Genomic DNA, 72089 nt, shown 5'->3' with positions numbered 1-72089 from the left:
TTACAGTAGGAAAAGCCGGATTATTAATTTCAGTGCATGTTAGCAGGTGGAAAAAATTAAAATTAGGGTAAAGTTAGATTTATGTAAACAGTGAGATTTGGGCAAATATTTCAAAAAGGCAAAAGTACTAGAAAAATGTAGTTGGAAAGAAGAAAATATAAGGCAAAAGACACAGCTAGAATTGTGATATCCTATATGGTAGCCATTAAGCACATGTAGCAATTGAATACATGAATTGTGGCTAGAGAGCTGAATATATAAATTTTAATATGGTATTAGTGTTTTCTAATTAATTGCAACTTAATTGTGCAAATAGATACTCAGTGCATTTTTGAAATAATGTGCAAAAACAAAACCTATAAATTTCATAGACTACTTCTCAATAAAGTATTTTCAATGAAATTTTAGCATGTGACCTGAGATGTGCTATGAAGCAAAGTATAACCAGACTGAAGGATTGAGTATAACAAATAATGTATAACTTCTCAATGCCAATTTTGTATTAATTACAAATGGAAATGATAATATTTTGGATGCAATGGCTCAGCTAAATATGATTAAAATATATGTTGCATGATTTTATGTGGATTTAACAAAGGGAGCAAGATACGCAAAAGACTTCATTAGAATCAAATAAGATTCCCTTTTCTTCAAGGCCTCTCCAAAACTAGCTGTTGTTGTTCATATTTTTTGATTGACATATATTTTTGTACCTATATTTGATGTAATGTGTGATGTTTTAATTCATGTATGTGTTGGATAAGATCGACTCAGGGTGATTACTATATCCATTGCCTTAAACATTTATCCTTTCTTTATGGTTATTACATTGAAAATTCTTTTTTCTGACTATTTTGAAAATGTAAAGCATTATTCCTAATTACATTCACCTTAAAGTGCTATAAACTATGATAAATCATTTCTGCTAAGTATATTACTTAGTCATATCAGCAGAAATAAGATATTATTTCACTGTGGCTTTAATTTGCATTTCTCTGATAATTAGTGATATTGACCATTTTTAAAATATATATTTCTTGGGCATTTGTATATTTTTCCTTACAAAATGTCTATTTCAATCCTCTGCTTGTTTTTCATTGGTTTATTTGTTTTCTTGATGTTGAATTTTGGTCAGTATATATTCGGATACTAGCACCTGACCAGATGTATTGTTTAAAGACATGATCTCTCATTGCATAGGTTATCTCTTCAGTGTCATGATTGTTTTCTTTGTTGTGAAGAAGCTCTCTGGTCTATTTTTGTGCATTTGTCTATTTTTAACTTTGTTGTTTGTGCTTTTAGATTCATATACAAAACAATATTGCCCACATCGATGCCATTACACTTTCTCTTGTATTTTCTTACCTTAATTCCTTAATCCATTTTGAATTAATTTTTTGTGCGTTGTGTGAGAAGGGTGCAAAATTGCATTCTTCCACATGTTGATATAAACATGCCCAAGAATCATTTCTTAAATATATTTTCCTGTCCTCATTGTGAATTTCTACCATCTTTGTCAAACTCATTCCGCTTTTCTGTACTCTGATCCATAGAGCTGTGCATTTGTTTTTTTTCATGCTCTTCTGATTACTAGAGTAGCAAACATATTTTTAAGCCAGTTAGTGCAGTGCCTGCAGCTTTGCTTTTATCCACAAGGTTTCTTGTCTATTCAGGTTTTTTGTCAACTCATATTAATTTCAAGATTGCTTTTTCTGTTTCTGTAAAAATGATGTTGATATTTTGACAGGGATTGAAAAAAACCTATAGATTATTTTTTGAGTACAAACTTTTTTTTTTTTTTTCAGTACCGGGGATCAAACTTGGGACCTTGCACTTGCAAGGCAGGTGGTGGAACAACTGAGCTAAATCCCCGACCCTTGTATAAACTTTTAAAAATAATAACCTTCCAATCTATGAGCACAAGATATACTATAATAGATTTCTTTCATCTTCAATTTCTTTTATCGGTATTTTATAGCTTTCTCTCCTAGACGATGTTCCATGTGTGTTTGAGGAGAACATGCATTATGCTGCTGTTGGGTGGAATCTTTTTTATTTGCATGTTAGGTGCATTTTATCTATTGTATAGTTTTGTTCAATGATTCTTCACGAATTTTCTTTTGGGGTAATCTGTCCCTCACTAAAGGTGAGATATACATGTCCCCTACTACTATTGTATTGTACATAACCCGTCTCTTCAGTTAGATACATTTACACTTGCTTTGTATATTTAGACACTCTGTTTTGTTTGCCCATTTACAAATGCTAGATCCCCTTGGTGAATTTATATTTTTATTATTATGCAATAAATTTTTGTCTCACTTTGCAGTTTCAAACTTACATTCTACTTTTTCTGACTTAAGAATATATAGCTGTACTTTCACCTGATTTCCCTTTACCATTTTTCCAAGTCTTTTCTTTCAGCCTCCAAGTGCTAGTCCATATCAAGTGAGTTTGTCACAGGCAGCACCATAGTTGGGTCATTTATCTATTTATTTATTTGGTTTTTTGTTTATTTTTCAGACAGTCTCCCTGTGTAGTTCAGGCTGGCCGTGAACTCACTATGTAGCCTAGGCCGGCCTTGAACTCATGGTGATCCTCCGGCCTCAGCTTCCCAAGTGCTGGGATTACAGTCACATCCTGCTGTTTTTATTTTCTTTAATCCACTCTTTTTTTTCTCTGTCATTGATTGGAAAATTTAATCCATTTACATTCAAAGAAATTATTATTATATAACGACTCACTATTGCCTTCATGCTTATTATTTTTTGGTTGCTTTTTAGATCATACCATTTTTCCCTTTTTTTACTTGCTTGCTGTCTTTTTTGACTAAGTATTTTTTTGTAATGGGATGCTTCAATTTTTTACTGTTTATCTTTTTGTATAAATGATAGTTATTGTTTGAAGTTTTGGTTATCATGTGGCTTAAGAAGACATCCTATCGTTAAATTTGAGGGTGTCACTGCTTCTTTTTATTTATTTATTTATTTTGAGATGGAGTCACCGTGTTGCTCATGACAGTCTCAAACCTGGAACTGAAGTCATCCTCCCAATTCAGCCTTCTGAGCACCTGGGATTATGAGTACATGTCACCATGTTTGGCTCATCTTATTCTTAGAACCATCTATTTTAAGCTGATAATAACATTGGTTTTCTAAAATAAATAAATAATAAATACCTCTACAGTCATTTCTACCTTCTTCTACATTTAATTATTTTTTTGCAGTCTCAGGGATCAAATCCAGACCTTCACACCAGCTAGCCATGCATATTACCATTTGGCTACATCCCCACACCCATCTAAAGCTTAAAATGTCACAATTTACAAGTTATTGTCTCTATTTGTGATACTTTTTTTAACTTCATAGTAATGATATACATGGCTTATAAGTTACCATTACAGGGCCAGAATGCTCTGAGTCTGGCTCTGGACTTAATTTTACCAGAGTTTTGTACTTTCATATGTCTTCTCATTACCTATTAGGGTCTTTCTCTTTCAGATTCAATGACTCCCTTGAGCAACTCTCATAAGATGTGTCTGTTGGTAATGAAATGTCTGAACTTTGGTAAACTCCTTCTCTCTCCTTTATTTCTGAAGGTCAGATTTACTGAGTAGAGCATTCTTGGTTGAATAGTTTCCCCATCTCTCATCAGCACTTTGAATATATTACCTCAGTTGCTCCTGATCTGAAAAGATTCTGCTAATTCTACTGTCTATTCAATCTCTAATGTTTATTTATTGTTTTTCCTATTTCATCAAATTGTTTTCTGTGTTTTCCTGAAGTTTGCTGAGGTGCTTTAATGTAATTATTTAATTCTTTACCAGTTTGTATTTTGTTTTCATTTACTTAGGTCAGTTACTGGGAGATTAGTATATTTTTATTGAGTATTATTTATTTGTGTTGCCATTCCTTAGTTATTTGTGTTCCTTACTGATCTCTATGTTAATACTGCACATTTGAATCCTTAGGGACTTATTTTTGTATTTTTAGCATGTCTTTGGCTGGGGAATCTTTTTACTACTGGAATTCCATCCCGAAATTCTGGGGAGAACTTCTGTCTTAGTACCAGAGGGGGGTTACAGCTGGAGGCCACAGGAAGGTCTTGATCCCTGAGTCAGTTGATAGGTGAGCCCAGAAACTGTTCACAGAGTTAGGTCTGAGGACTGGATGCCCTGAGGATGGACTTGTTGATTGCATACATGGCAATATGCCAGGAGTCTGAGTCCCTGTGTGCTGGCACAAAGCTCATGTCTCTGGGGACTAGCCTGAGGTTTATTTCTCTAGGAGCTGACTAGGCAGTGGATTGGACCTTGAGCCTGAATCCACAAGAGGCTGACCAGGTAGTGTTGTGGATCTAGTACCTGAGTCCACTGGGATTGGTCTGGAGGCTGAGTCTATGAAGGAAGGTCTGGGTCTTCAGTCTCTGCATTCTGGCCTGGAGTTTTGCCTTCAGCAAAGTTGATATCCTAGTTTTGAAAAATTTAAAATAATGAGCTATCTATCATGATCTGTGATGCAGTATATGTACTAGATCAAATATACATAAAGACAGTGCATCTCCACCAGAAAAAAATGAAAGAAAAGAAAGACAGACACAGACAGAAAGAAAGAAAGAAAGAAAGAAAGAAAGAAAGAAAGAAAGAAAGAAAGAAAGAAAGAAAGAAAAGAAAAGAAAGAAAGAAAAGAAAGGAAGGGGTAGAAGCTGGGGTGTTTCAACTTACCATAAATTTCAATGATGCACTGAAGAAATTTTGTTAAATTAATATCAACCAATGCTTTTGAGCTCTTCTTAAATCAAATCCTATGCTTTTAAAAATATTTCCAGATTTTCATCTCAGTCAAGATTATTAGCCTCAAATTTTAAAAACACATATTAAAGTTTTTTCAAGTATATTCATCATGTTTATTTTTCACAATCATTGGTTCATACTGCTTTAGTTTGGGTCTTAAGTGTCCTCAAAGTATCATATGTTAAAGTCTTATGTCCCAGTCTGAAGCCACTTGGAAACATTGGAAACTATAAGAGGAGGGGTTGTGTGAGAGGTCTTCTGGTTGTAGGAATTACTTCATATTTTTGAAAGGGATAGTGGGACCTCAGCCACTTTTCTTCCTATTTTTCTCTTTCCTGCTGTGACTTGAGCATGGGATTATGCTTGAACACTGGACTCTGCCATGATGTGATTGCTGCCTCACTACAAGTTCAAAGTAATAAAGCCTATTGACCATAGATTGAAACCCCAAAACAATGAGTCAAAATAGACCTTTTTCTTTATAAATAATTGTCTCAGCCATTTACTTGCAGAACAAAAGCCAATACACATATTTGACTGCCAATATATGCGTTCAGTTTTAAGATCTAACTTTGTTAAATACTTTTATATAACAAAGTAACAAAATTCCAGAGAAGATTTAGACTATTTTAGTGCTCCTTTAACATTTTTACCCACAATTTGTTCAGATCATGCTAATCACAGTTTACTATGCAGCATTTGATTGGACAGAGCTTTAAGCTACTCTTGTATCATAATATTTTCTATGTGCAAATCTGAAATCATTAATTACAAATAAATAACATTATTGTTTTGATAGCATACATCTATAGTTAATTGGGTTCATGCTATAATTTTGTCTAATATGTACAATTAGAACTACTGCTTGATTTGTAACCAAGGGTGTCTTTGATAAACTGGAGTGTTTCTGTTCATCATTAGTATTAATATTTTCCTTTTATAAAGTAGGTAAACCCATTAAGCACTGTTTATATTTGTTCAAGCTTCTCCTTTTCAATCAATAATTATAGGAAAATTGAAACAAAGACTTTGAGTATATTTACATAATTGAGAACAAAACTGTGAAACCCCTATTTTAGAAAAATTAGAGGATGAAAAATACAAGGCATTAAAAATCTCAAATTGAAAGTGAATAAGATTAGTGTTCTCATGTGTATTCACCATTAAATGTTACATTTATTTTAAATAAACATGATCTGTCATCACAAGAAGAAAATGAGTAAAAAGATTAATCTTATAAACTAAAGAAATAAGAACGTAGTCTTACTTTTGACCAAGAGAGAGAAAAAAATAGAATCTTTAAATTTTTATGCAAATATGAAGTGAATAGTTGGGGATAAACAACATGCTGTGCACTTAGCAAACATTACTCTAGAATGATATTGGAAATTCATTTCTTCACTAACCCCAAATATTGTGATGAAATCTTTAATTTGTGTTTAATCAGCTTAACCAATATGATCAATGACTATTAATTTCACTCCAACAATTCCTAAAATATGTATTCAATACTCTCTGATATTATAATTTTAAGTGTTCACTTTTAATTCATTTCTTTAAAAAAATTTCTCTATTGTACACTGTAAAATAATTGCCCCACTTTCTCCCAGTCAGCCATTTCCTGGGTTACTTTCACCATCAAAATTATCCACTATAAAAATGTGTAATTTTTATGGCATATTAAAGAGAGCACATTTGACAAGATCAGAATCTGTTGGATGACATACATATGATTCTGAGATAACAGAACAGGATGTAAGATTATTTCAATTTAATGTATACATGCAAGTAACATAGAATGAAACCTCAAGCATGAGGGGAAAGCTGAAAGATCTTCTCTTGACTTGAATTCCCTCATTTTTATAATGGAGAGAGAAGAGATAATGACTAACTTTTAGGAACAAAGAAGAAATGCCAAAAACAGTTGGTGAGATACATGAATACAATATAGTTAAAGAACATCAGCTATGGGGGTAGCAAATTGATGAAAATTAATCAACAGTGAGTGTGATCAAATGATTGCATAGGAAGATTCTTAATGTTTAATGGTTAAAGAATCTTCTGATACTCATTTCTCTCTTACAGAAATTCTAATACACTGTCATAAACAAGTCAAAAAATTAGACTAAAATATAATAAATTCATCGGATAAATAGGAATCCTAAGGTGAGTCGGGGTCTTCTCACACATCTAGAAGTATTTTCTAGTTAAGAGTGTTGCTTTCACAGAGGCACCCTTATATTGAGGCTCTGGGATGAATTTGGTTGTAACAAGTGTATTAAGAGTTGTTCTTGGTGTCAGCATCCAGGCAAGGAAAGCCAAGGAAGCAGGAGAGAAAACAAGTCACACTGCAAAGTGAACCTAACAACAGGTTCTGCTAATACCATGTGAATTTCTAGAGCTTGAACTGCCCAGGTGGGGCAAAATATACATTCCAACACCAATTATTTATTCAATATGATCTACTTAAAAAATACAGTCACTCATCAAGCAGAACTCTAACTCTGAAGCAGTCTCTGAAGGATATACAGTTGATTTTATCTTCTAACAAACTTAAACAGTGAGGCAGTAAATTTGTCATTGAAGGGAAAAACAGGAAGCCAATTAGTGTCCACCCTAGTTCTTTTTTGTGGCAAACAGCATGGTACTGGCAACGAAACAGACATGAGGATCAGTGGAATAGATTAGAAGATGCAGAAACAACTCCAGACATACTCAGCCACCTCATCTTTGACAAAGGAGCCAACCATCCTCATTGGAGGAAAGATAACCTATTTAATAAATGGTGTTGGAAAAACTGGATTTCAACCTGCCAAAGATTAAAACTAGACCCATACTCATCACCGTGCACTGAACTAAGATGGAAGTGGATTAAAGATCTAAATATTAAGACAGAAACACTAAACTTGCTGGAAGATAAGTTAGGTAGAACTCTTGAAGACATTGGCATAGGAAAAGACTTTATGAACAAATCTTCAGTCACACGGGAACTAGCCCAAAAATCAACAATTGGGATCCCATCTTATTAAAAATCTTCTGCACTGCAAGAGAAACTACCAACAGAGCTAAGAGACACCCTACAATGTGGCAAGAAATTTTTAGCAGCTGTACCTCAGACAAAGGTCTACTATTAAGAATATATAAAGAACTGAAAAACATCAGACCCCTCCAAAATCAAAGACCCAATACAAAAATGGGCCTCTGAAATGAACAGACATTTCTCAGACAAAGAAATAAAAACAGCAAATAAATATATGAAAAAATGTTCAACATCACTGGTCATTCAAGAGATGCAGATGAAAACAACACTGAGATTTCACCTCATCGCAGAAGGAGTGACTGCTATCAAGAAATCTCCCAGTAACAAATGCTGACGGGGCTGTGGAGAGAAAGGAACCCTTCTCCATTGTTGGTGGGAATGTAGACTGGTGCAACCATTGTGGAAACCAGTATGGAGATACCTCAAAGAACTAGGACTACAGGTCCTATTTGACCCAGCTATTCCCCTACTGGGAATCTTCCCCAAAGAATTAAAAGAATCATACCACAGTGATATATGTGCACTTATGTTTATAGCGACACAATTTGTAATAGCTAAAGCTTGGAAATGGCCCAAACACCCATCAACTGGAGACTGGATAAAGAAAATGTGTTTTTTTAATAAAATAGAGTACTACTTGCCATAAAGAAAGAGAAACTAGAGACATTTATAGCTAAATGGTTGTATATTGAGGTCATACTCTTAAGTGAAATTAATAGGACACACATGTGTAAATACCGAATAGTTTCTCTAGGGTGAGAAACTGAAAGTGTAAATAAGGATGAAAATGATTAAAATGAATAATTGATAATTTGAAATAGGAAAAGGTCCAAGGGTTTGGGTGTGGCGGGAGGGGAAGGGGAAAAGGAAGAAGGGAAAGGAAAAATTATGAGAATGAAAAAAAATGGAATCAAAGTCTGTGTAAATAGGGAAGGGTGGAGAGGGTGAAGGGTTGCTAGGTAATGGGAGAAAATATAAGAACTAAGATATATCATGCTCAGGTACAAACACCCAATGATAAATGTAAATGTATTGCATACCTAAAATGTACCAACAAATATATATATAAAAATCATTATAAGATTTATTAGATAATCATATTATACAAGAGAAAAGACAGACAATGCCAGGTGAGCGTGACTGTTTGCTTGATAGGTCGGAGAGCCGCAGGTCAGCGAACAGCACTATGGTGTGGCTTTATGGAGCTGGGTGCTCTGCCTGGACACTGACTCTCCCTCTGTGGCATTGCCGCCTCATGCTCAGCTCCCAGAAGCCCTGACAAAGAGCTTTGCTCCAATAGTGCCTTCCATCATGATGTTTCTGGTTTGCAGTCAGCTGACCAGGGGCTACAAGCAGTAAACAACTTCTGTCAGTGAACTGTTGACAAGAACATGCTGAGATCCAAGTTTTTAGATGCCACCTTCGGATGAAGCCTGATGTGCTTTCCACAGAGGGTGCCCTCCCTCAGGCTTGCTGTGTTAACACTTCCTGCACAGTGTTCTACAGAGTAAATGTTATGTCTAAATACACTTTTCCACCAATAGTGAGCATAAACTCCCATGCTCATTGAAGCATTGTTCACAGTCGCCATTTTTTTTCACAGTTGCCATTTAATAGAGTACAACTAGGTATCCAGCAATGGGTCAATGAATTAAGAAAATGCATCTGTAGACAAAATGAAACACCTTTCAACCTTAAAAATGGAGGAATTTTTGACAATGTGGTTAACTTGGCTTTTTTTTGATGGTAAATTTTTTATTACATTTTGAATTTCACTCATTGTTATTGCGGTGTTTAGAATTTCTCTATCTTCATCTAATTTTGGCAATTTGTATGTATCTAGGAATCTGTCCATTTCTTCTGTATTTTCCATTTTATTGGAGTACAGGTTCTCGAAGTAGGTATTGATGATCCTTTGGATTTCCGCTGGATCTGTTGTGGCTTCAACATTTTCATTCTTGATTGCATGGATTTGAGCCTTTTCTTTCTTTTTTTTTGGCTAAAGGCTTATCAATTTTATTTATTCTTTCAAAACCCAACTCTTTGATTCATTGATTTTTTTGTATCATTCTTAGTCTCCACTCCATTGATTTCTCCTGAGATCTTTATAATTTCCTTTCTTGTACAAGCTTTGAGTTTGTTATGCTCTTCTTTGTCTAGGAGCTTGAGGTTCTGCATTAGGTTATTTCACTGAGTTCTCTCTGTTGTCCTAATATGGGCATTCACTGCTATGAATTTCCTGTGAAGAACTGCTTTCATTGTGTCCCACAGATTCCTGTATGTTTTACTGGCATTATCATTTACTTATAGAAACTGTCTAATTTATTCTTTAATTTCCTCTGTGACTCATTGGTTGTTCAGGAGGTCGTTATTCAATTTCCATGTGTTTCTGGGAGTTTTGCGGTTTCTTATGTTATTGATCTCCAATTTTGTTGCACTATGGTCTGATAATATACAGGGGATAACTTCAATCCTTTTACATTTACTTAGACATGTCCTATGAGGTAGCATGTGATCTATTTTGGAGAATGACCTGTGTGGAGCTGAAAAGAATGTGTATTCGGATTTTGTGGGGTGGAACACTCTGTAAACATCTATTAAGTCCATTTGTTCAACCACTTGGCTCATTTCTATAATTTCATTGTTAATTTTTTTTCTAGATGATCTGTCTATTTGTGATAGAGGAGTGTTGAGGTCTCCCTCTACAGTTGTATTAGTGCTTATTTAGTTTTTCATATCCATTAATATTTGTTTTGTATAGTTGTGGGAATTTGTATTTGATGCATATATATTTCCAATTGTCAACTCTTCCTCTTGGATTGTTCCCTTCACAAGGATGTAGTGACCATCTTTGTCTCTCTTAATTAGCTTTGGTTTTCTTTCTTATGCTAGGCATTCATGGCTTCCAGCATGTTTCCAGTCTCATCTATTTTCTTATCTGTGCTCTAGAGCCTCTAATCACGTCTTTCACTCTGCTCACCATCTCTGTATTTATCTGGGAGATTATTTCTTTTTGAATTTATCTAGAGCCTCATGCATCTGCTTTGTTACTTCCTGTGCTCTCAGTTCACGTTGTCCAAGTGGTTGCTTATCAGACTTTTCCACCTCATTTCCCCCAGAATTTCCTTTTTGTCTCCTGGAAGCCTGGGTTTGTGCTTTGCTTATGTGTCTTCTCATTTTTGTTTTTGGTACTGTCCTTGGTTTAATTCCTGGGTTGATATTTCAAAATTGCTTAATATAGGTATCTTTGTTGCTTGTGTTTAAAACTCTTGTGGAATAGTTGCTTTTCAGAGGTGTCTTCCAGATATAGCTTGTGTTTGGGTTTTTTGACTCTAATGACACTGAGGGTATTTTATTTTCCTTATACCAGGAAGAAAAACTAATTAGGTTAATCACAACATGTTAGCCCAAATGACACAATCAGCAATAGCATAGCACCAAGTGCAGCTTAGAAAATGACAATTTGTGGTAGTTATTAATCTATCACATTTAACTATGTGAGCCAAATTAAAACCGAGGACCTGACAGACATAAGCTTATAGTGAATAAACTCTTCAATATAACATCTTTCCCCTTCGGGGTGAGGAGTTAAAAGGAGTTGGGGAGGGAAGAACAGGTAGAAAGATCAGGAAAGATTAATGGTGAGCCCAGAAGACACATGAAGATCACACAAAGTCTAAGAAGTTGTTAAAGGCAAGAGGAAAAGGCAGAATGGAAGAACAAAGATGTGAATAGAATCACATAACCACAACAGGGAGGCTAGATGCCATATTTACTTTCCTTTAAACCTAATGGTAATCAACAGAAGGAAAAAGAGAAGAAAAGAAAAATAAAGGAGAAATCCAAATTCAGTGCAGAAAGGAACAAATGGGGAGATGAAGAGCAATGTGGGACAGCAAGAGAATGAGTGAGAGAGAGAGAAAGAAAGGATAAAGAAAAGAGAAAAGTAAAAATTTGAAGAGCATAAAAAAGTAAAAAATAAGAATTAAAAATAAGAGAATTTTTTTTCCTTTTTTGCAAATAGCAAAAAATAAATATTATGGGCCTCCTTCAGGGTATGTCTCTGGTATCACAGTAGGCAATGTAGCAATCCATGTGCATATACGAGTCAATGACCCTCAGCAAGCCAGCAGCAGACCAAGTACAATGGTCTGATGTACCTTTACTGTAGAGATTCACTTTACTTTTGCACTGAGCTTCAGTTTTCATTCAGGAGTCTGAGAAGCCCTCTTTCTTTTACTGACTTCTGCTCTATCTTGTGGCGCTCAGGACAAGCATCTTTATAATCCCCTGTGCCTCTGTAGTGTGGGACCAGGTGTCAGAAAAGCCAGAAGGCTAGAGGCGCGAGGGGCGTGGGGGGGGACTGGGCCTTGGAGGCACACACATGGCTAAGTGGACCTCACCATTGCATGAGCAGGGCCCAGGATGGCCACGGAGCTTCACACTGCTTGTCTCATAGGTTTATGCTGGCTGGTCGTCTAATGATTCTAATTGTATGCTGACTTTCATGAGTTCTTCTTCTGCACCTCTGGACATAAGGCCTGTCCTGAAATTCTCTGACAAAACCATCTTTCTGCACTGCATTCCCTGCTGTTACTGTCATATATTTGGTGATTCTACACGATTATGTTCTTTTTTTAAAAAATAACGTTATTATCAAACACACACACACATACAAAAATTAAAACCATTCAAAGAACAATGCAAGGGAAAATAAACTGCAATAATATTCAAATACAGTAGGACTCAACCAAAACAAAACTGAAAAGCACTTAAACATTTTTCCATGTAACTTAAAAAAGCATCTCAAGCACCAACAAGACAAGAGATGATGTGATTTGTTTCAGAAAGATCCCCAAAACCAACACTAAACAAATAGTGGTCTGGAAAAAAATTCCAGTTAGCTAGCAGACTCCACATAAGCTGAGCTTCTCCCTAATTTAAATTCTGATACAGTCATATGACACGCGATGAAAACACAATCCAAGAAATATGTTATTAGGCAATTTCATCTATGTGTATCCTTAATTACACAATCAGTTTCTCACACTAGAGAAACTATTTGGTATTTATACATATGTGTCCGATTTATTTCACTTAAGAGGATGACCTCAATATGCATCCATTTAGCAATAAATGCCTCTAGTTTCTCATTCTTTACGGCTGAGTAGTACTCTGTTTTATTTAAAAAAAACACATCTACTTTATTCAATTTCCAGTTAATGTGCACTTGTGCTGTTTCCAAGCTTCTGCTATATTACGAATTGTCCCACTATAAACATGTGGGCACATATATCACTGTGGTATGATTCTTTTAATTCTTTTGTGAAGATATCCAGCAGGGGGATAGCTGGGTAAAATGGGACCTCTAAGCCTAATTCTTTGAGGTATCTCCTTACTGGTTTCCACAGTAATTGCACCAGTCTGCACTCCCAGAAACAATGGAGAAGGGTTTCTTTCTCTCCACATCCCCACCAGCATTTGTTATTGGATGTTTTCTTAACAACAGTCATTCTTTCTAGGGTAAGGTGGAATCTCAGGATTTTTTTCATCTGCATTTCTCGAATAACCAGCGATGTTGAAATTTTTTCAAATATTTATTTGCTGCCTTTACTTCTTTGTCTGCAAAATGTCTGTTCATTTCCGATGCCCATTTTTGTATTGGGTCTTTGAATTTGGGGGTCTGATTTTTTTCAGTTCTTTATATATTCTAGGGAGTAGACCTTTGTCTGAGTTACAGCTGCTAAAAATTTTTTCCCACATTGTAGGTCACCTCTTGGCTCTTTTGGTGGTTTCTCTTGCAATGCAGAAGCTTTTTAATAAGATGAGATCCCAATTGTTGATTTTTTGTGCTACTTCCCATGTTACTGAGGTTTTGTTCATAAAGTCTTCTCCTATGCCAAAGTCTTCAAGATTTCTACCTAATTGATCTTCCAGCAAGTTTAGTGTTTCTTTTCAATATTTAGGTCTTTAATCCACTTCGATCTTAGTTTAGTGCATGGTGATAGGTATGGGTCTTGTTTTAATCCTTGGCAGGTTGAAATCCAGTTTTTCCAACACCGTTTATTAAATAGGCTATCTTTCCTCCAATGAGGATGGTTGGCTCCTTTGTCAAAGATGAGGTGGCTGAGCATATCTGTAGCCATTTCTGCATCTTATAATCTATTCCACTGATCCTCAGGTCTGTTTCTTTGCTAGTACCATGCTGTTTTTATCACAGTAGCTTTGTAGTATAGTTTCAAGTTGGGGATTGTGATACCCCCAGACATGTCTCTGTTGCCTAGAATTGCTTTTGCTGTACTAGGTTTCCTCTGCATCCAAAACAATTTTTGGATTGTTTTCTTTAGTTCTGTGAAGTATATTGTTGGAATTTCAATCGGCATTGCATTAAATCTATATAGTAGTTTTGGAAGTATGGCCATTGTCACTATATTGGTTCTTCCTACCCAGGAACAAGGGATATCTTTCCATTTTCTTATATCCTCTTCTATCTCCTTCTTCAGAGTGCTGTAGTTTTCAGTGTAGAGGTCTTTTCTTCCTTTGATTGACTCCTAGGTGTTTCGCTTTTTTGGATGCTACTGTAAAAGGCATTGTTTCCCTAATTTCTCTCTCAGTGAGTGTATTATTTGTATATAAAAAGGTTGTTGTTTTTTAAGTGTTGACCTTATATCCAGCTACTCTACTGAATCTGTCAATTAAGTCTACAAGTCTTTTGGCAGACTTTTTTTTTGGTCTTCTATGTAAAGTATCATATCATCAGCAAATAATGACAGTTTAACTTCTTCCTTTCCTATTTTTATTCTTTTTATTTCTTTCTCTTTTCTAATTCCTATGGCTAATGTTTGGAGAACAATATAAAACAGGAGTGGGGATAGTGGGGATCCTTTTCTTGTTCCTGATTTTAGCATGAAACCTTTCAGTTTTTGACAATTTAGTATGATGTTGGCTGTTGGTTTTTCATAGCTAGCCTTAATCAAGTTGAGACAAAGACTTTCTATTCCAATTTTCTGTAAGGATTTTATCATGAATGGGTGTTGGCTTTTGTCAAATGCCTTTTCTGCATCTATTGAGATGATCATATGGTTTCTGTCCTTGACTCGGCTAATATAGTGTATTACGTTTTTGAATTTACAAATATTGAAACATCCTTGCATCCCTGGGATAAATCTGACTTGGTGAGGGTGTATGATCTTCTTGATGACCCTCTGTATTCCATTTGATAGTATCTTGTTGAGGATTTTTGCATCAATATTCATTAGGGGGATTGGTCAGTAGTTCTCTTTTGGGGTTGTATCTTTCCCTGGTTTTGGAATCAAAGTAATACTTACTTTCAGGAGTGAATTTGGAAGACTTACTTCCTTTTCAATTTCCTTGATGAATTTAAAGAGTAATAGCAATAGTTCTTTAAATATCTTGTAGAATTCAGGAGTAAAGCCATCAGGACCTGGGCTTTTCTTTGTTCATAAATTTTTATTACATTTTCAATTTCATTCATTGTAATTGGGGTGTTTAGAATTTCTATAACTTCTTCATTTATCTTTGTTAATTTGTGTGTATCTAGGAATCTGTCCATTTCTTCTGTGTTTTCCATTTTATTAGAGTACAAGTTCTCAAAGTAGGTATTGAAGAGGAAGCTCCCCAACTCCATCCCAGGCTCCCAGGGCAGTGAAGCTCAGCCGGTCCCAGCACCCGGAAGGAAGCTCCATGCCTGCATTCCAGTCTCCTATGGCAGAGAAGCTCAGCCAGTCCCAGCACCCTGAAGGAACCTCCCCACCTCCATCCCAGACTCCTAGGGCAGAGAAGCTCAGCCAGTCCCAGCACCTGGAAGGAAGTTCCCCCACCACCATCCCAAGCTCCTAGGACAGAGAAGCTGAGCCGGTCCCAGCACCCAGAAGGAAGCTCCCCTGCTGCCATCCCAAGCTCCTAGGGTAGACAAAGTGAGCTGTGCAGAAGCACCCCTACCCCCATGGAAATGAGAAAGCACATAAACATGCCTCAAAAACAGACTTCCAGTTCTCCTACAGCAACCCCAAATGGAAACGAGATGGAAAAATCTGATACTCAACCACCTGGACTCTCTGAACTGGCAACAAAAGAGGATCTGGGAAAAATGAAATCAGAAATAATTACTCAGATAACAGCAAAGATTTTGCTCATGGTGCAAGACATGATTAATAAATCTAGAGAGGACACAGATAAAAAAAATAGAGGACCTGAGGAACATGATGGAATCTCAACATAGGAAACAAATGGAATTCATAAAACAGATAAAAACAGATTTCCAAGAGATTAAAAATTCCATCGAAAGTCTGCACAGCAGAATGAACCAATGTGATGATTGAATTTCACATATAGAAGATAAGATTGCAATTAGTGAGGAGGAAAGAAAAATTGCTTTAAAATTGTAAGGGAACATGAGAAATCAATCCAGCAGCTGGTAGACAATGCAAAGAAGAATAACATAAGACTGATTGGAGTCAATGAAAAAACAGGAGAGAGTACAGATGAAATAAAAAAAAATCTTCAGAGAAGTGATGGCAGGAAACTTCCCAAGGAGGAGAAAAGAACTTGACATACAGATAAGTGAGGCATATAGGACTCCAGCTTGCCTTAATGAAAAAAATCTACACATAGGCATATAATAGTTAGGATTCCAGAAATCCAACAGAAGAATAAAATTCTACAAGCAGTGAGGGAAAAGAAACAAATCACATACAAAGGAAAGCCCATCAGAATCACAGCAGACTTCGCAATGCAAACCCTCAAGGCAGAAGATCTTGGAGTGATATATTTCAAGCCCTAAAGGAAAACAGCCTCCAACCCAGATTGATGTACCCTGAAAAACTATCTTTCAAAATTGATGGAGAAAGAAGATATTTTCATGAAAAAGAGCACCTCAGGAACTTCATGAATACCAAACCGGCACTCCAAAAATTTTAGACAATACCCTAGGAAAAGTCAATGAGGATCACAACCCCAGGAAACCCAGCAGAATGAATCCACTGGGCATGACAACTTAAACGCAAAGAGGGGAGAATCCAACAAAAAGAAAAAGTCATGACAAGGCTTTTAAAACTTTTGACTTCATCTCCCTAATGAGTATATAATTCAATCTTATTATTGTACTGATTAGTATTTTTTTGATTCTAGAATTGCACACCATTCCTAGTGTTATACTGGCTATTTATCATCTTCTTATGTCTACTTTTTAATTGGGTTGTCTATTAATGAGCTCTAAGAATTCTTTATATATTCTGCTCATAGGTTATTTGCATTGTAAATATGGTCTGTTTAAGGACTACTTTTTATTTTAATGATGTCATTTAAAGTTCTAAAATTTGATGGAATCTCATTTATCAATTTTTTTTCTTTTTTACATCATGTTTTTTGTATCCTAGGTAGTTCTTGCCTACCCTGTATTCATCAATATTTTCCCTTATAATTTCTTCTAAAAGTTTTATACTTTTAGGCTTTCTTATTTAGGTTCATAGATCCCTTCAAGTTATTTTCATGTATGGAAAAAAATGGTTGAGTTTAATTTTTTATAAACAGATACCAGGTGTTCTAGTGCCGTTTGCTGAAGACACTGTCTCTTCCTCGGCTCTTGAATCAAGTTTATATTCTATAAAATGCTAATGTTAAATAATCTTTCAAAACTCAGTGGACCATATATGTGTGGTTCTATTTCTAGATTCTCTGTTTTATTCAAATGATCTATATGTCTTTCCTTACACCAACATTGCCTTGATTACTGTAGCTTTAGAAGTCTTAAAATTAGGTACTAAATGTCTTCCAACACTGTTTTTGTTTTTCTTTTTGGCTGTTCTGGGTCCTTTGTACCCCTACATAACTTTTAAATTTCAATGTCCAGTTCTTCATTTATAGCGAGTATACACAGACCTGAATTTTTATATATACCTTGTGTTTTCTAATCCTGCTAAATTCAAGTACAAGTTCTAGGGGCTCCTAGAGATTTCTTAGTATTTTCTCTGTAGACGATCATTTTATCTACATATAAAGATTTTGCTTCTGCTGTGCCAATCCTATCCTAGTTGTGTCATTTTATTGCCAGACTATTTTGGTTTAGACCTATGTTTCAAAGTCTAATGGACAGATGAAGAGTAGGCATATATGCCCTTGTTTCCCACTTTAGGGAGAAAGCATTGTATCATCTCCATTCATAGAAAGAGTTTTTGTTGGAAGTATGGAGTATATGTCTTTGATCTGTTGAGAAGTTTCTGTTCTCCTTCTAGTCTCCTGATAGCTTTTGCCATGAACAGCTGTAGAATTTAGTCCAATACTCTTTCTCCAACTAGTGACAGGATCATATGGCTTTCTCCTTTCCTCTGTTAAAATGATTACTTTTGGGGGTGGATCTTCCAATGCTGAACCAACACTGCCATCCCTATAACAAAACCACTTTCTACATACTGCCAGATCTGACTTTTGTAGTTTGTTTTGTTAAACAAATTTCTATCTATGTTCATACTTTTTTCTTCTATTACCTTTATCCAGTTTTAGGATTAGCACAATGTTGAGTTCCTAAAATGAGGGGAGAAGTGTTCCTTCTTTTTCTGCTTTAATTTTTTGATATAATTTATCAGTTAAAATGTTTATGAGCCTGCTGTTGTCATATAGGTAGGTTTTCAAGCTAGGAATATACTTTCTTTAATAGGTGCTATTCAAATTTTATATTTCCTCCAGAGTCAGTTTCATTAATTTGTCTTCTAAGTTACTTCTTAGAAGTTGACAAATTTATTTCAAAACAGATTTTTGTAATATGCTTTCTATATCCTTTTAAATTCTGTAAACTCTGTGGTAATGTCTCCTAGATCTTAATATTGTATTTTAAAAATATATTTTTATTATATATTTATGATATTGTGTAACAGGAAGAAAAAGTCTAAAAGAGCAGGGTAATTGGGAGAGGTAGGGGAAGGGAAAAAAGGGAATGAAAGAAATACAAGAAGAGGAAAAAAATGGAAACAAGGTCTTTGCAAATAGGGAAGGGTGGAGGGGGTGAAGGGAGGGCAAGGGAAGGGGGAAAAAAAACCCCAAGAGACTCATGTAATGGTACAAGATCCCAATGATGAATGTAACTGTATTTTATACCTAAAATGTACCAATAAAATTAATGGGGAAAAAAAGTAGGTATTGAAGATGCTTTGGACTTCTGCTGAATCTGTTGTGACTTCACCTTTTTCATTCTTGAGTGCATGGATTTGAGCCTTTTCTTTCTTTTTTTTTTTTTTTTTTGGCTAAAGGCTTATCAATTTTATTTATTCTTTCAAAACCCAACTCTTTGATTCATTGATTTTTTTGTATCATTCTCTTAGTCTCCACTCCATTGATTTCTCCTGAGATCTTTATAATTTCCTTTCTTGTACAAGCTTTGAGTTTGTTATGCTCTTCTTTGTCTAGGAGCTTGAGGTTCTGCATTAGGTTATTTCACTGAGTTCTCTCTGTTGTCCTAATATGGGCATTCACTGCTATGAATTTCCCGTGAAGAACTGCTTTCATTGTGTCCCACAGATTCCTGTATGTTTTACTGGCATTATCATTTACTTATAGAAACTGTCTAATTTATTCTTTAATTTCCTCTGTGACTCATTGGTTGTTCAGGAGGTCGTTATTCAATTTCCATGTGTTTCTGGGAGTTTTGCGGTTTCTTATGTCATTGATCTCCAATTTTATTGCACTATGGTCTGATAATATACAGGGGGCAACTTCAGTTCTTTACACTTACACATGTCCTATGAGGTAGCATGTGATCTATTTTGGAGAATGACCTGTGCGGAGCTGAAAAGAATGTGTATTCGGATTTTGTGGGGTGGAACACTCTGTAAACATCTATTAAATCCATTTGTTCAATAGCTTGGCTCATTTCTATAATTTCATTGTTAATATTTTTTCTAGATAATCTGTCTAATTGTGAGAATGTGGTATTGAGATACCCCACAACAATTGTATTAGAGCTTATTTTGTTTTTCATGTCCATTAATATTTGTTTTGTATAGTTGGGGGAATTCATATTTGGTGCATATATATTTAGGATTGTCATCTCTTCTTCTTGGACTGTTCCCTTCACAAGGATGTAATGACCATCTTTGTCTCTCTTAATTAGTTTTGGTTTGCAATCTACTTTGTCTGCAAATAAAATTGCTACCTGCTTTTTTCTGGGTTCCTGTGAGGTGGAGAACTGTTTTCCATCCTTTTACTTGCAGACTATGTATTTATTTTTGAGTTAGGTGTGTTTCTTATATACAGCATATCATTGAATTTTGCTTTTTAATCTATTCTGTCAGTCTATTTCTTTTGATTGGTACATTGAGGTGATTAACATTGATATTTAAATTGATAGATCTTGACTCATCCTTGTCACGATGTTTTACTATTGGTGGCTCTTTTATTTCTTGTTTTTTTCCCCCTTTCCCTTCAGTTTCTTACCTTGCCTGGTGGCTTCCCTCTGTTGGGCATCATGGAGTTGTGATATTCATTGTGTTATTCTAGGGTATTATTTAGAATATTTTGGAGTGCTGGTTTGGTATTCATGAAATTTCTCAGGTGTTCATTGTCCTGAAAGTATCTAATTTCCCCATTGATTTTGAAAGATAATTTTGCAGATACAACAGTCTAGGTTGGAAGTTATTTTCTTTTAGGGCTTGAAATACTTCACTCCAGGCTCTCCTTGATTTGAGGGTTTGTGTTAAGAAATCTGCTGTGATTCTGATGGGCTTTCCTTTTTAGGTGATTTATTTCTTTTCTCAAACTGCCTGTAGAATTTTGTTCTTCTGTTGGGTTTCTGGGATCTTGACTATTATATGTCTAGGTGTAGATTTCTTTTGGTCATGGCTAGTTGGAGTTCTATATGCCTCACTTTTCTGTATGTCCAATTCTCCACCTCTGTTTGGGAAGTTTTCTACTATTACTTCTGTGAACAGTTTTTTTATGTCAATTGTACTTTCTCCTGTTTTATCATGGACTCCTATCAGCCTTACGTTATTCTTTGCATCATCTAGCAGCTGCTGGATTGATTTCTCCTTGTCCTTTACTATTTTTAAGAAATCTCTGTTTTCATGGTCCTTAACTGCAATCCTGTCTTCTATATCTGATATTCTGTCTTCAGATTCTCTTATTCTGCTCTGCATGCTTTCAATGGAGTTTTTAATCTCCTGAATATCTGTTTGAATCTGTTTCATGGTTTCCATTTCTTTCTTATGCTAGGCATTCATGGCTTCCAGCATGTTTCTGATCTTATCTATTTTTTTATCTGTTTCTGTTCTAGAGCCTCTAATTATGTCTTTCACTCTGCTCACCATCTCTGTAGTTATCTGGGAGATTATTTGTGCTTTGAATTTTTCTACAGCCTCATTCATCTGTTTTGTTACTTCCTGTGGTATCAGTTCAGGGTGTCCAGTGGTTGATTATCAGACTTTTCCACCTCCTTTTCACCAGAAATTGCCTTTTGTGGGGTGGAGGTCTGAGTTTGTGACTTGCTTAAATGTCTTCTCATTTTTGTTTTTGGTACTGTCTGTTATAAATCAATGATTCTCAGTAAGCCAACCACAGACCTGCAAGACCCAGACAGACCTCTGGCTGCAAGTCCCAAACTGAGCTCCCTGTCCTCTGGCAGGGCTGAACTCAAGTTTCCACTACAGGTTCCAGCTGCCCCTCCCCCAAAAACAGTCCAGGTTGAAATGGGAGGTGATGATCCCTCCAACTTACCAAGTACTGTGGTCTGATGCGCCTATAATGCAGAAATTCTCTTCACTTTTCCAGTGGGCTTCAGATTTCATCAGGGAGCCTGAGAGAGGCCCCCTCTTTGTTGTTCACTTCTGCAACTCAGTACCATGGCATTTATGTCCCCCTGTGCCTCTGTAATGTGGAACTAGGTAGCTGCACAGCCAAGAGGCATGGGTTGGGGGTGGGGCTGTTGATACAGGCACCTGCTCTGCCAAGCTGGCTGCTGGTTGGCCTGCTAGGGGGACAGGTGGGAGTGTCCTCATGGTCTCCTGGATGCAGATGGACAGGGGAAGCCAGATGGAGCAGGGTTTAGCCACCCAGGTTTGACTGCAAGGCCAAACTGGCAGCCAATGTGCCTGCCTGGGGTGCGGGGCTGTGTCCTCACGGTCTCCTGGATGGAAGTCGATGTTCTTATATTCTTTGATTCTATTGATTCACTTTTCTATCTTTACACAAATAACATCATTTCATTTATTTATTTAGGAAAAGATATAGCTTCAAGGACGATTCTAGCGTTTGCTAAGATCATAATAAACTTTGATAATCTGATATTTCAATGCCTCTTTACTTTTTTTCTTGGATATTCTCAATCATTTAGTGTCAAATTTGTATATTGACACTATCATGTGCCACTATTAAATCCATTTTTAAGACTAGTAATTTATATGTAAATTTTTAACATTTTGTAGGTTGCATACAATGCTATCATGAGTAATGACAATTTTATTTTTCTACTCTAATATTAATATAGTGTATTTATATTTTGTTAATTTACTTTGGATCCACTGTTTCTTTCCTTACATGACCAGTTCAAGTGGATCCAAGACATTGTCAATTTTACCTTTTTGATGAGTGAATATTTTTATATTCCCAGAACTATTTTTTTTTTTTTGCTTAAATTCTTTTATTGGTACAGTTTAGGTAAACAATACATTTACATTTATCATTGGGTGCTTGTACCTGTGCATGATGTATCTTGGTTCTTATTTTTTCCCCATTACCTAGAAATATTCTTTATCCTTGTTCTGGGATGTATTAAGGTTACTAGTAGATAGTTTGACATTTTATATCTTACTTTTATGATATTATGTAAGGACACAAGCAAGGTTCTCTATGGGGTTAATACTTCATCCCTGAGCCAAGGCCTTCCTGAATGTTATACCAACTCTCCTCTGAGTGTTGAACCATCCAGCTGGTTGAACAGGCAGGATTCCTAGGTGGATGACATGCATTTTCCCCTGCACTCTTTTCAAGTACTATTTTTCTAGCCTCATCTCTGTTGTGATTATTACTCAGCATAATATTTGACGAGGATTCTTGGAAGAACAGCAGAATTTTCTCTCAGCATAGCTCTCTTACTCAGTTTGTCAAAATTTACTCACCTTGGGGTGGGGATTTAGCTCAGTGGTTCTGGTGCCTGCCTCGCCTTGCTGGAGCCCCTGCCTTCTCAGCTCTGCATTTCCCACTCCTGTCAGATGCCTCTGGGTTGTGCCTTAACTCCCCACCCTGAACTCCATACTGAGGCATGGCCACTCTTAAGGCAGAGGCCGATTAGAATGGAGCATGCATCAATTGTTCCAATTTCTCACCTAGGACTAATGTTTATTGCCTAAATTCAGTTTCATCAAAATCAATGTTTCAAATATTTCACCTCTCTCATTTTTTCTGGAAGGTAAACCCAATGACTCTTTATCTTGTCTAGAAACAGGAAGCCCCTGCATGATTTTATAATCACTGTTGTATTACATTGCAATTGGGAATCTGGGCCTTATTTTTCTAGGATGGGAAATTGAATTTTTATATTTCATGAGAGAGTAGCTGACTTTACTATTGTGGTTATTATTTGAATCTTCTGCAACATTCTTTAGTGATTCAATTTTAAAGAATAAGAAAAGAGAGGTAAGAGGAAAGGGCATAGCCCTTCAGGTCTGTAGGCTATTGCAGTGTGGATTTAATATCTACTGAAGATGTCCCGGGACCTTTGACTGCATACTTGGTCACAACACACGGTTTACCACTTAGGAGGAAGAACATCTACCCATCTACCGTCAGTGATTAGTGCGGATGCAGAGCGTAGTTACCTCAGCTGTGTTTGCACGTTTCTTTACCAGGCTGGGGGTTTCCTCACATGCATGCGTTAACTGCTGTGTTTTCTAGTCGGGGGCCCTGTAAAGAACCCCACTATATTCTTTCCTAACATCTTACTCCTGCGATACACCACACTGAGTGCTCTGCAGCTTTGTTCTCCTCACATTCTTAACTCAGTTCTCTTAGATTTGTCAGATCCTCCACTGCCTGGTGTTTGTACATCAATATGTTTTGTCTGTTTCTTTCTTTAGTGGTTTCTTTTGGAGAAAGAAGATAAATACAATCGCTATAATTTCATCATCATCTGAACTAGAATTCCCACCATTAGATTGGATTAAAATATTTTCATTACTATTTTGTTCAAGTGCTTTTCTAAATTCCATTAGATTTGCCTGTTGATCTATTGTGTAATTTTCCAATACTTAAAAAATGTATTTTTACTTTTGTCTGTTGACTTATATGTGAAATTCACTGTGACCAGGCAGACTCACTTTTAAGATTTTGAGCCCAGTGGAATGTACTGATATCTGATCCATGGACAGAATGTTATTTACTTTGGTAACTATTCCACATGCACTTTAAAAATCTATAACTTTTAGTTCCTGAGTATAAACTAATAAATGTCAGTTAAACTTTTTCTTATATTTTCTATACACTGAAAAACTGTCTGTTCTGTCAGTTGCTAAGTGAGCTGTACTGTAATGAAGTGTACTCATTTTAATGTAACTATTGACAGACACTTGAGCATTATTTGTATTCAACTTATTTTTCCCCTTTACTCATATTTTGCTTTCTTTGAAATTAAGAAAGTATTTTTCACTTTTCTTATTTCCTCGCTATCATTTACCTATTTCTTATCATTTTGGTATGATTTCTATTTCTTGTACTTTTTATCAATATATCCCTGTCTTGAATATCTGGTTTCTCACCTCCAGACACTGCAAGTACCTACAGCATTTAAACTCTTCTCTTACACAGTCTCTCTCTCACTTTGATTTTGAAAGATAATCCAGTCTTTTTTATTTCATTAAAGTACTCGGTGATTAATTTAACTTATTTGCAAAATTAAAATATATCTGACATCATGAAAAATTGCCAGCATGGAGAAGTGCCATACAATCAATGAAACAATCTGGGAAGGTGTTATTGAAGAGATATAATCTAGCCTGAACTTTATATAATGGATGGATTCATGAAAAAGATTAATAGAAGGTAAAAACATTAGCAAAAGACATACAGTGCTATCAGAAAATTTTTGAAAAAAGTAACTAGAGAATAGGGAATATTCTGAAAATTTAATGCATGTGGTTTGAAATCATATATGAAGACTTACAACCCACAGTGTATTTGTTAGGAACTCATCAAATAATTTTGAGGAAAAAGGATTCACTCTTTTATTTTCCAATCTATAATATCTTAGAAATTTGTCACTATGCTTAATAAATCCAGAATTGAAAGCTTTGATCCAGGAATAGAGGCCAGCCAGTAATATCAGGATGTGACAGACTGAGGCAGGAGGATTACCCTGAATTCTAGGCCAACAGCTATGTAGTGAGTTCAAGGCCAGCCTGAACTGTTTAGAGAGAACATGTCTTGAGAAAAAAAAGAAATTGAAAGTTTCACTACTAAAAAAAAAAAAAGTGATGTAAAAAGCAAGACCTGTCATCTGAGAGTCTGATGAATGTTTTTAGAAGAGGAAGTTAATCCAGTTGAGTTGGTATATTGTGATTTGGAAATTTTATCTTTATGTTATTTGTAAGACATTTATACCATGAGATAGACATAAAGCACAGGATATTTAATTTTGGGGGATAAAAAATTAAAATTGAATTTGAATATGTAGCATTATGTGAACTGCTGATGTATATGGTAGGTTCAAGGAAGACACTGGGAGGTATCCAAGCAACCAGTGGGGACAAAGTCACTGCTGAAGCTCTGAATGGCTGTATAGAATCATTATGGGCTGAAAAGTTAGCAGATCTTTTCAAAACATAGGAAGAAGAGGTAGAAAAGATGAATCAAACCTCTGAAAAAAGAAAGGCTGAAGTAAGGATAGTTTCAGAAAAATATATTCTTGTTAACTTCATTTACATTGATTCTATCTTACAAAGTATCTTAGCCCTTGTGGCAAAAATTTGAAAAATTCTATGAAAACCAATCATAAGTGCATCATTCTAAAAAAACATTTTAAAATCACTTAAAAAATAAGGAATGACTTAATTAAAACAATGTTTTTATAGCATAGCATTTTCCCTCTTTTGATAAGGTATACATCACCTAATAAAACAAACTTTTACATAACACCATAACATAGGAAAGTTTTGGTACTCTATAAATGATTTTTAACTGTGTATTTTATCTTTTCTTTATATAGATATGTCTGCTCTATGAAAGGGGAATTATAAAGTTGCATATACATAATTATTCAAGAAATCACCATTCCTTACATCATCATCATTCGTGACATCGTCAAAGTTCCCATTACTGTTTTATCACTTAAAACACTTTCATCATGATTTTCATTTGTGGTGGGAGCTTTTGGTGATAATGTCAAAAATTCAGATCATGATCTTTTCAAGATACAGTGATTTGAACTTGAAATTTTAATATATGTAGATATTATGTTGTAAGCTGTATACTTATTGTTGTTAACTTTTAGCAACTCTAGAAGAGATATGTTTTACATCTTTTTTTCCCCAAACTAGAAGTCAAACTTTTTTTTTTTTTTGCATTTATCACTTAGATCTACATGTTTCCTAGGTTAGATTAAAAGCTTTATATTACTTGCCAAAATACCTCATTCTTTAAGTTTCAAGGAATCTGGGTTTGAAAATATAATCCTGAGCCCACTGCAGACAGGCAGGTCTGTGCACAGCCTACCAAGGTCCCAAGTCACGCAGAACACCCCAAAGCAACCCACTGCAGACAGGCAGGTCTGCACATGCTATACTGAGGTCCTGAGTAGTGCAGAACATGCCGAATCAGACTGCTGCAGACAGGCAGGTCTGCACAAGCCCTACCGAGGTCCTGAGTCACACAGAACATGCCGAATCAGCCCACACCCGGGCAACAATACACTGGACCCCCCGCCACCCGCTCCTCTGTACAGCCACCTGGTTCCACACTGCAAAGACACAGAGGACACCAGACCACCAGACTATGGTACTGAGTTCTGCTGCTCCCAGCCCAGAGGAAAGGGCTTTTGGGCCACCTTCTGTCCCACTGCTCCTGGCCTAGAGGAAGGGGATTCAGGATCACCATCCCTCCTGCTGCTGCCAGCCCACAGGAAATGGCTTTTGGGCCAAAATCCCTACTGCTGCTCCTGGGCCCTGTCCCACATCTCCTACCTCAGAGGAGGTAATCCATGCAGGCACCAACAGACCCTCCACAGTCAAAATGAGAAAACACATAAATAAGTCTTAAAACCAGATGTCCAGATCACCTACAGCAGCCCCAAAGGAAAATGAGATGGAACACTCTGATACTCAACCACCTGGACCCACTCAACTGGCAACAAAAGGGAAACTGGAAAAAATGAAGTGAGAAATAATTTCTCAGATAACAGGAGAAATTGTGCCCCTAGAGCAAGACATGATTAATAAATCTAGAGAGCAGCTCAGGAACATGATGGAATCCCAACAAAGGAAACAAATGGAATCCATAAAACAGATGCAAATAAAGTTCCATGACATGAAAAACTACATTGAAAGTCTACATAGCAGAATGAGCCAATGTGAGGACAGAATTTCAAATATAGAAGATAAGATTGCAATTAGTGACCAGGAAAAGAAAAATTGCTTCAAAATTATAAGGGGACATCAGAAATCAATACAGCAGCTGCTACCTGATGGAAAGAAGAATAATATAAGGCTGATTGGAGTCAATGAGGAAAGAGGAGAGAGTGCAGATGACATAAAAAAATCTCTTCACAGAAATAATGGCAGAAAACTTCCCAAGCAGGGGAAAAGAGCTTGACATACAGATAAGTGAGGCATATAGGACTCCAAATAGCCTTGATCAAAAAAATCTACACATAGGCATATAATTGTTAAGATTCCAGAAACTCAACAGAAGAACAAAGTTCTACAAGCAGTTAGAGAAAAGAAACAAATCACATACAAAGGAAAGCCCATCAGAATCACAGCAGACTTCTCAACACAAACCATGAAGGCAAGAAGAGCTTGGAGTGACATATTCCAAGCCCTAAAAGAAAACAGCTTCCAATCCAGAATGATGTACCCTGAAAAACTATCTTTCAAAATGGATGGAGAAAATAAGATACTTTCATAACAAAGAACACCTTAGGAACTTCATGAATACCAAACCAGCAGTCCAAATAATTTTACACAATATCCTAGGAACAGATATTGAGGATCACAACCCCAGGAAGCAAAGCAGAAGGAACCCATCTGACATGACAAGAAATTAAATGCAAATGGGGAGAACCCAAGCAAAAGAAAAAGTCATGGCAATGACAAGTCAATACATTTCAGTTATAACCATCAATGTGAATGGTCTCAATTCACCAATCAAAAGAAATAGACTGGCAGAGTGGGTCAAGAAGCAAAATCCAACAATATGCTGCATACAAGAAACACACTTAATTCAAAAAGAAACTCATAGACAGAAAGTTAAAGGGTGGAAAACAATACTCCATGTGACAGGAAACTGAAAAAAAGCAAGAGTAGCTATCCTCTTTGCAAATCAAGTAGATTTCAAACTAACACTGATTAAGAGAGACAAAGAAGGACACTACAACCTTGTAAAGGGAAGAATCCAAGAAGAATTGATGACAATCATAAATATCTATGCACCAAACACTAGTGTGCCCAACTATACAAAACAAATACTAACGGACATGAAAAGTCATATATGCACTAATACAATTGTAGTGGGGGACCTCAACACCCCACTGTCACAAATAGTAGATCAACTATACAAAAAATAAGTAATGAAATACTAGAACTCAATCAAACTCTTGAACAAATGAACTTAACAGATGTTTACAGAGTCTTCCACCCCACAAAGTCAGAATATACATTCTTCTCAGCTACATATGTGTCATTCTCCAAAATAGACCACATACTCACTCAGAACATGTTTAAGTAAGTGGAAAGGAATTGATGTTATCCCGTATATATTATCAGACCATAATGTGATGAAATTGGAGATCTATAGCAAAAGAAACAAAAAAATTCATAAACATATGGAAATTGAACAACACACTTCTGAATAACCAATGGATCACAGAGGAAATTACAGAAGAAATCAGACAGTTCCTTCAATTAAATGACAATGACAATACAACATATCGGAATCTATGGGACACAATGAAAGCAGTCTTACCAGGGAAATTCATAGCAGTGAATATGCATATTAGGAAAGCAGAACGAGCCCAATTAAACAACCTTATGCTGAACCTCAAGCTTCTAGAAAAAGAAGAACAGGACAACCCCAGAATTCATACAAGGGAGGAAATTATAAAGATCAGAGGAGAAATCAATGCAATGGAGACTAAGAGAATGATACAAAAAATCAATGAAGCCAAGAGTTGGTTCTTCAAAAGAATCAACAAAATTGACAAACTCTTAGCCAACCTTGTCAGAAAAAGGAAAGAAAAGGGCCAAATCCATGCAATTAGGAATGAAAAGGGTGAAATTACAACAGACCCAGCAGAAATCCAGAGGTTCATCAATAGCTACTTCCAGAACCTATACGCCAATAAGATGGACAACACAGAAGAAATGGACAGATTCCTAGATACATATGAATTACCAAAGTTGAATGAAGAAGACCTAAAAATTCTGAACAACCCACTATCAACCAATGAAATTGAAAATGTAATGAAAAACTTGTCAACTAAGAAAAGCCCAGGCCCTGACAGCTTCACTGCTGAATTCTACAAGACATTTAGAGAGGAACTGCTGCCACTACTGTTTAAACTCGTCAATGAGATTGAAAGGGAAGCAATACTCCCAAATTCATTCCTGGAAGCAAGCATCACCTTGATCCCCAAAACAGAGAAAGACTCAACCGAAAAAGAGAACTATAGGCCAATCTCACTAATGAACATAGATGCAAAAATCCTTAATAAAATAATGGCAAACAGAATGCAGAAGATTATCAAGAAGATCATACAACCTGATCAAGTGGGATTCATCCCAGGGATGCAGGGATGGTTCAATATACACAAATCAATCAATGTAATACTCTCTATCAATAGAGCCAAGGACAAAAACCATATGATTATCTCCATAGATGTAGAAAAAGCATTTGACAAAATCCAACATGCATTTATGATAAAAACCCTACAAAAAATTGGAATAGATGGTCTCTACCTCAAACTGATAGAAGCCATCTATGAAAAACCAACAGCCAATATCATACTAAATGGTCAAAAACTGAAATCCTTCACACTAAATCAGGAACAAGACAACGATGTCCACTATCACCACTCTTGTTCAATATAGTTCTGGAAACATTAGCCATGGCAATTAGACAAGAGAAAGAAATAAAAGAAAGAAAAATAGGAAATGAAGAAGTCAAATTGTCATTATTTGCAGATGACATGATACTCTATACAGAAGACCCCAAGAACTCCGCCAAAAGTCTTCTAGACTTAATAACCAAATTCAGTCAAGTAGCTGGTTTCAAGGTCAACACACAAAAATCAATAGCTTTCCTCTACACCAATGACAGACTCACTGAGAGAGAAATAGGGCAAATAATTCCTTTCATAATAGCATCCAAAAAACTGAAATACCTAGGAATCAACCTAATGAAAGGAATCAAAGACCTCTTCTCTGGAAACTATGGCACTCTGAAAAGAGACATTGAAGATGATATTAGAAAATGGACAGACATCCCCTACTCCTGGGTAGAAGGATTAATTTGGTGAAAATAGCCATACTTCTAAAACTGCTAAATAGATTTAATGCAATTCCAATTGAGATCCCAGCAGCATACTTCATGGACCTTGAGAAAACAATCCAAAAATTCATTTGGAACAAGAGGAGACCCAGAATAGCAAAAGCAATTCTAGGTAACAGAGACATGGCAGGTTGTATCACTATCCCCAACCTCCAACTCTACTACAAAGCTACTGTGATAAAAGCAGCATGGTACTGGCAAAGAAACAGACCTGAGGACCAGTGGAACAGATTAGAAGATCCAGAAATAATGCCAGACACACTCAGCCATCTCATCTTCAATAAAGGAGCCAAACACCTCACTTGAGGAAAGATAACCTCTTTAATAAATGGTGCTGGAAAAATTGTGATTAAAACTAGACCTATATCTCTCACCATGCACTAAACTAAAATCAAAATGGATTAAAGATCTAAATATTCAAATAGAAACTCTGAACTAGTTGCAACAGAGGTTAGGTAGAACCCTTGAAGACATCGGTGTAGGAAAAGATTTTATGAACAAAACCTCAGTTGCCCATGAACTAGCACAAACAATCAACAAGTGGGATCTCTTCTTATTAAAAGACTTCTGCACAGCAAGAGAAACCACCAGCAGTGTGTGAAGAGACAACCCACAATGTGGGAAAAAATCTTCACCTGCTCTTCCTCAGACAAAGGTCTACTATCTCAAATCTATGAAGAACTTAAAAAGATCAGACCTCCCAAATTTAAAGACCCAATCCGAAAATGGGCATCTGAAATGAACAGATATTTCTCAGACAAAGAAGTAGAAATAGCAAATAAATACATGAAAAAATGTTCAACATCACTGGTCATTCGAGAGATGCAAATGAAAACCACTATGAGATTCCACTTCACCCCAGAAACAATGGCTGCTCTCATGAAATCAACCAATAATAAATGCTGGCAGGGCTGTGGGGAAAGAGAAACCCTTCTCCACTGCTGGTGGGAGTGTAGACTGGTGCAACCACTGTGGAAATCAGTATGGAGATACCTCAGAGAACTAGGACTGTATGTTCCATTTAACTCCACTATTGCACTGCTGGGGATCTTCCCCAAAGAATTAAAAGAGTCATACCACAGTGATGTATGTGTGCCCATGTTCACAGCAGCACAGTTTGTGGTAGCTAAAACTTGGAAACAGCCCAAATGCCCATCAACTGGAGACTGGATAAAGAAAATGTGATTTTTAAAAAAATAAAATGGAGTACTACTCAGCTATAAAAAATGAGAAATTAGAGACATTTATAGCAAAATGGATTCACATTGAGGCCATACTCTTAAGTGAAATAAATAGGACATGCATGTGTAAATACCAAATAGTTGCTCTGGTGTGAGAAACTGAAAGTGTAAATAAGGACTAAATGTATAATAGGTAATGTGAAATAGGAAGAAAAGTGACAAAGGGAAAGGAAGTGGGAGGGCTAGGGGAAAGGATAGAAGGGAGTGGGATTAATATGAGAAAATGGAAAAATAGGAACAAAATCTTTGTAAATAGGGAGGAATGGAGGGGTTGAAGGAAGGGCTGGGCAAGGGTGAAAAATAAGAACCAAGAGAGACTATGTAAAGGTGCAAATTTCCAATGATGAATGTCATTACATTTTATACCTAAAATGTACCAATGGTTAGAATGAATAATCAATAATGCAAAATAGGAATCAAAGGTCCAAAGGGGTAAGGGTAGTGGGAGGGACAGGGGAAAGGAAAGAAGGGAAAGGAAAAATGCTGGCAAATGGAAAAAATGGAAATAAGTCTTTGTAAATAAGGAAGGGTGGAGGGGGTGAAGGGAAGGCTAGGAATGGGGATAAAATAAGAACCAAGATACATTATGTAAAAGTACAATTCCCAATGAGAAATGTAATTGTGTTGTATACCTACAATGTGCCAATAAAAGAATTTAATTTTAGAAAAAAGAAAATATAATCCTATCTCCCTCAAGTATATAGAAATAAAAAATGTTTCTGAAAAATATCCCTGGACTATTTTAAAGCCCATCCATGCTAAACTTTAAGTGTCACATAATAATCAATTATTTATAATTTTAAAAGTTTATTTTCTTTTTTTAACTGCAAATAATAATTATGTGATATTTATATAAATATACATTATTACATGATAAATTGAGCCTAATTTTCATATCTACTACCTCAATTACTTATTTGTTTGTGATGAGAACATTTGAAATCCTTTTAGGTGTTTTGAAATACACAAACATCATTAATCATAATCACAGTGCTATCCAATAAAACACCAAAATCTATTTCCCAGTAAAATGTACCCATCATTTAAAATTTTAAAATATGTGACTTTTCAGTAAAATAAAACCTGGAAATTTGAAAACCTCAATTGTCTTGCTGTAGGAACTTATTGTGATTCTTTATTGACCTTTTTGTATACCTTGGGTGTGTGTAATACTTCCTAGAGGTTTTTGGGGGGCAGGGGTATATGACATGACAAAGAATTCTACATTATGTAGTTATTTCTCTACTACTTCATAATTTGTCCCAGCGTCACTCACGCAGTGCGTTTGTTTGAGTACTTACTCTCCAGAGAGTGGCTGGGCAGGTGTCATTTCAACCAGTCGGTTCTTGTATTGAGTAAATTTTATAAAATTGTTGTTTTTATATTTCTTGTTATATTATCATATAAAAATAACAAGAAGTGCAATTTCTTGTATTAAATAATTGGACTGGTAATCAGTAAATTGTGTTAGCTCTTTAAGTTCTGAGCAGCATTCATGAGGAATACCTTTTTATTTGTCTTCATTAAATTGACGGTTTTCATCTTATCCACAATGTCCGAGCCAGTCAGTAAGCTCTATAAAATAATTCTTTCTATTAGTGTACAATTATTTTTATTAATGTATATGCATATTATATTGAAATGTACATATTTTTATTGAATAATTATGCAATTAAGTGCAATATTACACCTAGATTAAACAGGACTGGACACAAACTGAATAAGCCCTTGGTGAGCAAACAATGGAGGCAGATGTAATAAAGAGAAGTTTACTAGCATTAATCAATATGGTTTACAAATGTGGTTGAGGATATTACTTAAAAGATCAATTTGTCAGAAGTCATTTAAGAGAGCTTGTACCTTATTTCTGATTTCAATACAGAAGAGGAGATTTGGTAGCTTCAAGCCCCGTCAGAGAAACTGAAAATACCATGTAGATAACATATAATGTATTAGGAAAAGAATGAGGTGAAAAAATGAATTACTGGTGTCATAGACAGTCCTAGTGGCAGCATCTGAATTAGTGACCCTTAGCATTCTGAGGTGAAGGAGAGCACTTCCCTGTGGAGTGGTGAGTATAAATTGTAGTGAACAGAGAAAATGAAGGGGAGATGGTAACAAGGGGGCATCTGCTGCCTTAGCAATGTGACACAGATAGTGTGGAGTAAGTCAGCATGCTTATTCAGAGGAGGCAGGTGGGTCATTGTTCAGCATTTCCATTTGCTATACCAATGAATACGGGAGGAAGGAGTGCATTGGTGAAAGAATTTAATTTTTGCATTTTTTGTCAATGCCCCAGCAATCATTCTCTAGGCACAACTGACAAAAAAAGCTCATTATTTCTTGCATACCAAAGAATTTTCCTAAATATTTTTACATCATTGTTGCCCTTTTGTTTAGTTAGGCTGATGGATGCATAGGTAATGTGCACTCTTAGAAGAGCAACTTAGCTTACCTTGAGATAAATGCTTCCTATAAATTCTCTGGGTTTCAATGAAAGCAACTGTCTTCCTGTCACTTTCATTCTCAGAGATTTGACTGTTTGTTTATTTCACTCTCTCAGCAGAGGTATAAGGTAACCTTTGAGATAATGGAACCTCTCCTACTTTCAAAGAATAGAAATAGTCATCTACTCATTCAGGGACTACAACCTCTCTCTTTTTAAAATGTATTTTTAGACCTTTGCCAAAGCAATTTTATTAATATTCCTGTGTGATATCCCTGAATAAAAAACCTTATTCACTATTTCAGAAGACAGACTTTGTTTCAGAAAAGATCAAAGTCAAAATTGTGTTCCTTCTTTGCATTTTACCATCTTTCAAAATAGGCATGTGCATAAATTTGCATATAAAGAGAAGTTTAAATTCCAAAGTACATTTATTCATGTGTACCTAATGAGGGAACAATTTGATATAATTCATGATGTGAATATATACTTTAAAACAAATATAAATATTTAAAATTCATAGTTCATCCAAGTTATTATTTATCATGAGGAAAGACTTAAGTAGCTATTAATTTTTAACAGTCACATCCATAAAAGCATAAAGTTTCAAGAAAGTTTCTGGCTTTATCTGAACTATGTCTCAACTGCAGTTAATTAGATAATAAATAGTATTAATTTAAATATTTATACCAGGCTTTATTGTTCCCACCTTTGCCCTTGCCTAAGGACCCACTGGACTAAAACAAAAGCAAGAAAATACTGAGAGTTCTTGAATTTACAGCAAATACACTAGAGCTGGCATCTGCCCCTGTTCCATAGAATCCTCAGGATGTATTTTTTTTTCATAGAAATCTTAGAATTGGCCCTTAGATATTTTGTGAAATGACTAACTATTGAAAAAAATATGTTAAAGTAAATATTTTAGTTTTTTATCCTTTTATTTATTTTTTGTTGTTGTTTAATTCACACAGATACTACTTTTCATAGCATTTTTTGCAACACTTATTTGTCTATCTGCAGAGCAGTGTGTCCACCCTACCCTGCAGAGCACTGATTATACAAGATTTCAGGATAGCAACCTTGATTTAAGAATTGTAAAACAACTACATGCAGTAAAATTATTTGAATTCAAGGGCTGACATTTGACAGAAAGAATGGAAGATCATGCTTCCTTGAGTGCTGACAAGATTAAGATTCCAGAACACTAAAAAGAGTTTTAGGGACAATGGAGGGATAGAAGGTGAAAGATAACAACTTTACATCAAAAAGAGCACCAAACCCTCTCCTGGAGGGTGTGGGTCCGCATTGCTTAGGTACCTTCAGTTTAGGCACCAGCTGCTGGGACAGATTTATATTCATCAGATCTAAAATTCCTGACACATTTATTTCAACCTAAAGAGTAGGGAAATTTTAATGAAAAAGGAAGAGGAGTTACATAGGATTGGATTTTTAAAGACATTCTTTACCAGAGAGGAAATAGATAACATTAAAAGATGACAGTGTTTAAAACTGTAACTGCTTTCAAGTTGCCAGGTCCTGTATTTAACATCAAGACCCCATCCATGTAGATTAAAGATGATTTCTCATTTACTTTCTTCATCACTGAGACACAATGCCTGACACACACATAAGTTAATGGAGAGGTTAATTTTGACTCATCCTTCAGTCCATACTTGGTTGCCTCCAAGGCAGGATGTCATGGCAGAAGGAATGGTGGAGAAATAGCTCTCAACTCATGGGAGCCAGGAAGCAGAGGATGAAGGGAAGAGCTGGGGAGGGAGATGCACTCTTCTAGGAAAAACCTTCAGTGACTGCCCCCTTCTACCCAACCCCACCTCCTAACAAAGTGTCAGTGATAAATCCCCATAATCCCCAACTACCCTCCAGATGTCCTGCCTGTGAGTGTGTGAGATTTTTGTGGAGACATCCAGATATAAATCATAAGGGATGACATGTTTAGAGAAGCTAGGTCTCATAAGACAATTTTTTAAACCTCTCAGCAGATTGTTCTCTGACAAAACTTGGGCTGATGCAGCTAAAATATTATTACTTCTTCATATGAAAAGGACAGATAATTCTACATGAGCACAGAAACATAACTTCCTGCTTATAGTAGTCAAATATATACCCTGTCTTCCCTAATCAGCAAGAAATTGAACTGGAAGCCAAGATCTTTCATCTTAGAGCCATAACGTGGACTCAAGTCTTGCATTATTATTCTGGCCCAAACCAATTCTCTAATCCTAGTTCTCTCTTCTCTATTTTAGGTTGTGTCCTTTTTCCTTTTTTATCTTCTCCTCACTCTCAGTATTTCTTGTCTATTCTAGGGAGAGAGCAATATGGATTTTTCTCTGATATACAAGAAATTTTCCATTCATGATATAAGTCCTGGCTACAAGTTCCCGGGCTGTTCTGATCACCAAGTCATTTTATTTAAAAGATACTTTATTTACTCAAAGACCCCCAAATGAGAATTCAACCAAGATTCAAAGTTGAAGTAAAACTTTGGTCTTATTTGACATCTTCGTATGACAATGAATTTATATCTGAAGCAGTACCTAGAGAGAGCCCTTATTTTTACTGATGTGATGTAAAGGAAATGGGACACTGGGAGAATAAATAATAAAGACAGGTAAAATTATGTTGTGAAAAAAACCAAGGAATTTACTACTACTTGAATAAAATAATAATGAATCTTTTGGGTGGATTCTTTTAATTGCATTGAATGAAATAGTAACAGCTGGACTTTGAATGATAAAGTGAGTTGATAAAGTAAAAAGCCTCATAAAACTAATATCTTTTTTTCATATGTAGTGGCAACTTGCTGATCATGATAAAAATGAACAAGGTTCAATCATTTCTTAAAATTTTGATAATTGTGCACAGATTGATGCAGAAATAAAGTAGTCTGGATTGACAGGAGAGGAAAGTCAGGGTGTACTCATTGTATGACACAGTTCAGCCAAGGGTTACTTATATGGCTATTTACTTTTCCCCCAAAAGGTGAACCAGTGTCAATGATATTTATTTGGCCATCCCAATTAAAGCATTATTAAAATGGTTAATGTTATAGAGAATTGGAAGTGGGAATTACAAGAACAGCTTCAAAGAAAGCTATAGTCCCATTTTAGTTTCTTATCAGCAGTGAAACATCTATTTAAATTATAAGATGTACAGTAGCTGAAGAAGTTCACGTGTGTGTGTTTGTTGCAATACCTGAAATTCACTTATTGATGTAGTGGTATAATAAATTAAAATCAAATGTCTGTTCTAGCATGCATTCCTACATATGAATTCTAATTGGACTCAGAAGTGATTATATCTCAAAATTAAATTTTAAAAATTTCTCTAGGAAAGACATTTTTACTTCTCCAAATATATGTCATAGTTTTTCCATGTGATCTCTGTATCTAATATATTCTTCAATCATTAAACTTCTGAAATTGTTTCATAATTTATACCTCTATTTCTGTACCTTAATACATAGTAAGTTCCTTAAAAAGTAAACTATTTTTTTCTCTTCATCCACCAATAATATTTCTATGCCAGGTGCTAATCAATGTGGCTAACCCACACCTTCATGGCAATAAATTCAATCTCACGGAATTTACTATTTGAGAATTGTAATGGAAAGTAGCTAACTGGTATTAAAATGAATCCTGATTAATTCTGAATTAATCAACTTGAAATTGTTGCATGGCAGAACTGTATACCAGACCTTATTCATCTTTTACATGTAAAACTTTACATTTGTTGAATAACAATCCCTAAATTTCCACATGCTACTTCATACATACCTTAGCAATCACTGTTGATCTTTCAGTTTCAAGATTTTGACTCTTTTATGTACCCCATAAAGTAAAATAATACAGTATTTATCTTTCTGTCATTTGGTTAATTTCACTTAGCATAATGTCATCTTGGTTAATCCATGTTATCACATAAAGGATTTCTTTGATTTAAAGGCAGACTAAAGATACAATTGTACTGATAAAGTATATGTTCTTCATTCATTCAACTGTCAGACATTTAGATCATTTTCACATCTTGAATATTTTAAAAAATGCTATAATGAACATGAGAGTGCAAGTATCTTTTAAAAATATTTCTTCCAATTATTTTGGATATGTGAAGTGATCACAACATATGGTGAATGTTTAAATAAAAAGTTATCACAGTAAACAATATACTGCCATTAATTCTTCTCAAAATATCAACTATTGATTATGCCCAAAGCAGGCTGTGAGTAGAGCAGGCTGCAAAGATTTACCCCACATTTGGCATGTTTTAATAAATGAGTCCAACCAAAGCTTACATGACTCATAGGGCATTGTAGATGGTTCATGGGCCAATATCATGCCCCCATCACCTTGCCACTAATGACCATAGCAGAGACAGAGAAATGGCTTGTGAAGCCATGGGGCTAAATATGAAATAATACATGGATGAGGTCAGAGTGATGTGCATCTAAATTCTGTTCCCATAATTAAAACCTTGTTATCTACAAGGACAAGGTTATTTGCTAACCACAACCTGTATTTTGTCTGTTCTGTTCCTAATTCAAGAATGCTTTGTTTTTTCCTCTACAATCTTGCCTTTATCAACAATGTATCCATAGCAAGTATGTGTATCTCCTTTACTTTGATCTAACTCTGATGTCACCAATAAATATTGAGGGGTCTGGGTATTCTGGGCCTTTGCTTACTCAGGCCTTGCTGCTCAAGCACTGGTCATCCTGTCTCCCTGTATCTCTGTGTCTTTAACTCTGTCTTTGTATCTTTCTTCTTGCCTTGCATTGCAGCATGGAGCAGGAGACTGTGATCTGCTGCAGGGGTTTCCAATACCCCCTCATTTTTAATATAATCAATCTATTGTTTTTGGCAATGTGTCTTTTAGTGTAAAAATACATGCTTTTTAAATTCATGCTTTCACTGTTTTTTTTTGTCTCCCCTGCATGCCTAGCAGTGGGATTGCTGGGTCACATGACAGTTGTTATTTATTTGAGAAACTTCCATACTGTTTTTCACAGTGGATACCCATTCCCCATACCCACCAGAAGTGTACATGGGTTTTAATTTCTACACATCCTTGCAAACACGGTTCTTTCTCTTTGCAAAATAAAAAATAAAATAAAATAAAATCATTCCTACTGAGAGATATAAGTGACATCAAATTAGCTTTTATTTGTATTCCCTGGCGATTAGTGATGATGAGCATCTTTTCATTTACTTGTGGACCATTTGTGTGTCTTCTTTGTGAAAATGACTGTTCATGCCCTTTGCCCATTGTTCAATAAAGTTATTTGTTACTTTGCTATTAATTTGAAAGACTATCTTCCTTCATTATTATTAACATTTTTTATCAAAAGCCCATTTTATAAATATTACCTCTCATTCTGTAGGTTGTCTCTTCACTATGTTGATAATTTCCTTTGCTATGAGTGACCTTTCTAATTTGATGCAGCTTGATTTGTCTATTTGTTGCTTTTATATTTGTGTTTGTTTTTTATTTGTATTTTTGGTGTCATATTAAAAAAATGTACTACCCACCCCAATATCAAAAAGCTTCTTCTTCTGTTTTTTCAAGGAATTTTAAAATACTGAGTCTTATGTTTAAATCTTTAATGTATTTTGAGTTAATTTTTGTGTATGGTGCACATAGGGTCCAATTTCATAAGAATATGCAGTTTACTCAGTAACAGTGGTTGAAGAGCTTATGCTCTTCCTGTGAAAATTTTTGACATCTTTATCCAAGTACAACTGAACATAAGGGTGTGAGTTTGTATTTCTGCCCTCTTTTTAGTTTCATTTGTCAATAGATTTATGTCACTGTGAGACTGCAAGAATTTGCTTATTTTAATTTTAAATTATATTTTGAAATCATGATGTGTGATCCATTCAGCTTTGCTCTTCTTTCTTAAAATTGCTTTAGCTATTTGAGTTATTTTGTAGGTCCACATATATTTTAGAATTTTTTTACATTTGTATTAAAATTGCCATTTGTTATTTTGATAGGGATGAGAAATCCAGATCACTTTGGGCGGTATGGACATTTTAGCTACTGAATTCTTCTAGTCAATGAACATCAGACATATTCTTATTTTTTATAAAAACACAGAATTTTAAATGGCAGTTTTAAAAATAAATTATTTTCACTGATCCTATTTTTTGGAAGATTTGTTGTACTTGACTCTGGACATGAATACAATTACACAGAAAATTTTCAAATTTTTTAAACATAGCCTACTGCATATTATATATATATATATGGAAAACTAATTAATAATGGGGATGTAGAAATGTATTCACATCATTTTATTGTTCAGTAAATATCATAAATTATACTTAAATAATGACAGCTATGACATTATCAGATGATACAATGTTATGGAATTACCTCTGTATATTCTATCTGTTGTTGACTGAAATTTGACTATGGGCATATGACTGTATACAGTTAAAACTTACAGTTTTTTATTTCAAAGATCTCTGTACACTATTAAAAATTCTCTAAATTTCTCCCCATATTTATTTGATTATCTTATTCTTGCTTTACTTCCTATGTTGATTTTTAATTTTTTTTATAGATTTCCTTGTAGTTTAAGGACATATCACTTCCCTGATTTACTTTTAAAATATTAGTGAAATATTTAAGGGAAATGCATTGTAAAATATGTAAGCTTCATTTTTATTCTGAGAAAAATGGATTAAAATCTCCTCTTATACTTGCAGCATTTTGTTCCTAGGTGTCTTGTTTTTTAAAGTGACCATTTTTTTTTTTCCCCTCTCATAAGATGCACGATGTAAAATAGTTGCTCAATAAGCCTCATTATTGTGAATAAATGTTAATGTGTGCATTGGGTGAATTCTTTTTTCAACTACGTATCATTTCAAAGGATAAAATATGGCTTGGTATTTAAATTATATCTTTAGAAATTAATGTTCAAAAATATTTATTACTGTTACAGAGAAATTTTTACAATAGTTTATCTAAAGAAAAATGTTTTAGGGCACTCCCCGCACAGCCCGCAGGTCCGGTCCGCAGCATGGAGCTGTCTGGTCGCCCCGGGGCCTTGCCCTGCCACCGCCACTCCTTCTGGGGCTCCCACTGCTCACCATGCGGGGAGGAGGAGGAGGAGGAGAAGGAGAAGAAGATGGGGTCTCAGTGCTGCCCCCAGGCTGCAAGCAAGAAGGGCGGCCTGAGGGAACGGCAGGGCAGAGGCTCCTGCCAAGGGCAAGGTGGTGTCCAGCAGCCTGGAGCTCGTGCAGTTCCTGCCCCTGGACACACTGCCCAACCGGACGATCACCCTCAGACAGAAGCCATGGTACTAGTGTTTGAGCTCATCCACCACCCTCTGTCTCAGTGACTTCTTTAATGCCACCGGGGCTGCTGGGCTCTACACCCTCCTCCAGCTTTCTGTTCTTGACCTTCAGGGACTGGAGTCATGGCTGAGAGGGGGCAATGAATGCTAACCACACACTGGAAGGTACTAGCCCCCCGACAAACACACCAGCTGCAGCAGGAGTCCATGGCGCTCCTGCCACCACACACAGGTGCTTAGGCCTCAGTGTCCATCGGCCCCTGGGCTCGGCTCTGAGGCACAGCTACAACTTCTACTGTGATATTGAAGAAAAATTGTTAGAAGAGAAATCTTTACCATATTTCTGATCTCAGCAAGAAAGATTTGTGCCTCTCATAATGCATAGCAGCGATGGTATCCATCGGTGTCTTGTAGATGTTCTTTCAAGGCATACTAGTGAGAATGTCCATTAATGGAATGTTGCTCCAAGAATGATGCAGGCAGGGTCAGCTGAAGAAGCCACAATGCAACCAGACTCATGGTCCCTAATACTGAAAATATTTGAACTCTTGATATTCTGAGATGGTTCCTTATGCAGTGATAATTGAACCAGGATGCTGATTTCTGTGAAGATATCAGGATCTGGGAGTGAGGGAAGGACAAGGTGTTGTGCTGCCTTCTCTTGGACATCAGAGAGCCCCTGTGGTGGAGATGCAGATGCCACACCAGCCCTGTGCACAGGATCTTGCTATGTAGTTCGGTCTGGCCTTGAATGCAATATGTAGCTGAGGCTGACTTCAAATGCATATCCTCAGTCTCCTGGTGCTGGGATTACAAGCATCCTCCACCACATCTGGAAGCAGTCAACAATTTACTGGTAACACGTGACCTGATACTCTCTTCCTGATAAATGCTGCTGCTTCCAGCCAGCCCCACAGTCATGAAGGGTAAACAAGTGGTGCTTGGAAGGAGACTGTCCTGTTCAAGCTATCTTTTTCAGGTTCACCTCTTTGCAGATCCTGAAATCAAGATTTCAATAGCTCAACATTGCTGGTATCAGGTTGACCCTCACATAGAAGAAATTTGTTATACAACTTTCTAGAGTAGGCCCAGGGACACCATAGCCATAGCCACATAAAATCTTCAGATGCACTTCACAGTGCAAAACAGCAAAAAACTGGAGGAACAGAGCCCCTCCCCCCCCAACTGCTGAGGAGGTGAGCTGAGGGGGTGCCAGGAGCACCACTCTCCCCCCACCCTGGTGGCTGCGCTGAGGCAGTATTGGGATCCACAGCATGGAGGTGCAGGGGGTCATAAATGACATTGTTCTGAGCTCCAGAGGATAGAGCAGAAGTGAGCAACAGAAAGAGGGCCTCTCTCAGGCTCCTTGATGAAAATGGAAGTCCATTGGAAAAGTGAAGAAAATCTCTGCAATAAAGGCACACCAGACCACTGTAGTTGCACACTGAATCAGGCAGGATGGTGTGTGACTGCAGTCCCAGCACTCTGGACAGCTGAGGTAAGAAGGTCACATGGTGGAGTCCACTCTGACCAATTTGGTGAGTTAGTGAGACCCTTAGTGGGTATCTGAAGTAAAATGTCTGAGGATATAGTTCACTGAGAAGATGCAGAGTACAAGCCCCAGTAATGCAAAAGTGAAAAACTAACAGATAGATGAGAAATAGAAAAAAATATTCATAGATACTTAGACAAAAATAACAAAATAAGTGGCCACTGATTTATTTAGTATGAAGAAAAAATGGCTGTCATGGGCAGAGACAGGAGGAGAGTCCTCACAGTCCCAGGCCTGACTCTACCGATGACACAGAAGGTTGTGGAAGAATCAAATAGAGACTGAAAGTGTAGAAGCAAAGTTGTACTTTTATTCAGCAAGCATGCAAGAGTACAGCTGCCTTCTCACAGAGAGACAGGCAGGGGTGCCTGAAATGGAGCCACCATTGCAGGGGGGCTCAAGGTGCTGGTCTTCTAATAGTTGGGGCCTATCTTGCCTCTGGGCTGAGGGTGCCCCTACTTGACTGCTTAATGATTAATTTAGCTCATTACTAGGGACAACAGGGCAGGGTCTTTTCAGGGGCCATTTACATCTTAGGGCCAAGATTCTTTTCTTTTGATCTTAGCAAACCAAGCTTTGCAGGGTGCAGTGTGAAGAGGAGGTGCAGCCTCAGCAGACTGTCAGCTTTTCATGGGTGGTTAAAACTGTTCTGCCAGCTATCTGAACTCCTTTGGGGAGAGGCTCATCTCTCCTTGCCTAAGGGGTCTCTATCTCTACAGGGCTATAGGCTTTTTTATTACATGGAGACTCAGGTTATGGAACCCCCAAGACTTGAGCTCACTTCCTTGGCAACATCTCCAAACAGAACTTGGAACCCTTGTTAATGGGTGTCACAGTCTAGTAACAGCCATCTCCCAAGCTCACTTGGCTGGAGACGGTCAACAGCGAACATGCTGAGCTGCTTCTCCACTTTGAGAGGCTGAAGCCTCAGGACCCCAGGTCGAGAAAGTATCTGTGAATGATTAAGACTCCATCCAGATGGTGTAGACCATGCTGTAGCAGCCACAGGACTGTCACAGACACCCCAGGGATGGTCTCCCCAGGAGTGATCACCAGTGACCTACCAAAATCAAGGTACCCCAGTGAAGTCTCCCTAAGACCAAATACCAATGGCTCAGAAACTGGGAAGAGTGTGGGGCAAGTATCACCAGGCCCAGAAACACCCAGTAGCTCTGGGCAGGCCTCCCCAGAGCTGGGCACAGAAAACCTAGAAAGTCAAAGTCCAGGGGGGGAGACTGAAGTCACAGCTACTGGCCCTCAAGAGACACTAAGAAGCCTGGTGTACATCCATCCAGGCCTAGAACTCTTTTGGACTTTTGAACCTTATTTTGAGAAATGCTTTCCTCAAGATATTCTTTTGTCCTCCAGTTAAATAGTAGAAAGTGTGTTCATGGTATAATATTTTAAGATGTTACAAGAAGAAATTTACAACTTTATGAACATTTTTGAACAAATTTTACATGAATGACTTCATTAGATACCTTCCTTATTGCCCTCAACCAAATCTTGTCAGTTTTCTGCCAATGATATCCAAATGATGAGCATTTTTCCTTGTTGAGGTTTTCACCATTATTCAGGGTGGTCTTTCGCTTTTCAGTTTTTTAAGTAATAAGATTAACTGTGTATTTTATAGAGAACTGTGTTAAAAATATGTTTCCAACTATTTTTGTAGTATTTAAGTGTTATGTCAGTTCTTTTCATGTCATACGGAAAGTGTCTCAAAATACTCTTTAGGGGAATAAGTCACTTTATAGTCAGAATGGATGTCATTCTGGGGTTCTAAAAAAATTATTTTGCATAATCCTGTAGTCAGATCATTTTATGCATATGCAGCTTGGGTTAAATTTCAAGTACTGTGTTCAGCACTGGTATATTTACTGTATACATTTGCTTTGTTTTGATTTCTGTCATGTAGACCACTGCCTTGGTCATCATAATGTAATCTGTGTTGTGTTTTTCCTTTTTCATCTTACAGCCTTTAAAAAAAAACATTTAATATAAATTCAAAACAAAAAAAATAAAAAGAAAAAAGCCAAATCCTTAACTTATATTTTGACCTTAACATGTAGCAAGTACATACATTTGGAAACTTTTGATCATTGTAAGTTCCATATTTTACCATGTATGAAATCTTGATGTAATGCAATTATCATTATATTAAAAAACAGTAATGTGAAAAAAATTCAGCTTAATGCTCAAGAAAAAAAGAAAAATCTTTCACAAAATTTACTATGTTTTCTAAATTAAAACAAAGACGTATAAAAATCTTAGTAAATTTTTATTAGCACACTAAATTTCTGGTGAGTTATTTTCACATGCCACTGGATAAATCATCAAAGTAAATCTCACAATTTTTTTGAAAATGATGTTTGTGAGAATAGTGAGTAAATGACTGGTTTCATAAATGTATAGGCTTAAGAAAATTCTATTCTAGTCAAAATGTTATCAAAATGTCAACTTATTTTATAAGTGTGTGGATAAGTAATACAAGATATTACATTAAGAAAAATAATTCACATCTTGCAAACAGATGCACTCTGAAGTATAATCCCTGAGTGTTTATCTTCCATGGGAATAAAAAGGAAAATCATTAACTTCATTAATTGGCACATTATAAATGTGTTAGAATACTTTCTGATATTTATTTAATACAATATGCCAAATATTACTAAATAAATGTTTTCAAGATATCATTTATTGTACATAATGTATAGTCTACATATTAATTAACTATGTAGAAAAAGGGAGCATTGGATATATTCCAAAAATATGGTATATGGTATGTTTTTGTTCAAATAATCAGAAAAGAAAACTTAGAAGTGGTTAGAAATAATTATTCTTGTTTTGTAGGTATGTTCTTTCAATTAACATGGTATGAAATCTTATTTTGTGTCAAACTCATGTACAGCTGTGCTTAATCTTCTTGGTTATTTCTACCACTGAATTCTTAGTTATTTTCACCACTGAATTCTATGGCCAAACAGTCTCCATTTTAATTTAGATGGTAGAAGATTATATAATATCTTGTATTCATGGCTCAGAACCAAAGTTTACAGATTTGGTTAAGATTTTTCATGTCTTATCCCAGGAGATTCCCATTAATAGAGTGAACCAAAATATAGTAAAACTACTGCAGTCATACCTGGATACATCACTGTTTTGAAATTCTGAATTTGGTACCTCATACATTTGACCTGAAAATTTTGTCCCAGTACCTATAATTTGTTCTCAGCATGCAAGCTAAAATTTGTCTGTGTCCATTGCTTCATGAATGGCTACAGTTTTCAGCCAAAACTATTTGTTTGGTATTCAAAATTTTGCAACTCACTGGACCTCCTCAAACTTAATTAAGTATGAGTATTGAGGTCACACTATACAGGGAGATAACACATATGCTTAACATTTAATAGGTGTCCTAGATATTATTGTGGAGAGGTAGTCTCCTGTAAGATATATTTTATTACTATAGAGAGATCTAGAAGACAGATTCAATTTAAAATGGATGTTCTTTCTAAACTTTTATGACCACTTCATGGACCAGCAAGTTCAAATGATTGAAAATAAGTTTACAAAATGTTCAATACCATGATTTCAGTAAAAACTGTGATGCTTACTCTTTTCTGTTTTCCAAGACATGAAATTAGTATAATCTTCTTATAAGAAAGCTATTGGACTAGTGATACATATTAACTTTCTTAAATCATGATTCCATCTCCAAATGAAAAGGATCAGACAGAAAGTATATGTCACCCAATAAATGCCAAAGAGATAATTTTCTCAAAGATCCCAGGAAGAATGACATGCTCTTTGCCAACTGCATTTCCTAGAACTTCACTGAGCAGCAGAAGTGCTGATAGGGAGGGTGTGGGATAACAGCAGATGCTGGAATCACATTGATGCGAAGTAAACTCCAAGTTCGCATGGCAAACTAATTCAGTATTGCAGACAGATTCTGGGTGCAGGAGTCAGTCATAGTGCAATGCTTGTTTCTAGTACCCATGTGTGGGACCCCTGCTAACAGAATTCAATTAGCTGGAGCTGACATGAACATGTGGGGCCTGCCATTATGGGGACAATTTTTCCCTGGCATGTTTGGCAAACAGGCTGTGATGATAAGAAAGCTGGTCTCAGCTGGCTGTGTCTGCCAGCCTATTCTCACATCACCACTCTGTGTGGCTTGGACTTCTCTCATTGTGTCAGCTGGTTTCTGAAAGGAGGCATCCTCAAAGCAAATTTCCCACCAGAAACAAGAAGACTGTAACTTTTGATGGGTTGGCCTCAGAAGTCATAGTGTCAGGTCCTTAACTGAAATGGTCAAAGCAGCCACTAGCCCTGCACATGGAAAGGAGAAAATATGAACTCTGCCTCTCATTAGGAAGACTGGCATGTTTATGTCTGTGGCTTTTATTCCCAAACTAGCACAGAATATTAAAGACAGTTGAGACAAAAAGGATTAAATAGAGATTAAAACAGATCCCTGAAGCTGGGCACAATGATGCACTCCTCTAATTTCAGCATTGAGGAAGAGGAAACAGGAAGAAAGCAAGTTGATTACTGCCTGGGGCAACTTATCAAGACACTGTCTCAGAATAAAAATAAATAAATAAATAAATAAATAAATAAGAATTAAAAAGGATTGGAATGTAGCTTGTGGTAGACCCTGGTTTCAACATTCAATCCCTAGTAACACACACACACACACACAGGCACAAGGGCACACACACAAACACACACAGATGAAAAAATACAAACTAACAACAACAATAACAACAAAAGACAGATAAATTGAGTAAAATATGGGAGCCAGATTGGAAGAATCATGGAAAAGCAAGTGCTAAGTACATAAAACAGATAATTAACTAGCAAGGTGTAGAGAGAAACTTGTCATAGCTGGGTAAACTAATGAAAATAGCATAACACAGGATAAAAATCAGAAAGTAGAGGGGATTAAAAGTAGGATATAAAAATGTAAACTTAAGTTTAATTGTATGAATGAAATGAATGGATAAACAAGGAAAGAAATAAACAGATCATCAGAACAAGTGTATTTAGGAACCAGGGTCGAGATAAATTATCCCCAAAGTGAATATATATTAATAATGTCTATATCTGTATCTATACCCATATCTGTATTTATATCTTATCTCAGTGTTGTTAGTTACTTACCTTAAATACAATTAGGCAATTAATGATATTGAGGTCCATGGACACAATTGCTGCATTACTGGGGTTGGACATATTACAGAAGTGGAAGGATATGGCGCTAATATTAAATAGCAATGGTAAATACATAGGCGAGCATTTAGTATTTATTGCTTAGGGAGAATTAAAGATATTTTCAGTTGAACAAAAACAGAAAATTTTTGTTAATAGAACAGCTGTAAATAAAATATTTAAGGTAATTCTGAAGGCTTAGATGGAAGACATTTGAAACCAACTCAAATTCTCATGAAAAAATTTTACAAAACAATAAAGGCAATTATATAATAGATAGTATAAAATATTTATTATAATTCCTTCCTTAACCCATCTGTTATGAAGAAAAAACTTCTTGCACAGTGATAATAAAACTCTGTTGATAGGCTTATAGCATATAAAGATGAATTCATGATTATAATACAATTTGCATGACAATAAAAAGGAAATTATACTGCAATAAAATATTTGTATGTATTGAAATTAAGTTGCTCTTAATCCTAATTATATTTTATTAAGGCACAATTCTGTTAAAGGATAAATTTTATTGTATACTTTTGAGGTACATAACATGTCATTATGGGGTACATACACCGAGTAAAATGGTTATTATAATGAACCAGATGAATGTAACTATCATTTTACATTACTTTTATGGTAAAAGCGTGGCTTAAAATCTACTTGTTTAACAAAACTCTCACATGCAATTGTATTAACTGCAGTATTCCTGTTGTATATATAGGTCTCTACACTTGTTCAGGCTCTATATCTACTTTTTGGCACCTTTGACACATTCCACATCTTTTTTCTTACTACCTCAGCACATGCCAATCACTGCTTTATTCTCTATCTCTGTGTGCTTTGTGTTCTTCTTCAGACTCTATGTAGAAGAAGTGAGATCATGCAACTTTTCACTTTCTGTGACCAATTATTCCCTTAGGTAATGTCCTCAAGGTCTATCGGGCACAGCATTGGCACAACTCCAGGTAAGAAAGGGCTTCCCCAGTCCCAGGCTGCCACTGGAATCCTGGAGCCATCAGGCAAGGTGACCACTTGGGTGGCAGGAGAGAGGGTACTCTGTGGTGATTGCTGTGGACCCTGGAGCTGCTGTGAGCCACAGCAATGGGCCAGGCATTGTGAAGCTGAGCCTGGGTCCAGAAAGGCTCAGGACTGGAGAAACACAGTGGTGACTTGGCCTGGAATTTACGAGCACTACTGCTATAATGTCTCCACTCAGCACAGGGAATATGTGTAGATCAGACAGGCAAGGTGCTCCATCCTTGCAGCCCAGAAAGTGGGGTGCACCGCCCAGCCAAGGCTTTCTGTCTTGGTTGGGAAGAGCACTGACTCAGCACAGGCACTGGATGATGGAGCCTGGGGCTTGGAGACAAAGTCAGGCTCCAGGTCCCAAGGAGCCAGGAGCCAGGTGGGGCTGACATTCTGGGGGTAGCTATTCCCCTGGGTCAAATTTCTAATTTGGGTGAGGTACAAGACACTGTTAGTTCACCTATGAGGACATAACCACCCCACTGGCCCTGTTCTCCAACAGGCCAGTGTCCTAGGCCAGGGTGGGGAGAACACTGGATATGCTTCTTTTTCTCTGAGACTGCAGCTGCTCCCTTGGGCTGAAGCTGTTCCTAGTAGAGTGGGACATTGAGTCTACTCAGGATGCCTCACTGGGCCTCAACTCCACAGAGAAGGGAGCAGGTGCAGCAGCACCTGCCATGGGAAGACAGTTCCTCCCCAGCAGCTCATCCCCAGGGCAGGTAGCTGCGAAGTGGTCTGTTACTAAGTATGTAGTCATGGTCCAGTAGATGCAGGGATTTGGGATGCAAGGATGCAGGGGCTGCTTGCACCCATTGGACCACAGGGCAAGGTGGCACCATGGCTGCCCGTCTCATGGGGAGAGGGCACCTTGTGAACTGCTTCTCTGAAGCAGTGCAGCAGCATGTACTCTAGGCCGCTCTTACGCTGTGTGAGGACAGCAGGATTCTTCAGCAGAAGAGCCCACAGATATCTGAGAGAATTATGCGGACCACCTGGGGGTGCCTGCTGACCGATATCAGGCAGGAGAAGTCCCTCCACTTGGATCTGGGTGGATGGGACAATGGGGTGCTTCCTCCTGGAGCCTGCCACCCTGAGTCCTGTGCTCCACCTCTTCCTGGCTGTACTCCACACTCTCCTTAGGTTAGTGTGATGTAAACACAACTGTTCACCTATGTCCTTGTTCCTCTGGTCCTTTTTTGTGGAAGGATTAGTGATTGTTAACTCTGGATGGAATCTTGCTGGCAATGTTAATTATAAGAGAGTGATCATTAAGATAAAGAATTTTTAAATACTATAGGGAAAACCAAAATGATAGACCATATAATATTGATTTGACTAAAACGAAAGCAGTAAAGGATAGATGAATGAAAATGATATGACATATTGGAAAGGAATAGCAAAATGACAAATATAAATTCTACTTTAATCAGTAATTACATTGATGGAAATGGACCTAACGCCCATAACATAATGCAGACATTTTTCAGAATGAAATTTTAAAAATGTTTCACCTACATGTCATCAGTACACACAATTCATTCAAATATACATAAGTTGAAAGTAGAAGGCTAAAAGCTTACCTAAGTACAAAATGAAACTAAAAAGAAGGAAAAGTATAAGGAAGTAAAAAGGAAGGAGGATGGGAAGAAAAGAAGGAAAGAAAGAAAGAAAGAAGAAAGAAAGAAAGAAAGAAAGAAAGAAAGAAAGAAAGAAAGAAAGGAGGGAGGGAGGAAAAGAAAACACAAAAAGCCTAGCACAGCTACACTAATGTCAGACAAAATAATCATGAGCGGAAAATTTGTTAGTACTTTAAACCCAAACTCTTGAAACCCAATGATCTCTAAGTACAGTGTTTATTAAACCTTACAGAAAATGGATAAACAGCAGATTCTAGGACAAGATTCTATCACTACTAGCAACAAAGCTAGATAGTAGTTAGAAAAATGCCCCCTGAACCCAGAGCTAAATGTATTTCATAATATTTGTGAAAGAAAAGCATAAGTTGTTTACATGGAATGATATTGGATATAGATAACAGAGGTGGAATAAGCCAAGCAGGAAAGCTTTGTGAAATGAGGAGCATCCAGTAAGGAGAAATAATAGCTCCTTCTGGACTGATTGAGAGATTCATATGTAAATAGGGTACCACGCCCTATGATCAGCCATGATAGGATTAAGTCAGTTTCAACATAACTTCAAGCATATGTTTGTTTCTCCTGAATCTTATCTGATTCATCATTTCCCTTACACCACTCCTGATCTTTGTAATTAAATTTAGAACATCTCAGATACCTTAAATCACTAGAGAGTGTTTTTATCACTAGAGATTTTAAAAAGGAAATTTTATAATGTTTAAATTATTGATGCACCAGGAAGAAGACTGTTAGAAATGTATCTGTCTAATAACCCATACAAGGAATACCTGAAGAGAAACTTACGTGAATGGAAAAAAGAGACAACTATTGACAAATAAGTAATAATAGTTGGAAAACATCTCATTTTGAAGAACTAATTGAGATTTCAAGGAAACTGAAGGCTTAATAGCAATATAAATTAGGTATAAACAACAAACCACTATCCAACACTCCCCACAGGACAAGAGATTCATCATTCTTCTCATTGTATATGTAACATTCTCCAGAATAGATAAAAGTTAGCTCTTAAGATAATCCCAATCATAATTAAAAAGATCAAAAGAGTATAACCTATGTTAATCAACCAAAACAATAAAATTAGATATCATAATGACAGAAAAACAGAGGAAATTACAAATATATGGATAGAAAAACAAACTCATTTGTCCAACCAATTGAAAAATATAAACACAATACTTGAAAACAACCCAATATAAACACAACACTTGAAAACAGCCAACTAGGAATTCTAGAAATAAAACACACAGAAGCCAATATTAAGAACTCAGTGGATAGAATAATTAGTGGTTTGATATAGAAAAATGGATTCCAGATTGACGCACAGAAAGAAAAAGGGATTAGAAAATGATGACAAGAAGAGATACAGAAAATATGATAAAAATATGATAAATTGTAGCAAGATGAGATTAAAGAAAATGTAGTAGAAACAATAGTTGGCAGAAAATTGATGATGATTTCTTCTAATCAATAAAAGGTAGCATTTCATACATTTAAGAAGCCAAGTATATTCCAAGAGGTAAATAAAAAATACCCATATCCAAACACGGCATTTGGAGTTGAACATAATCAAACATCAAAAGGAATCTTTTGATCATATTTAAGTTAACGACAGTTAGCAAATATTAGGCTCAAAGCAAAATGAAAGTAAGATGGCAGTAAAATGACATTTTAATATGCAAATGGAAAATAACTACCAACCAAAAATTCTTGATAAAACTAAAATTATTAAAGAATGAATGTTAAAAGAGCCAAATCCAAATAAACACTAATAAGATCAACCATCATCACAACTGTCATGAAGAAATATGTAAAGACTTTCTCTAGGAAGAAGGATGTAAATTGGCAGTTCAGAGATGCAGATATCAAAAGAGAGTGATAGAAATGAAAAGTATGTGAATAAACCTAAATGGACATTGATTGCATAACCATAATATGAACACATTCTGGTATCTTAAAATAATTAGAATTAAAATATAGGAAGAGGCACATAAATATAGGGGAAACACACAGCCAACCATATCTTTTATCTGTTCAATTGCTTCAGTTCTTGGGTATTGGAGCAAGAAAATCTAGCTCTCCCACCAAGCCTTGGGATGACTTGACCAGAATGAGTAACCTGTGGCACATTCTCCGCCATCTTGTTCTTTCCCTTATTTTCCACACTTCTTTGCTATTTCCCCTGGAAGAGCTTCTTTCAACACATCCCTCCGGCAAATCCTCACCTTAAGATTTCGATGTCTAAAAGTCTAGCTAAAGAAGTTTCAGTTTATATTAAAGAGTTAAGCTCTTCTAAGGTCCTTAAAATGTTTGCAAAGAAGGTAAATTTTTAATAACATTTGGTAAGTCTTGCTTTCCATGTATAATCTTTAGCCTAGTGACAATTAAGATCAAAAGAATACAAAGCTTCCAAATTAATGAGTAACACATTAAACAATAAATCAATTTAAACAAATGCACCAAAGAAGAAGAAAAGAATCAGAAATCAGTAAGGATAACCAAGAAGAATATTGTAAGGTATTAAATTTAAAATCAAGTATACCTCTGATTATATTATGAATCTCGTAAATGGAGTGTTAAGCAAATGCAACCAGCCACACTGAAATTATTCCTCGGTATTCAATACATATTTAATACAAAAAACAGGCACATTCAGAAAACAGTGTTTAGGGATTTATTCTTAAGTAACAAAACTTTAATACAGCAGGGTGAGAAAGATCACAGTAATTGGCATGAGCAGGAAGGAAAATATTTGTGACTTGGGCAAGGTGTTAGGTGACAGATAGTTAAACTTATGTGTCAGCTTGGGCAGCCTACAATGTCCTTTCGTTTCATCACACAACTAGTTGTTCTGGCCTATCTCTTGTGGTGAAAGTACTTTGTAGAAGTGATTAACATAGTTTCATTTAGGTAAAGCAGATTACTCCCCATAATTTGAGTGGGCTTCGTTCAATCATTTGAAAGACTTAAAAGCAAAAAAAGAGATTTCCTAGAAAAAAGGGATTTTGCCTCAAGACTGTGACACAGAAATCCTGCCTGAGCTTCCAGGAGCTCACTTGTCTTGGATTTGACTGAAAACCATAACATCAACTTTTATCTGAATGTTCAATCAATGGGCCAGCCACAAAACACTCAAACTTGACAACTCCGCAATCATGTGGCCCAATCTCTTAAGATAATCTTTCTACACATATGTGTTTGTATGTATATATGAAAAAATGTATAGATATTATGTATGTATTATATATATTATATATACTCATATAAAATGTCCTCTTAGACTTATCACATCTCATCTTATAGTATATTTCCTTCTTTCTGTTCCCATGGAGAATGCTGATGCAGAATGCTTCTATCTTACTGGCTGTATATTTTCTTTATCTGTGTAATGGTTACATAATTATAAACTTTCTAATATTTTGCCATCTTTTCATTTATGCTCTATTATTTTTTGTTATTTTGTATTGCACAAGATGGTGAAAAATTTAGGGAAAAAGAAGTGTGTGCTTGAGCCTTTCTCAGAGACTGTGTGAGATTTGAACTTCTATGAGAGAGTGGCTAATTTGTATATAAACTTCATAACTTGTTCACATTCAGAGTTTAGGACACTGTAAGAGGCTGTGGGGAAAAACTTCACCTCTGCAGTCACACAGAGAAGTCCTAACATACAAAACTCCTCTTCCCTGAGCAAAGTAAAGTACTTTATAACAATGCTTCTCAACCCAGCTTCTACTCAGCGCTCTCCTCTGACCTCCTCCCTGAGACCCTAGTTGAATGGGATCTCCTTGCCCCTGATCCCGATGGACAAGCCTGTAGCAGTGAACAGGGCCACGGGTCCCACTGACTTCTCCTATCCTGTTTTCCAAACTGAAAAATAGGCTTTCACCAAAACCAAGGAGAATACTAATTGTTAAAATATCTTTGGCATTGGTAGAAATTTAGAGATTACCAACTCTTTAACACGTAAAAACTAAATTTATTTACAATCCAAAACTAACCAGGTGAGTTTGATATGCTTGGTCTTGTTTTATTTATTTACTTATTTTTGGACCCTGGAAATTGGACCCAGTGACTTCTGAGTGGTTACCAGGGCGTATCTCTGGATAACAATCCCACTCATTGTTCTCACTATTCTTTATTTCCAAAATGACCAAATTAATGGAACCATAACTGGATGTATTTATGATGAACCCCTGAGGACCTCATTGACCATGTCTGAGATTTCTGGAATCTCCCCACAGAAGGGATTCACCAATGCTCCACACAGAGTTGATCTGTTAACTCCTACCATTGGCCTGGCCACTGCCTTGGCATACTCTGGGGAAATAAAGGCGGGAAAGATCCAACTAGTAGGAGGAACCCCTAAAACTTTCTTGGGGTAGAACTCTGGCTAGTCCAAGAGGGTTCCTTTTTTACAAGGTTTTTGGAAAGAAGACACTGTTACTTGTTAGTCCCTATGACAATTGTTTGGAGCAAATGCAGGTCCAGGAGCTGTGGGGCTGAGAGCAGACAGAGTTCCACCAGCTGTTTCCATTTCTTCCACCCTGTCAGCCCGGGCAAAGTGTGTATTTGGCACCGGGTCCCAAGGTCCCATCTGCACCCAGTAGTGGGCTCTGGGGCAGCTGGCACAGGAGTAGGCCTGCTACCTCTCTTTCTGGCCCATGGCCATCTCTGTCACTATCTCCCATCAGAGGAGAGTCCCTTGAATCCTTCCTGTGGATTCCTTTGCATACCCTCCCTGCCCCCACTCACATCATCTCTTCATTTCTTTCCCACGGCTTGGCACTTCTTCTCTCACCTGATGCCTTACATATTTAGGGGACCCATTCATTATGAGGTTCTTCCATTCCCCAAAGTTCTTGGTACATCATCACATTCTTCCTTGTCAGCAGAACCTGACTTCCATGGCGAGTGCCCACTTCTGCATCTCCGGCCTCTCAGGAACCTCCTGAATGTTTCCACTTGGTCCTGTAGCTGCTTCTCCACCTCCTGGCACAGGGCACGCTCGAATTCATAGCAACCAGTCCATGCCAATCTAGGTGGCTGTTTCGTTCCATGGGAAATTGTTGTTCTTTATAACCAGCTTCTCTGGAAGTCCTCCTTCATAATCTAACCAGTTCATGGGATCCACAGCTGCGGGCCGAGGAAATGTGGTTAATAGGAAAGATCTTCACTGCATTTGTCCAGAGCTTTCTGTGCTTCCCAGAGAAGTCAGCAATGCCTTTTCCAGGGGCCTTCCCTGGTCATCCATGAGGACTGCACCTTCTCCACCTGGCCAGCACCAGCAGGCTTCTCCCTGCAGCGTGGGGGACACATCCAGGAAGGGTTTGGACTGAGGGGTGTACTGTGGCAGGCGAAGTTGTTGCTTTTGCCTAGTGGCATGTTGTCGAACTCCACTTCTGTGACCTCTTCCAGGGTTTGACCTTCCAAGTGGATGAAGCCAAAACTTTTATCTTTATGAATGAAAACTTTTCCAGCCTTCCCATATATAGTTTCCTCATTTTTTCCTTAGTGCTATCAGGGGAAAGATTGCCCACAAGAGAGGGCTGCATTGGGTGAATGTCTTTTCTTCCAGCTCCCCAAGATTCTTCAGCTGGTGGCCAGGACTTCCTGATGGCTGCTGGCCTGTTGCCCAACCATGGGTGTTGGTGGCAGGTGTTGGTGGCAGAGAGAGACAGCTCTCTCTTTAGAGTGCCGAGCTTACCTGGTAACTCCAAACCACTTAGCTTCCAGCAAGAGAGAAACATGCTAGGAACCCAGGGATCTGTATTGCAGATCCAGCCTAGGGCACTTTGGTTATCAGGGGGCTGACTTTAAGTGTGGTCAACTTTACTTATTGAACTGCTTTTTATAACGCAGAATGCCCATAAGCAACCAAAAATCTCACATTAGAATCATGTTTGTAAGCCAGTTTATACTATCAAAGTATGTTGGATTTGTATTGTTAGGCAGGATAAACATTGCCTCATTTTTCTTATTATGTAAGTACTAAAGCTTTCTAGATGTTGACACTGAGGTTCAAAAAGAGTTTCTGATCATTTGGAACTTAAGACCACATGGATCCTAAGCCTGTAACCAGCTCGTGATATTACATTGCCCTTTTACCATTATATTTTTAGAATTATCTTTCTAATTTCTGTAAAGTCCTCTGAAAATCAGGGCATTTTGCTCTCAGTTACAGGAGTATTAATTGTAGAAGAAGTATAATTTATTTCTTTTTACAGTGTTTGCAAGGGAGTCATAAAATATTCTAAAGCTTGATGGTATAAATTCAGAGGGGAAGAAACCATACACTAATATTTATTTTTGGTTATGTTTATACACTTCCATCAATTTGAATTTCACTAATTCATACTTCAAATTTCAGTTACATCTGCTGAACTCTAATAAAATGGCCTGAGCTTTGACTTATCTATACTGATGAAGCATGGTAGGAAAATTAATACTTGCCCAAAGAATATTGAAATGACTAAAAATGAACATAAGAACATTTTCAGGTGTCCAAGCACTCTAGAAACCTTTACATATAAGCAATTGATAAGCCAATTTCAACTCATTCTTATCTATCACTGAAGCTAGTCAGCTTCAGAATACTAGTGCTTTGTTAGTCTAATTCCAATTACAGTAGCTAAGAGAAAGTATTGAAAATGCATTTCATTAAAAAAAAATCTGTAAATTAGATTTTTCACTATGGGAAGCTAATCCAGATTGAGAATGAGATTAATGAGTTTTCTTTATTTTTGACTAGAAACTTTCTGCTTTATAATAGGTTAAATAAAAGCAGAACCATGGTCTAGGTTATAGTTTCTATTCTCAGGACTAATTGCATTTTAAATTAAGAATTTCTGCCTTGGCTATAACTAATTATTCAGTGAATATATTTTTTACATTTCTAGAGGTATAAAGGAACTTAACAAATTTTGATTTTAAACCTTGAGAGCTAGACAAAGAATATATGCAATACCAAACAAGCCAGAAGGTTTGATTAAGATTTTAAAATAATCTAATGAAGACTGGGAAAATATTAGTACAAGTCAAATCATGAGTTTGAAACTATATCTGTTAGACTATCAAAGCAGCAATGTGGGTGAGAAGCCACTACCAGAGAAAGGATCAGTGAATCAAAAATCAAGCATTTATACATTAATTACAGACTGCTCGAAGTCTAAAGATGCAGGAATTATTCATATATTATCATGAAAAAGTAAGCAACACAGGCAAGAGAACTCCTTGAGTACCAGCTTTCACATTATCACTTAATTCTGTTTGTCTGCAAATTAACTTCGTGACACTTCTATTTCCTTCTCTGCAAGAATGTTGAATGTAATCCCTGTACTCCTTAAGCTGATGAGGATACTGTAATGAATGAAAATTACCAAAGTGTTGTGGAAATAGGAGAATGCCTATTGATGTCCCATTTGACCTACAAAAAAAATCTGTATTTGTTGGTTTTAAATCAATTAAGAAAAATCACTTTGTCTTCCCAGTGCTAGCTGAGACCTTACAGTCTTGAAGCAACAGAAAATCTGTCAGATATGAGATTCTGACCAAGAATGTTAGAAAAATACATGATGGAAGGGCCCTAAAAATAGCAGAGCCAGAGGCAAAACCATGATAGTATTAATTGGCAGCCTGCAGGACCCTAAAAATGCAGTGCTGGAGAAGTAATTGGCAATATATAAGACTCCTCAAAACAAGCATTTTTCCGCCATTCCAATACTAAGAATTTACACATTATCATTAAAAAATTAACATTATTTTATCACTAAGCATGTATGTTCTGTGGTTTAAAATGGATTATTTGATCCTTTTTATTGTAATCTGAGTTGATTGTCTATTCCCCAAATAACAGCAATACTGGTTTTGTCCTTTGATGCTTTATTTCAGTAGGTGCTAGGCAAGTTTCAAAACTAGCACTAAATAAATGATCAGAAATTACCTACAGAATAAAGAGCCTGTGTGTCACATGGGTTGTAAGTTATTCTGACAACCCAAGGTAACAAGCTACAAACAATTTGTACAGGAATATTTCAGCATGGCATCCTTGTCCAAGCTCCATCCTGAGGATTCCAAGGACAATTACAGGTCATGGAAATTGTTCATCTGAGACTGCAAATAGATATAGTAATTTGAGGTATAAACTAGATAAGGATTTATATGTAATTTAATTGTATAGGGGATAGAAAACTTGTTTTTATATTTTAGAAATTTCATCGTATTTAGGATTTTGAAAAAAATTTAACTTAGTGGAAATTTGAGTTTCCATTAGCCTTGAGTTGAAGAATAAAGATTCTAACTACTTTAGTGACTAGATATTTTCTTTTGGGCAAATAAAGTGAAATTCTTGAGCCTATTTTAATTATCTATGAATAAGAGACTTGATAATCATCAGAAGAGTATTATTATCAAATGGCCTTAAGATAATCCTATCAGTTTAAAGTTAGAACTTAAATGCTAACTTGTATTCATTAAATCTGAATTCTAAATATTGGATTTTATTACTTATAATTAGTGTTTTCACTTAATTTTATACATTTGCTGTGTTCTTATGCTGACTGGGTTTCTTAGAATTTTAAGGACCCATCTCCAGAAAGAATACAGAAGCCTCTTAGCCAGTAATTGCCTACATCCCTTTTCCTACGGAGCACTTGCTTTTTTCTGTCAATCTCTCCTCTCATGTCTGCCTCCCATGTAAGGACGTGCTGGACAGGCCTCTTCCTAAAGTATTGCTAGTGTTCTGTCTGAGGAGCTGTCATTTCCTTTATCTACAACTTATTAAACTTCATGATTTAAGTAAAATCTTCCTGGCTCAACTCCCCTGAGTTCAGCAAATACATTTCCATCACCCTTAATATTTCTATTCCTAATTATTAACGAAGAAAAAAACCTAGGCAGTGGAAACTGTCAAAGGTGCTATTTAACTATGTTCTTTGCAGAAATATTTTATTTCTTTTGTTATGCCTTCTCTTCATGAGATATATTTAATAAATTATGGTTAAACTCAATAGGGATCAATATATTGAAATGAATACATTGTTTTCTCATTGCTCAAAAAATCCTTTCTTTCATGTTTCACTGCCTGAGTTTAATTATTTACTTTAAATATAATTAAATACTTAATTATTTAGTTAAAAAATATACTGGTTTTGAGTGCATTATATGAATTCTGAGTCCCTCTGTTCTTCTTCCTGTAAAATGAGAATAAAATATCATTCATAATAGTTTTAAGAAATAAAATACCTAGAGATCAATTTAACTAAGGAGGTGAAAAACTTCTATGATGAAAATTTCAGAACAATGAAGGAAGGAATTGAAGGCTGAAGACTATGCTGTAAGATGGAAGACCACTCATGTTCGTGGATCAGACAAATTAAGATTTTTTAAAAATCTTAAATCATAGTATCAAAAGTAATCTATGGAACCAATCCAATCCCAATTGAAAAGCAATAATGTTCTTCATATAACTAGAAAAAAAAAAAAACTGTGAACATTCTTATGGAAACACAAAGGAACCAGGTTAACCAAAGAAATCCTAAGGAAAATAAAACAAGCTGGATTCATCATAATATCCAATTTCAAGTTATACTAAAAAGCCATTGTAACAAAGAAGCGTGGTGTAGGCACAAAAATAGACACAGACCATTGGAACAGAATAGAGGACATGAAAACAAACTCATTCAACTACAGCCATTTGACTCTGGAGAAAGAAGCCAAAAATATATGCTGGAAAAATAACAGCCTCTTTAATAAATGGTGTGGTGAAATCAGATATTTAATTATTGAAGACTGAAAGTGCATTCTTATCTCTCATTCTGTAGAAAAAAATCAATTCAAAATGAATCAAAGTCCTAGGCATAAGAAATGGAACATTTAACTTGCTAAAAGAAAACATAGGGGAAACACTGAAAACCATAGGTACAGCCCAAGACATCCTGAATAGGACTCCAATAACATGGAAAATAAGAGCAAGAATCAACACGTCGGACTACATCAAACTAAGTTTCTGCATAGTAAGGGAAATAACTAACAGAGTGAAGAGACAGCCTACTGAACAAGAGAGAAAGCTTTGCCAACTACTCTTCTGAGAGAAGAGTAATATCTAGGATACATAAAGACTAAAAAATACTTGACACCAAAAAATCAGCGCACTCAATCAATCAATCAATAAATGAATGGAACAAACATCCCTCAAAAGAAGTACAAGTATGTCCTATAAGTATGGTTTAAAAATGTTCAACATCTTTAGCTGTAGGGAATACAAATCAAAACTACATTGGGATTCCATCTCACTCCAGAATGGCTGTCCTCAAGCAAACAAAAAATCCCAATAAATGCTGGTAAGGATGTGGGGAAATACAAAAGTTCTAAACTGCTAGTAGAAATGTATACTAGAATCGCCTCTATGGAATACAGCATGGTGATTTCTCACAAAAACTAAAATTACAGCTACTATTTGAGATAGCTATACCTGTCCTTGGTTTACACTAGAAGAAATTAAATTCAGCAAACTACAGGAATGCTTGTACACCCACGTTTATTGAAGTATAATTCACAATAGCCAAGATGTGGAACTAGGCTTGGTGCCCATAAACAGGTGAATGGATTAAAAAATGTGATACATCCATAAAGAAGAATAAAATTTTGTCACTTGCAGGAAAATGGATGGATCTTCAGTTCACCATGTTGAGTGAAATAAGTTAGAATCAGAAATGCAAATATTGTATGTTCTTTATGTGCAATCTAATGAAACTGCGAAGAAAATAGAAGGGAAACTATTGTTACACAAGAGGGAGGGAATAAGAAAGATGAGGGAGGTGTAAGACCAGGCAATGGGGTGGTGGATATGAGAAAATATAGTATATTCATTGAAATTTAAAACAATATGAAACTAGGAGGATGAATAGAATGGCGATAATGGAGGGTGAAAATAAGCAAAGTACATTATGTGCATGTACAAATCTGCCAAAATGATACTTATTAATCTGTATGACCAATATGCACTAATAAAAAATGAGAAAAAATATCATTTGACTGATTAGAGTTAAATGCACTAACAGCTGTAATGATTTAGAACAGTACTGCACATGACAAACTATTATACATTAGCCATTATAACTGCTTTATGTTGTTTACAACACATCATGTTTCTTAAAAGATACTGCACATCTCTTTCTGTAGTACTAAACTGCCTTATATCCACTACATATGTTTGGTCTTAACACCAATATATTGTGAGTTATATTAATTCTGCAAATGTTTTGGGTAATTGCTACCTCCTAGGAACTGTTCAGAAGATTCAGATAGAAATGCAACATAGCCTATCATATCCAGAGACTCTAATATGAACTGCAAGGATAAAATAAAAAATAAAAAGTGTGCTACATTGTACCAACTGTGTTATTATGAGTCTGTTACAGATGACTTGGAAGGATCTGAGGGATCCTTTGCTCAGCTGTTGGGAGTAGAAAAACCCTTAAATAAGAATAAAATTACAGAAATTTGAAGAATAGGGTTTCTCCAGGGAGATGGGGCTAGGAAGCATCTTATGAAGCAGAAAGAATCAAAGTTTCAATCAATTCAGGAGGAATCACACAGCACTCTAGGAAGGGCAAATTGTTCCTTGGGATCAGAGCTAAGCTAGCATGGATGGGATAGAGGACAGGAAGAGAGAAAGTGGGACTGGTTGAGAGAGGTCAAAAGATAACAGCATCTGTGTGCTCTGCTCTCAGAGTAGGAAATTGACTGTTCACACAAAAAGAAAAGGAGAGATTTATGTATGGATCCTCATTTGTTTATTTAAAACATATCTTTCATTCTTATTTCCCAATTGTTTACTCAGAGAAAACTTGCTTTCTAAGCACCATTTTGGAATGTGTAGGAAGTGATTTCAGATATGTAATTTAGCAAAAAAAATCACAAACCGTTAAAATCCCTTTAGTTTTTCTCTGATTCTACATGTCAGCATTCTGAAATTCATGTAGTTTATGTAGCATCCTTTTCCTTCATTCAAAATTATTCTTTGAAAAGTACATAGACTTGCCCAGTACTAAGAGTAAAACAATTTTTTGTGAAGGACTTGAAATCCATGGGATAAGAAACTTTCTGAAACTTAGTTCTGTTCATTGTCCTATATACATGAGAAGACATGAACCACCACCTATTTGCTGAGGAACAGTATCAGAATAGTCACTGGCAGAGCCATCTAAAGTGCTGCTGCTGCATGTAAGGCCCTGAACAGAGCTATGCCTCGGTTTCATACTCTGTTCATCTGTTACCCATAAAGGAAACTTTTCCAGGCCCAATGTACCTGCAATAAAAAGTCAGAAATACAGGTATTTTATGCCCAATAATACTATGCTTTTTTGCATAAAACATTTTAATTAATAACAAAACATCTTGCTATGAGTATAATCTGAACAATTTATTCCTATTTCACTATATCTGTTACATACTTTGGTCCTTATTTATATTTTCAGTTTCACACCAGAGAGATAATGCAGTATTTACACATGAGTATTAAATTTATTTCACTTAAGAGCAAGGTTTCAAGGTGCAACCATTTACCTGGAAATGTCTCAGGTTTATGTTTCTTTATTGCTGAATAGTATTCTATTATATAAAAAAACATATCTTTTTTATCCTTTTTATTGGTTGATGGGCATTTGGGTTATTTCCATGATTTAGCTATTACAGACTGTGCCACTATAAACATGGGTGTGCATATATCACTGTGGTATGATGCTTTTAATTCTTTTGAAAAAATAACCAGAAGGGTGATAGCTGAGTCAAGTGGGACCTCTAATGCTAGTTTTTTGAGAATTTTCTACACTGATTTCCATAGTGTGCACTCCCACCAACAGTGGAGAAGGGTTCCTTTTCCCCACAGCCCTGCCAGCATTTGCTGTTGGTTGATTTCTTGATAATAGCCATTCTTTCTGTTGTGAGATGGACTTTCAGCATTGTTTTAAGTTGCATCTCTCAAATGACCAGTGATGTTGAACATTTTTGCATGTATTTATTTGCTGTTGCTACTTCTTCATCTGAGAACTGTGTATTCATGTCAGATGCCCATTTTAGGATTTGGTCTTTAAATTGGGGGTGTCTGATTTTTTTTTTGTATGTGTGTGTGCTCAAGATATTAGTTCTTTGTCTGAGGAATCACTGGCTAATTTTTTCCCCACTCTGTAGGTTGGTTGTCTTTTCACTCTGTTGGTTATTTCTTTTGCTGTGCAAAAACTTTTTAATAAGATTTGATTCCAATTGTTTATTCTTTGTAGTATTTCCTGTGTTGTCTGGGTTAAACTATCATTATTTGTGGATGACATGATACTTTATATAGAAAACCACAAAAACTCCACCAAAAATTTCTAGATTTAATAACAAAATTCATTATCATAGCTGGATACAAAGTGAACACTCAAAAATCAATAGCATTTTTGCACACAAATAACAAGCTCACTGAGTGAGGAATTAGGGAAACACCACCTTTGATAATATCAAAAAAAATGAAATACTTTGGAATCAATCTAACAAAGGAAGTAAAAAATCTTTACATTAAAAATAACAATACCTGAAAAAGGAGATAGACGAGGATATCAGAAAATGGGAAGACATCCCTTGTTCTTGTGTAGAAAGAACCAACATAGAGAAAATGGCCATCCTCCCAAAATTGCTATACAGATTTAATGCAATCTCAATCAAAGCACCATTAGCATACCTCACATAACTAGAGAAAGTATTCCTATGCCATTTTCTACATACAAAAAAAAAAAAATAAATAAATAAATAAATAAAGTTCATTTGGAATCAGAAGAGACCTAGAATAGCAAAAATAGTTCTGAACAACAAAAGCAAGGCAGAGGGCATAACAATCCCTGACTTTAAATTATACTACAGAGCTACCATGATAAAACCAGCATGATATTGGCAAAAAACATAGACCTAAGGATCAGTGGAACTGATTAGGTGCAGAAACAACTCCAGACATATTCTGCCATGTCATCTTTGACAAAAAGGCCAACCATGTCCAGTGGAAGAAAGGCAGCCTCTTTAATAAATGATGCTGGAAAGAAAGGATGTCCTTCTTCTATTGCCTGGGATTTTAATGGTCCTCTATTTGCTATCAGGCATTTTGTTGATTCTCAGGCAGAGTTGCTTTGCTTTATTGCTGGGAATATGTGAGATACGCAGTAGGGAACACATTTTAGTAAATTCTTGTAGACATAATTTGGAAATTAGAATAATATTGGATTCTCATAGAGGAAATTTTCTTTTGTTTTTCCCACAATGTGAAAGCACAAACAATTTAAAATCACCCTATGACAATTTTATGTTTTGAAATTGCCTTGGCCACCAAAATGACTTTAAGCCAGGATTCAGTGTCTGTGAGTCCTAGTTTGAAAACGATGGAAAATTATTTATAGGGAACAGCTGTGCAGTTAGGAAACCAACAGAAATCAAGGATAGCAGGCAATTGTTTACCAGATTCCTAACTTTTGTGTGATTTTTGTCTCCAACTTTTACTTTTCTTCTTATAGCTTCCAAAACAACTTCTAAGCCCCTCAGCCCAGTTCAAAAATAACTTCAAAAGTTGATCTTACCTCTCTGGATTTTTGTACATATATATGTGGGTGTATCCTCTATGCATGTACATACATGTATATGTAACATATATACATGTAAAAGAGATATAAATTATATATGAACATATGTATATATATGAATATATGTTAAATAATATATATGCATGTATTCACACATTTCAATATCATTTTCTTTTAGAAGGAAGATTGTTCTGATATACTTGGGCCACTATAACTGGCTGCCTTTAATTATGCTTTTAGAGACAATTTTTAATAATACTCAAAACAAAGTATCATAGGGTTCTAGAACATTTTTCCATTATAATAACTTTTAATATTTGTAATTTCACTCTAGCCAATTTTCCTGCATAAATGTTTATGGATATAATCACTGTCACCACTATGTAAGACTTATACTTTGGGCAGTTATAGCAAAAGTCAACTAGGTTTTTAGTGTGTTGAAATAATACAAAAACTGTTCAGTATGTCAGTGAATAAAACCATTACCTCTGGCATGAGAACATGACTCCCTGAAGGAAACTTGAACTTTTGGATTCTTAACATTTTCCAAAGGAAAAAATTCAAAGTAAATAAATTAAGTATTTTGAAAATACTAAAATCTTTTAAACAAAGGGAATGCAAATTGGAGCTTTGTTAAAACGTTTTTGTGCTTTGCTCTTCTGGTAGGTATCTGGTATATAAGAAAGTCAATAAAAATCATTTTAAGTTCAAAGAATATAGACTTTTATAATGTTCTTAAAATTATAAGATCAAGTCTAAACTTATTTTATAAAATTATAACAAATATATGATATCCATAAAGCAAAATGTCATTAATTTATGAAGAAATGTAAATCATATCATTTTATTTCTCTTCTTTGTGATGAGAAAAGAAAAATAAAGAACAACCATAGATCCATAACACTAAACAGGAAGAGAAGGTACCTTGTTCACAGATTATTTTTAGGTAGTCATAAAATAGTACTTTTACTTAATAATATATTTTAGTTGATTAAAAATATATGGCATAACTTGAAATTTCACAAAGCATTTACTGAGTATGGACATTCATATTGCTTTTATGATATATACAGACCTCGTACATAATTTGTTAATTAAAAGTGATAAATTATTAATAACTCTTTAATCATATACTTCATATGAACACTAAATCTACTACTTATTTTCTTTTGCAGCTCAAGGCATTTTCATGGGGACATAAAGACAAAAATTACAAATAATTTAGTAATAACCAATCTAAAAGTAATGTTTGTGCTTTGGCTAAGTTACAGGAGCAATTACAGTAGAGAAAGTGACACCACCTTTCTAAGTATAACTCAGAAACCTTCAGTAACTCATTCTGAAAAGCAAATCCAGAAAACAAATATAAGCATTCCAGGAATGATGTTTAGGGGGAAAAAAAGTGAGCTATGGACTGTATATGCACTTGGTTCACAGTTTTTTTTTTTCCATAATAACAAAGAGATAGCTAGAGAGAGAAGAAAAAGGGAGGGAAGGCAAGGGAAAGGAAGGGAAGGAAGGAAGGAAGGAAGGAAGGGGGTGGATGGAGGGAAGCAAAGAAGAAGGGAAGGAAGGAGAAGGGAATGAAAGGGGAAGGAAAAGGAAGAGAAGGGAAGGGAAGAAAGGAATTATTTCATAAATGATTTCTGAAATTCCCATTTGAGAATGTCATGGGACTATAGGAGCTATCATCTCTTATTTCAAGGGAAAAATTATATTAAGGGCTGTGGGAAGCATCACATGATTTTACCAGTGTGAAATAGTGCTGTATATGGAGATGATGCTAATGATATCTGATGAGTGATTCCATTTTAAGATAGAAAAACTGAGGTGAATGTTCAAATGATTCTCTAAAGTCACATTGTCATACTAACTGAGGATGAAATTTGATACCATGTTTTGTGACTGTACTGTTGCAATTTTTGAGCATAACACAATTACAGCTCTTGTTGTCAGCACGCCCCTTTTGGGGGAGGTTATGGACAGGGAAAATGGGATATAATGCATGCAAAGGTTACAGACAGTAGGACAGCTAAACTATCATTTTATTCATTTAGAATTAGAAGATATATCTAAATACATGCTGGAAAATTTTCTGTAGTATGTGCTTAATAAATTTTGTTGACGTATATAGCTACCTTTATGATCTAAAGCATAGGCATTAATATTTCAATTATGGGGGGCTGGGGATTTAGCTCAGTGGTTCTGCCGCCTGCCTCACAAGCTCAAGGACCTGAGTTCAATCCCCAGCACCAAAAAAACAAAACAGAACAAAAAAAATTTCAATTATGTTTCTCATCTTTCTAAGTGCATAAAACCCTGTGTAATTCAAGATGTCCTGCTCTGAATTCCAACTGTGTCCTCATTCCCTGAATATTGTCAATGTAAGTAAATATATAGACTGTATATGTGGTTGGGGGTTTGGCTGATTAAAGATTCTTAAGTTGTTCTGACCTTCTGAATGTATGTTTTCCTTTTTTTTTTTTTTTTTACCAGGGATCAAACTCAGGACTTGCACTTGTGAGGCAGGCGGCAGAACCACTGAGCTAAATCCCAGCCCTGTTTTCCTTTTTTGAAACAACCTGTGCAATATGATCGGATGGATTCCAAAAGACTGTTAAATGAACAGATTAATTTCATATAATTGCACTCTACAATAAATTATTAGTAGTCATCTCCAATAAGTTGTCAGCATGAATGACTTTTTTTGCTCTAAACCTCTATTCTCTATTTCCAATAGTATTTCTGCCTCACTCAGCAAAATAAAGATTAATGTGCTAATAACTGTTTGTGAATGAATAAGTCTTTCCTGAAAAAATGCCAGTGTATTGAATTTCAGTGACATTGCTGAGTACCATTTTTCAGCTGTTACAATGTTCATTTCAATCTTGTTTATCTTTAAGAAAATTCAATGATACCGACAGCAATCATACAGCTTGTTATTTTACTAGACAATTTCTTAAAAAGTAATCTCTCTGCAGAAGACCAATTATAAGTTATAACAAACTTTATATAAAGTTCTAACTTAGTGGCACAGAAAACATTTAACTATTTTTACTTTTTTGACTCCAAGGGAATCTTAACTTACATTTGCCAGGAGATTGAGCTCTTGTCCAAAACATTTTAGACCTGAGAAGAAATATTAATCCGTTTTTAACACCTTTCTAAGAAGACCCTAAAAATAACATACAAATTATTCTCAATTTGGGAGCAGTTCTTCCTATCCCTAGCATATTCCACAGTAGATCATAATATTTGGTCAAAATGAATTGACATCGTAAAATTTCAGACAATATACAAAATGGCAGCTGCTCCTCTGTAGTACATCAGATTCTTAATCTGAGACTCTTCCAATTCTATATGTGCAGGAGGGAGGAGTGGTACAAGAATGATTTAGAAAGTCTGGAACACAGCAAGGAAATAACAGCACACCGTGGGACTCCTTAGAAAGTTAAAAAGATTCTTAATAAACATATTAAGTGACTCTAGGGCTTTATTATTCTCTCATTTTTAGTCATTTTCAGTCCCAGGTTTAAAAATATATCTTGTGAGACATTTTTAAAAATTCATTTACAATTTTGTATCATATTTTCTTTCCAGGGGCAGACAGATCAATGACTTATTCATCACGGCCTGCCTTTTACCTATTCTATTCTGAAGGGTATTCCTCTCTGTAATTGAGAAAATGAAGTTTTAGAATCTTAGGAAGAGGGCTCATTCTTAAATGTAATATACACTTCACACTTATCTGTAATCCTGGAACAAAATGAAAATTTCTTGCAACTGAAGAATCTTACATCTAGGAGAAAGATCTGAACAGGTAAAGGGCTTCAATTATTGAAGTTTTAAGAAGGATGAGAACTGTGACTGCCCCTGAGTGGCCTGGAGGTGGATGATAATATTTTAATCACAAAGATATTAATTGGGGAAAAAAGGAAGGAAAGATGGAAACTGTTAAAAGACAGCTTGGGGCAACATATATTGCTTACCATGAAAATGAAAGGTGAAAAAAATAAAACAGAAAACTCCAGGCCAATGAACTTGTCACAAAAAACAAGTAGAGAGACATATTAACTTTCTAACAGTTACTACCAAAATAAGTGGAGAGAAGAGGACTTTCACACAAACTGGGAAAAAGAGTTGTACATATGCATAAGATCTCACAGAAATGAGAGATCAGGGCAGCAGTATTCAAATGTTGAGGGTGGACTAATAATATGAGTCATTTTCGATAACTAAGAACCAATGAGTTGTATAATTTTCAAATACATTTAAAAATTTAGACTTATAACACAAAATAACCAGGGATCAGATTTAAAGCTTAAAATGGGGGCTGTATTTTAAGGATATGTATTTGCATTTTCTTTCTTCCAAAATCTTACTATGAAATGATGTTAAATATGTCAGAAAGGGAATATAACAGAACTAGTAACTGAAAGAAAGTGGGTTGTCAGGCACCATCAGTATACATATTTCTTAAGAACAGTGTGGGAGGTATAAAAAGGAAAGAGAAAATCAGAATAGAGGCTACAGCAGCTAAAACACACATTCAAGAAGACAGCCTCAAAAATAGGTCATTTCTTATTGGCAAACACCTAAGAATGATTAGAATTTAAATTGGATATTATAGATGAGCAAGAGAAGATTATGGATTCATAACAATTTAAATTGTTTGTGAGCTATACATGAGAGAGGGGTTCAGATTTATTATCTAACACTCCTGTGTACACAAAGAACTAATAAATGTTACATAGAAAACCAAGCTCAAAACCGAAATTTGGTCTCTAAGACATTGAATGTCTTGTAATAAATTAAAAATGATATTTTGGATATTAAAGAATGCATTTTCCAGGAATAGAACAAATATAATTCCTGAGATACAAATCTCAAACAAATTTCTAGGAGAGAGGGAAAACAAAACAAATGAAGTGATAGAAATAATGGTTGAAGGGCCTGGGGATTTAGCTCAATGGTGCTGCAGCCTGCCTCACAAGATCAAGGCCCCGAGTTCGATCCCCAGTACCAAAAAAGGGAGAAAATTCAAAGGACAAAAAAATTAATCCAGAATGCCCTATATCCAAGTGAACAACATTTTGTAAAACTGAAATAAAATTTACAAATTATGTTAGAACATCACAGTACAATTTGTTGTGGGGTGCTATTTATGCCCATTTAGGTTCTGCTCTTTGTAGTCATTGGGTAACAAATCACATTGCTCCCACGCTGGAGGATTCCCCTTTGCCAAATGATAGAACTACAGTGCCTTGCTAGGTAGCCACGCTCCTTACACCAGCTGACAGGGATCAATCATTGGCCAAAAGGTGGGACCGACTAATTGCTGTATTTCACGCTGTTGAGATGTCATTATTGCTAGCTATGCACTGCACCTGCCCTCTTCCCGCCTCCTCCTCTCCAGATTTGCCTTCGAGAAACCAGCACAAGAATCTCCAATAAAGCTGTTCTTAGGAAAGGCAATTTAAGACTAACCCAATAAGATAAATCATTGGTTCAATAGGAAAAGTTAAAATATAATTATTTATGCCTCTTGCTGTTTTCATGTTAAATATCACAGTTTTCAATATTAAATCAACACAGATCCATATAGAAAGGTGAGATCCAATTGTGTTCATACATACTCTTAATGCATAAAGTCTTGTTAAATATTTGAGGTGATAGTCTGTTAATTAGCTTGGTCTAATATTCCACCTTATTAAAAAAATCATAACTTCCCATCAGCCAAGGTAGTGCATGTCCACAATCCCAGTACTCAAGAGTTGGAGACAGGAGGATTCTAAGTTCACAACCAGCCTATGCAATTATTTATTCTGGCAACAAGTATTCTTAAATTTTCATGTTACAGCAGATGGGAAAAAATTAATTTTAATAAGAAAATATTTGTATTTATTTTTAGTAAACAGCACATGTAAGAAATTCATTTGTCAAAGTATACATAATAATCAACTAGAGAAAATTAAAGCAAACCTAACCAAGAAATCTAAGTAAACTGCCCAGTGTATGACATCGAATCATGCTTACAATTGGTTGATCAAATACAATGCCTTTTGTGATGGGGCTTATTCAATGAATAGGGGATGATTGTAGAATTCTAATAAAATTCAGATTACATGGAATATGCAGAAAGAAGAAATTTTTGATTAATCTCAGAATGGATAAGATAGTTTGATACTTTATCATAATGTGAGATGAACACTGCTGGATCTAATGGTTATACCTATTAAAACATAGATAAGCCTGCTTTTAAAAATCAGGTTCTTGAGGTTCTCTGTATTTTCAGAAGAATGTAGTTAAAGAACAGGGCACTGCATTGGACTTTAGACCTAGTGTCCTCCCTTAGTTTTCCTGTGATCTAATTTTATGATCTGAATTCAGTTTATTGATGGCAGCCAGGACACACTTGCATGTACCAAGGAAGGACAA

At 35.9% G+C, this 72089-nt stretch overlaps 1 long non-coding RNA gene across 1 annotated transcript; it reads left to right on the top strand.

The window, feature by feature from the left end:
* Positions 1-44018: 44018 nt before the first annotated feature.
* LOC110347754 (uncharacterized) lies at positions 44019-68315 on the top strand. Its single transcript, XR_015439959.1, has 4 exons — positions 44019-44227; positions 49290-49335; positions 67960-68035; positions 68148-68315. It is a non-coding gene; the product is annotated as an uncharacterized LOC110347754 (long non-coding RNA).
* The last annotated feature ends 3774 nt before the right edge of the window (positions 68316-72089 follow it).

Source organism: Heterocephalus glaber, unplaced genomic scaffold, assembly GCF_053883595.1.
Source record: "Heterocephalus glaber isolate CG9 unplaced genomic scaffold, H.glaber_assembly_v1.0 deba00001481, whole genome shotgun sequence".
Classification (NCBI taxonomy): Eukaryota; Metazoa; Chordata; class Mammalia; order Rodentia; family Bathyergidae; genus Heterocephalus; species Heterocephalus glaber.
The sequence above is the reverse complement of the archived record's forward strand: the minus strand, read 5'-3'. Positions and strand labels throughout refer to the sequence as shown.